Source organism: Amblyomma americanum, chromosome 1 (assembly GCF_052857255.1).
Source record: "Amblyomma americanum isolate KBUSLIRL-KWMA chromosome 1, ASM5285725v1, whole genome shotgun sequence".
Lineage (NCBI taxonomy): Eukaryota > Metazoa > Arthropoda > Arachnida > Ixodida > Ixodidae > Amblyomma > Amblyomma americanum.
In genome coordinates this window covers 127,376,693-127,448,781 of record NC_135497.1, presented here as the reverse complement: position 1 = coordinate 127,448,781, position 72,089 = coordinate 127,376,693, and the positions used below count along the sequence as shown (strand labels likewise).

The following is a 72,089-nucleotide window of genomic DNA, read 5'->3' as shown; positions in this document are numbered from 1 at the left end:
TTGCTGTGTTTTCAGATTATCGCAGTGCATTTGCCAAATAATTGTAAAAGTTGTATTCTTGACGTTTGTGTTGCACAGCACTCCCAAGAAGTGATCGTGCCCATTTTCAAACTGAGGCCAGCAGAACTGCACGGGTTACTCAGCACGCTTGACCCAGAGACCCAGGTGAATTGCTTTTCACTTCACTGCAAATGCTCTCTCTCTCTATGAGCAGTAGCTCTGCTGAACATCGCCTCTTTCTTGGTTATTACTTGAACCTTTCTGCTGATGTGGTGTTTGGGGGGAACATTTCTACTGATGTGGTGTTTGGGGGTGAGGGTATGCACAAGCATACTCGTGTGCATTCTGTTGGGGTACTCTGTTTTTTAAATGCTCCCGGCACACTGTTGCAGGCTTGTGGAAATTTTGCCTTTAACGCAAATAACTCTAGATGCTAGGGTGGAGTGGGTGCGTCAATTGTAAGTTTGTGCCACTAGCTGTGCTGAAAGTAATTGCACTCACTAACCTGTATCACTAGGCATGTACTGTGTGTAAGGTGACTTTGTCGGGGGTGAAACTTGGGCCAGGCTTTCTGCTTGTTCCTTTTGCGCATTATCTCTTGTTAACTCCCTTGTCCACAGGCACTCACTATGGGCCTTATTCAGACCTCCATGCGTGGACGCAGTGAAGATGGTGAGCTGCGAACAACCAGTCCCATCACATCGTCTCTCCTTTCGTCTATCAGCTGTACACCAAAGTATGCAGAGCCTAAGAAACTGCCTGCATGAGGCCATCTAGGCAAATGCACTTGCTTGTTTTAGTGATGTTTGAAATGAATTTTTTGTTAGCTCATTGGCAGCAATGGTTGTAGAATACTGTGGTGTTGAGCTGTGACAAAAAAAGTAATGCTTCAAACTTCAGCAGTGGCATAGTGGTTTGAGCATTCTTATCTCATGTGGGAGGTGCAGGGTTTGATCCCTATTGCTGCCAGGTACCCACCAATGATCGTGTATACGAGCTTTCTTGTAGCGTGATGCTTGGCTTACCTGGACTTATCTTGGAAAATGGATCTCTGACGTCACCTCGTGCAAATGAAAATACCTCGTGCTAAAGTGCTCTTTGACCAAGGCTGCCTTTGTGTTATTAAAATTAATCATCACCAAGCTGTGCGCTTCAACAGGAAATTTTGTTATCAAACGACTTTCATTAACTATTAAGGTTCGGCAGTTTCGGTAAAGCTTCAGCAGAAATTCTGGGCATAGTTTAAGAATTGATGCTAGAAAAGTAGTGCCAGAATAAGCAAATGCCCAGGCAAATCTAAAAACTGCACTGCCACCACAGCAGTAGCTTTTAGCCTTGGGGATGTGAGGCCATGGTCTCTCTGTGATCACTGGCCTTCATGTTTGTTATGCAAAGGTTCTGTTAGATTGAGACAAATGTACCTTCTTGCGGTTGATTAGCCGAGGAAGAAGAGGCAGCGGGAGCCGATCGAGCACGCCACTGCAGCGGTCGCTGGAAGAGGAAGAGGACAACACCGAGAACATGAACCCTGACGAGGTGTACAGCTCTCTGCTGCGCTGAACCACAGCCCAGATCCATCGGCTGGCTCTGGACCCTGTTCGGGGTGGGGTTGGCATGGACCTGGACTCCAGCTCCTCAGGCAGCAGTGCAGAGCTGCTGCTCCCACCACTGGGCAGTGGAGGCCTAAGGGAACAGCTGGCTCCTCAGAACTGGGAAGAACCCTGCAGCTATGGGCAGCAGCAGCGCCTGACCGGCAGCCGCGAGGCTTCGCCTGTCAAGCGCATGGGCAGCAGCGAATACGTGAGTGCACCTGTCTTGCCCAGTTGTTAGTGACACATGACATATCTTGTGGCCATAGACACTGCATCATAGAACATGTAGCAGTATTTTTTATTTGTTCATCATTTGCAACATCCATGTGCATCGATACAGCTTCATGCAAGAGTTCTCTTGTCAGCTTCTTGTGGTGACTTTTTTGCTAATCAATCCAAAACACCCTTCCATTTTCTCTGAGTGAGAATTAGGGGTGCACAAATATTCAAAGCTTGACAAGCAAATCTAATATGTTTGTTATTTAATCCGTATTCATATTATTTGCTTCAAACTTGACCTTCTTATAATATGGGCCTTTCTTTAGTCCTTTGATGTCCCAATTTAACCTTAATGTTATGTTTATTTGCCAGTAATTCATAAGTTCATGGATTTCATTTTATTGCTCATTTTGCTTGACCACATTACCGGTTGCACACTGTGTTGCTGTCGGATCAAGCAGTGTACATTTCTGTGCACGTCATGTTTTTTTGTTTACCGTATAGAGCCAGCACAGTTTTGTTTATCTTGGTTGCAAAGACCAGACATTGTTTTGAAAAAAAAACCTTTGCCTATTTATCTTTCTGCGAAATTTGTTTTCATACAGAGCAGATATGCAATGTTCCAATGTTCAGGAGCATTTTTTCCTCATAGTCTTATTTGAATCATACCCGAGAATTAATACTTGCACACCCCTAGTGAGAACACTAGTTTCTCTGCTTAATATGATGCAAGATTGCGTTTTCAATTGGATTCAAAAGACAGGCTTGATGTCACTCATGGTTTTGGAATCGTCATCAGCTAGCTTGAGCCCTTGAAAGGGCACTGCAGGATTTGGTGCTTTCTTTTTTTACATTAAGCTTCTTTCTATTGTGAGAGATTGCATTTCTGCTTTTTTAAGCTTGAAGTGCTGTTGTGTAATTTTTTTTCTAACTGTATTCATGACTCATTTCTTGCTTGTGAGCGGTGAATTTTATTTTTGCAGGATGGAGAGACTGGTCTTCCTAAGATCAGGAGAACGTCTCTAGATGGTGGTGTTGGCAAAAATGGTAAATCTATGCAGGTGTTCATGCACTTTTTTTTTGTCTTGAGATTCATTCTGACTTTGCCAGTACTGCACTGTTGCATTTTCTTGTGTTACTTTTGGCCTGTCCATTCATCTCCATGTGATGCTTGATATGAAAAAACTGTTTCTTATTACCTTGTTTTCAGAACAAGACACCCTCAACAACATTTTTGCCATCCTTCAAAACCCGAACAGCAGGTATGTCTCATCATTAAGCGAAGAAAGGCAGAAAGCTTCTTCATTAAAATACCTTGAGGTTCTCACTGTTAGCATTTATTATGCGGCTAAATTTTATAGCTTTGCTTTTGGTGATCATTGTACCTCGACACCTTTCAGCCATGCAGGGGTATCGAGGTTGGCAGGTTCTGTGCCAGGATAATCTTGACATCTCAGTTATCTTGACATCTCACTGGCCATTCCAGGACGGAGCATCGCAAACAAGCATTATCGGAGCTCATGCCCCTCACCGAGGATGGCTCACCAGAGCTCTGGGATGAGAACTTCAGAAATGTTCTGCGTTGCCTCGTGGAAAACCTTGAAGAGCAAGTGGTAAGAGCATTGGCTGTGCCCAGTGGTTGTAGCTGCTCGCGTACAGTCGAGCCCACACATAACGGCCCCACTTAAGACGAACTTTCGCTTATAACGAAAAAGACCTGCGCCACCGTCAAAATATACATTATTTCAATGGCACAAAATCACACGTATAACGAACGTCATTAACCCCTGCTGATCGATTACAGCGAACGGACGGCACAAACCTGGCGCCGCGACGCGAGATAACCTTGCCTCCGACCCCTTTGTGCGCCCAGCGCGCGGTATGTTTCCCCGAGCCCAGTCGCAGGCGAACTGCCCACCCCAGGTCTCCTCGATTTGGCTGCACTTTCCGCACTAGTTCACAAAAGTGCCGTGTCAGTGTAGTGCCAGTTCCTGCGGCGCGAGTGTAGCCCGACACTAGTGCTGTAGGTGCAGCGGCCAAATCGAGTGCAAAAGTGCAGAAACTTTCGTCTGCTGCGGCCATGTACGTGTTGGTGTTTGTCGCGTGTTTTCACATATGCGCGAGATTGTGCTAGCTGCATTGCACGCTGTGTATTTGCTCCAAATGGCACATCTCGTGGAGCGGCTATGAACTTTGTTAATTCCAAAAGTGGTGAAGAATTTGACACCGTTCTTTCCGTTGCGTTGTTTAAAGGGGCGCAGGCCGGTCGACCGTCACTGATTCAACGGGTACTTCGAAGAGGCAACAATTAATTAGACAGGTTATTCAGACTACCGCTCGAGACGATCTTTTACATCCATACGCGTGATTCAGGCTGCTTCCGTCCAATCGAAAAGTGACTACAGTTGTCCGCCAAGAGTTGCCTGATCTATATTTGAACTCAATCGCCTTCACTTTCGGCGGACGGTGACGGCGACGTGACTGTCAGAGGCTAAGTGGCAGGCGAAGGTGTGGGCTGACGGCGACCTCAAGCCCAGTCGCTGTCGTAAGTAAGCGGAGGTACTGATGTCGCAGCGAGCCACAAACGTTGCGATCGCCCACGTATTATAAAACATCTCGCAATCTGCCTCTTATGGAAGCGCTCCATCGTGCTGCGTCTATAATATTAATTGCACACAAAAGAGAAATGGTGTAAGCAACTTGCGAGGCTGGACAGAAAGATGCGAACCCATACGCAGTACGTACTTCCGTACGTGCGCCATGCCAGCCAGTCGCTTACGCGCGTACACAGACACGCGCACACGCGCGCGCTTACACACACGTATACGCACAGTCATTTCAGCTGTTTGGTGAGGGCCCGGCGCAGATGCCGCGTCTTACACGGGTACGCGGCCGTCTCAAACATGGTCTCAACGCCGCTCACAAAACAAGCGGCCGCGGAGCCGTCTGCTACGGAGCGCGAAAAGCATCTTGCACTACTTGCACGAGAAGAGAACTCGCCGGGAGGCTAGTGCAGCAGTGCAGAAGAACTCGTGCAGCACGAGGCCAAATCGAGTGTCGAAGTGCAGGTGGCACTAGCTGCACTGTCAAATCTAGTGCGAGAGTGTCGCACTTCCTGATCTGGTGCAGAAAGTGCAGCCAAATCGAGGAGACCTCCCACTTCGTGCCGCTCTCAAGCGAGCTACCCTTTCCCCGCCAACGCGCCATTTCAAGATCGCCCTCCTGCCCCTCCGCGCAACTTCACTCCCCTCTCACTCTTTTGCAAATCCATGCGTGGCCTCTGCGATCAAGCGTGCTGCCGCCGGCGCTAATCTCAGAGGTCACGCTTCGTGAAGTAAGCCTTCCGTGGGAGCCAGGAGGTGGCTGCACTGACGCTCACGGACACCCCTCATTGGTCTCTCTGCTGGCGCTGTACGTCTGTATCTTTAGCTTGAGTGCCACTTGTGCACGTTACACGTCTAGCTCGTCGCGTGCTTTTGTCACTTTTGTTGCGGTGCAGACGTTTCGTTGGCTTCGATCAAATCTCGGGGCTCTGGTTATAATTCGGGATGGCGGACGGGAACACCGTGCCCATTTCCATTGTATTCATCGGTCGAGATGATGAAAATGGCCTGGGCGGAGGTGACGGCCACTTGCATGCGGAACTGGTTCCCCCAAGGCCGGTTTCGTTGCCACAGTGTCTGATGCCCAGCCTAATGCTTCGGACAATGACCAGCCGGTCGGCGATTTGTGGCAGCGCGTCGTCAACTCCGACATGGGGGCTCATGACATTGGTTGGAATGATTTTATTTCTATTGATGACAACGCCGACTCCGCGGAACCGTGCACGGACCAGGGCATTTTCTCTGAAGTGTGGGACGAGAGTGACGTGGAGGAATCAGATGAGGATGAAACTTTGGAGCCAGCACCCATAAGCGCGCCTGTAACAAAGGGCTATAGAGAGAGCCTCAGACAACTTGTCTATGCCAAGGGCCTCGGTGAAGAGCACGCTTCTGCTATAAATAAACTGGAAACCTCCCTCGTGGGATCTGCGCTGCAAAAGCAGACGTCCATCACGGACTTCTTCGCAAAGAAAAAATTTTGTTTTGACGCGCAACTCTCTTTAAAGCTGTGGTCCACTTACTACGAACTTCGGGATATAACGAACGGATGCCACATGATGCCCATGTTCGTTATAAGCGGGCTCAACTGTATGATTTGTGTGCAGGATTTATTCATTATGTGAATGTGCTGGATTGTGGAGTCGGAAAAAGGACACAATTTTTTGCATTGCCGTGAGCACTGCTTTAGACTATTGAGTTCTCGTGCCATAATTGATGATCCAATGAAACAGGAAACAAGATGGCTGGAAATTAGCAGTTGGAATGGTAGTAGTCAGTCTTGCACATTGTATGTGCAACGAATAGGTTCGAAGCTCTGTTTCTGAAGAGTCTAATGTGAGGTTCACAAAGGGGAAAATTAAATACGGGACACGCTAGCACACACTTCCAGCTGTTTATTCATACGAGCAAGTCTCGTATTTATACACTTCACAAATAGGGTGACATGACTCCTGAAAGCCAGGAACCTAACTACGCATTATGATATGGTTACTCCCGTGGTGAAGCAAAAAAAAAAGTTAGACGTGCAAATTCTAGTTCTTCAAACTAAGCATGGAAGGTCAGCATCACGTAAGCTAAAGAAAAGAGTGGGGGAGAGGGTGAAGGCATCATAGCAGAAGCAATGTCATGCATTCATATCAAAGGCAGAGTCAAAGTGTAGCTAGAACTGCTATAGCTTAATTGATAGCGCACATTGCTTGAGATGTGGAGACCATGGGTTGGGATCTTTCCAGCGGCATCTGGTTGTTTTTTATGCCACTTTGTGTGCAATTATCTTTCACTTTGAGAAATAATAACTGCCAGTGATCAACAATACAGAAAAAATACCTTTATGCTTTCCTTGGTTTCATATATCTTTAATCTGCACCAAACACTTACTTTCTATGTCAGAATGTACTTTTGGCTGCTCCCAATGCTGCTCCAAAGTAAAACTATTCCTCTGGGTAAAACTTAAGGGGGAAAGGTGGTCTTAGAAAAAAACATTTTTGCTAATGAAGTCACAATAATGAAAGTTTCAAGACAGATGTATTTTTGCGTGCCGATTCTAAATATGTAACTTAATTTGATGCAAAACAAGTCCTTGTGCACTTGTATAATATGTTATGTAACTTTTTGCTGGGATGTTTCAATAAATGTTGCTGCAGGAAGCTTGCTTAGAGCACATGCCATTGGCTTGTCTTGACATCAAATTATGCAGTAAGGTCAAAATTATTATCCTGCGTATCATAGAAGTTGAGTTGTAGGGTTTTGAATTTGCCACTTCACAAACGGGATGATTCGTGATTTCAAAATTCTATAACTCTTCTATAACAGGCAGGATGATAATTTTTCCCTTATTGCATAACTTGATGTTAAGAGAAACCAATGGCATGCAATTTAACAAGTTCTTTGCGGCAGAATTCCTTTTACACTTTTGGCAAAATGTTACATAACATAATGCATAAGACCACAAGGACTTGTTGTACATAAAATTAAATTATACGTTTGGAATCAGCATGCAAAAATACATGTTCTCTGAAGATTTTATAACTCTGACTTCATTAATCAAAATTTATTTCTAAGGCCCTCTTCCCCCCTTAAGACTGACTGCAGGCTATTGCCGCATCTTGTTGTCACGCCAGGCTTTCTGCAAATTTGGTACAGCAATGAAGCATATAATAATTAGTAATGTCGAAATTACTGAAGATATTTCGAATAAATTTTGTGTTTATGCATTTAGTGGACTAATTAGCATGCCAAATTTCAAAATTGACAATCTTCTCTATTCGCCCCATGTGTTCAAATGTTCACATAATCCTACTTCACCCCCCCCCCTCTTTTTTTTATATAGCTACAACATGCATTTCTAGCGGATGCACAGCCTCCTTGCTTTGAAAAACTAGCTTTTCGACGTGTCCTCTTGTGCTTTGTTTGAGGAACTTTGGGGTGATGTTCTTTCTGAAGCCTGTAAATATGTGACTTGCTGGTTCGAATTTACAGCTGGCAGTGTGAACTGTGCGTCTTATACCTTGTGATGTTTGTTTCCTTCACTCCCTTCACATTGGGAACGTGCACCAACTTGCCCAGCAGCCTGTCATTCGAATTATGTGACTACATCGCCTCTGGACGTGCTGCTGTATGCTGCGTCCATTGTGCTCTTTGCAGGTCCCTGTAAAAGTGGCTGCTCTGCGAGCATTGGCAGAGTTGCTGAAAAGGCAGCCTCAGCACTTCCACAACTATGCTGAGCTCACCTTGATCAAGATCTTTGGAACACTGAAGCAACCAGAGAAAGAGGTTTGTTTGGACAACGACTACAATTCTTGAACACAGTGGTGCATGAGACCACCACTTCAGTACAAGCGCAACTTCAGTGCTTGAGTACAGTTCAGAGCATGACCTTGCGGCCGTGCAAGCCACAGGCCAAGTTTAAAACAATCGAGTTTTGTTACAAAGTCTCCCAATGAGTTCATTGGGCAGCAAGAAAACTTGTCATAACTGATATTCCAGGGTACACAAGCTCGAGTTAACGAGGCCTCACTATGTGTCATGTGAAGAGTTTATGTAACATCCAGTGTAAAGTTAAAGTAGCTGCGTGCATCTTAGCTGATGGATGGAAAAAGCTTGCCTTTTTATTTGTGGCAAGTCTCCAGTGCTGCTTACTGGCTACTCTCACAATGTGATGCTCAAGGCCAGGTCTTTGAGACATAAAAAGATCTGCACAAATTACGCGTGCTCGAGGCAGGACTTGAGAGAGTCTGCATGTCCCATCAGTGCCAAATGAAATGCAAACAGGATAAAAAATTACTTTCTGGAGAAAAAAAATAATCCTGTTAACACTTGCGCAGTAGCCTTCATGCCATCGAAGTGACAAACTACTGTGCTAATGTTCAGATTTGCTCATTTAAATCCTTCTTGTTTTGCTATTGCCGTTTAAGTTGTCTTGTTTATATTTTATTTGATGCCAACAGTACATACAGTTCGCATGAACTTTTCTATAGCTCAAAGAATGCACTAACTAGCCCGGCAACACATTGCAGTCAGTGTGTTGCAGTTTTATTGTGCACTTACTGTGCCTGTGCACAGGTGTGTCGTGCTGCTGAGATGTGCTACATGGAGGCTGCTGCCGCACTGCCTCCCGAGCAGACAATGCGCTTGCTGCACTCGCTCATTGGGGAGTCGGATGACCGAGATGTAGTCATTGCTGCCATCAAGGTCATGTCCAGGGTGAGTTCTGCACTTCCAGTTCCGTGGGTGACCACACAGTTGCTGTCATTGTAATGGCCCCTGTCACGTAGCAAATTCAGTGTCGTGTTCAACTAATGCCGTTTCTGTTCCAGGTTCACTTTTCCAAAAATCGACTTTTTCGCGATTTTTCGGTTTTCAAGGGCCGCGTCCCCCCCTTAAAGGGATTATGCAATGAATAAAAAGTCGCTTGTAAATGTTTTCAGTGCTTAGAAATGATGCTAACAAGCATCATGAATTCACACCAAGAATGAGTCTTCGGAACTGAGCCGGCAATTTATTATGAATTTTTAAAAACCGTGTTTTTTAAAATTCGCGGGCCGATTGGTGTGCCCGTAGTGACCGATTTTGAGACTAAAATCGTGAAAAAAGACGTCACTGTACCCCAGGCCATCACATGCTCTCATTCGCTGGAGCCACGGCAACCACGACGTCACGGGCACACTTCCGGTAGCCGTGAAAATCGTCTGCTCGTGCCGTCGCGCGACCCTCTCGGGCAAGCGCGAGCCAGGGCATTGCCTTCGCGCATATGGTTTCAATTTTCCTCTGCCGCCTCCTTCTGTCGGGTGTTCCGGAGCCACTCGCTGTGGCTCGCCGAGTCGCTACTGTCATCGCTGGCGTTCAGCCGGTACGGCGTGAACGCATAGGGCTCGATGCCCATCGCGGCCATAAGAGCGAGCAGTCGCGCCTTGAGGTCCGGGTCCATTATTGCGAACTACAACAGACGACAAGCAAAGAAACCCGACGCGCGCCGCAATCGCGCCGCCGACGCTGCTGCTGGGGTGCTAGGAGCGACAACCGGAAGTTGCAAAAGGAACGTCAGCGGATGTCGTATTCATGGGCGGGGCCCAGTCCCGGAGCTCCTTTCTTTATATTTGTCTGGTGCCCCGCATGTACAAGTTGAGGGGGGGAGAGGAGGAGCGTAATTTTTAATCGTCTATATCTTCGGTGTTATTGATGCTAGCTTAAAAATTCTTCCGTTGGGATGACGAGTGATGAAATGCCTATCTGTCGTCTGCTTTACGTAATCTCAATTAATTTATTGCATAGTCCCTTTAAGTGCCACTTTTAGTGCTGACAGCCTCCTTCCTCTCTGCTTGCCACCCTGTCAAGCCTCCTCTTATCATACACATAGCACTGTTCCAGTCACTGTCATTGTCAGCCTTTTTTCTTTTTTTGTCATGTTACTGCATGCAGAAAAATGGCGTGAACCTTTTGTGGTCCGAAACGATTACCCACTTTGCAGCCCTTCCGGTACGGTTCACCAATTTTCTGCGCTGCGGAAGAAAACAACTGTGCAAAAACACGAACTATTTTTTTTAGGTTTCTGTACTTGTCCAAGCCTCAATGATATTTTGGCAGCATGAGGAACAGTTTGAGGTCATTTCAATGTTTAAAGTTCCTCAACCATCCATGACTAAACAAAATTCTCAGTGTCCATTTGAACCGCGAGAGTTTCCGCTTTTTCTTTCAAGGTGCAGCCCGAGACTGGCAACCACTTTGCAATCATAGAATTAAGCACACGACGAGAGCTTCCTCAAGCTTTGGATGAACACCTTGGCTTGCATTCTTTTTTGGGGCACCAGATGGTTTTTTCGGCCGCTTCCAAGATCTTGCCCTTGTTCTTGAGGAAATCTGAAACTGTTTGCTTAGAAATGCCAAACTCCTTGCCGATGTCAGCGTGCGATCAGCCGCTCGTGACTCGCTTAATAATGGCGGCTTTCTTCTCCATCATTAACCTACGGTACTGTTTTCCGCGCTTCGATGCCATCAGCGAGGACGACGAAGACGAAGTTGGGGCCATGCAGGCAAGCAAAATCCTCACGTTGCGAACAGTGGAGTTTTCTGACGAGCGTCGAACCACCTGGCCTAGCGTCGCAGAGCAGACTTGACATAATAGCACAACCACACACCAGGCTAGCCAAATATACCATGTGGACTGCACAAACGAAACGGCGCCGCGGTGCCTCCGGAAACTACAGAGGACGCGCTGGTGAACATAGCCAGCGTGGCCAGACCAAATGGGTGTTTGACGGCTAGATTCGGCTAGTTGTTCAAAGCAGTGATACGCTTCGGCTGCAGGTCAATTTCCTTCGCAAGAGCGCTGCGCGAGAAGGCAAAGGACCTTCCGAGGATTTTCCATCGCATCAAAAAGTCCGGAAAATTGGATGGCGGGGGGTTCGAGCGTCCGAAACTTCAGATGTCCTTATAATACATTGATTCTATGGGGCTCGTGGCAGTGCCGTGAAGTCGTCCGAAATATCGGGCATGTCCGGAAGTTTGGGCGTCCGAAAATTTGGTCGTTGACTGTATATGAAGTGAGGCGTGCTATCCAGCCTTTCATCGCCCCTCAGATGTGCAGATAGGTCCCACATTTTAGTGTGAGCCCTGACATAACCTTTCATTTACTTGCTTCTCTTAAAATTAAGGCTTCAGAAAAGGGGCTGCGCAAATTATGCAAAGATTTTGCGAACTTGTCCTAAAAACTCTTCAAAGGTCATAATGCATAGTATATACTGTGTATTGCTGCCAACATGTCTACCTCCCCCAACTCGCGCTCCTTGCTGGCCAAAGAAAGTTTATGCCTAATATAAGACTGATACCCTCTCCCTTCTGCGTTGTTCCAGAATGTTCTAGTAACTTTGCACTCTTTATCTATAAAGTTCGCTATCAGCTTTAAATTTAGCACGGCCGACAGCAGCGGGCATTCTGTTCGACGACCGCCAAGCACGCTTGTTGCTGCGCTGCCGCCGAGTGATTCATTCCATTGTGAGTGCAAGTCAGCCCCACATAAAGTTCTGTTTAGACGTCATCTTCGCTGTCGTTCAGCTCCTCGGATTGCAGTAACCACTTCATGACACTATGCGAGGTCACAAATTACGCGTGTAGATATGGTAGTAATTGACTGGGCCGATCCGATAGTAGCCATACTCTTATCATGTACTGTGCTGGGTGCTAGGAGAAAGGCCAGGAAAGTGGGGGACATTCTTGTTTGTATTTGTGCAGCCTTTTAGCGGCATGTTGCTTTTTTGATTTAAGTTAAGAAAGGGAAGTGAGCAAGAGCAGTTTACCTATGTGCTAAGAATTTGTGTGCAAAGCCTCCGCCACAGCTGTGGCAGGTGCCTTCTGTGCACGAGTCTTTACATTGACGTTTGTTTATGCCTGCCAACATCTCTTTAGCAGTTGAACTGAAAATGCCATATGTTTGGTTTGTTGTGTCGCTTGTGCTAAGAGCAGACAACTGCTAGTCAATTTTTCTCAACACCTTATGTGTTCTGCGTCTCTCATTTCAGCTTGGGGAGGTACATCCAAAGAGGATAATTGTGGATCTTCTGCCTCAGATGACGCCAGTTTTGCTGAAGGTAATTGTTGAAAACATTCATCTGTTTTTGTGGCTCTGTATGCTGTCTGATCGTTATGAGCTGTACCCTCTGTCAGACACGGTTAACTAGACCAGGGGTTCTCAAACCGGGTGTTGCAGAACCAAGCGGTTCCTTGGAGCGCTCTGTGGGATTCACCAAGCACCCAAGTCCATACTTGCCTCAACCCAACCTTTCCTTTACCCACTTTTTGGGACTAATCACACTGCAATTGTTGATAGCATAGTCATCATTAATGGGGGACAGGAGTTTTGGAACTTTTCCTTTATTTTTGGACTTAATGCAATGAAAATGCATTGTCTTAATCAGTTTTTATGCTGGTTTCAAATATGTAACTACTTTTATGATATGTCAATTATTTTCAACATATTAGGCATGTTCACTCCTTTGTTTGCAGAAACAATATAAAAAAACTGATCAGTAAACCATTTTATTAACATGTGGCTAGATAGCATACAGTACAAGGAAAATAACGTAGGAAGTGCTTTTTTTTATTAAAGTAAGGGAATACGTCTACGTAGTGTAGGTAGGAGCCACTGATCCGAATCATGAGAGGGAAATAACTAGAAGAATAAGAATGGAACGGAGTGCGTATGGCACTGTCTCTCAGATCATGAATGGCAATTTACCAGTATCCCTCAAGAGAAAAGTATACAACAGCTGTAGTATCTTACCGCTACTCATCTATGGGCAGAAACGTGGAGGCTAACAAAAGGATTTCAGCTTGTATTGAGGACGAGTGAGCTATGGAACGAAAAATGATACATGTAACGTTAAGAGACGGGAAGAGGGCAGATTGGATCAGGGAACAAACGTTGGTTACTGACATCCTAGTCAAAATCAAAAGGAAAAAGTGGGCTTGGGCAGGGCATGTTATGCAAAGGCAAGATAACCGCTGGAGTGGATTCCAAGAGATGGCAAGCGTAGCAGGGGGCGGCAGAAAGTTAGATAGGCGGATGAGATTAAAAAGTTTGCGGGGTTATAGTATGTGCAGGCGGCAAAGGACAGTGTTAATTAGAGAGGGACATGGGAGAGGCCTTCACCCTGCAGTGGGCGCAGTCAGGCTGATGGTGATGATGCGGCCTTGGTCATTCTCTGCTTAATGTTTATATAGATCTTGCGGAGCCCTCATACCACTCCTGGCACCGTGGTGCAGCGGTTAAGCGATGCACCACTGCACTGCAATGGCAGGCGCTGTCACCGGTGGGGCTTGTGCGACCCAGATTGCTCTTGCCAAGTATCCTCTAGCGACTATTCATTAATTTAACTGCCACCCCCCATGGTTTGCTCACAATCCGGTAGGTAGGTTGTGATAACATTCGCTCACGGTCAGTGACACTGACGACACTGGATTTCCTGCGACACAAGCTCCTTAACGCTCTCGCGTTAAAAGTGCAGCCCTTACATGCATGCATACGGTAATTACTTATGTGCTCGTACTTCGATGTTATCACCCAGTGACTAAGACAATCACAAGAGAAGGCCACAAGCATTCTGCAGTGGTTTATTATCTGCAGAAGTAGCTGTTTTGTCTACGTGACACATTATGGTGTCCCTGAAAACAGTGCATGCTTTCTACTGGAGGCGCGTGTTTTCTCGCATTTGTGCTCGCATTGCATTGGGAAATGAACTTGCCTCATATCCCGCCATAAATTCGCCTAGCAACTAAGTTGGAGGCAGAGGCGGCATTCGTCTGCAGTCAGCACTGCACCAAAAACGTATGACACAGTGTAGTAGCAAGGATTGAAGCCTTGTGGCACACTAGGAGAGGCTTTCTTATTAGTTGCATTGCAACATGCAGGTTATGCAAACTGCTGGCTGACTGCCCTTTTCCAAAGTTTTGAGTTTCTTGGTTGGAGCGGCACGAGCAGGAAAGCCCACCGCACGCAGCGCAACATGCAAGATTCATACGTTGTGCGGCCCGCCATACTCAGTGCAGGCAAATGTCCACACGCTCACGCCCTTGCCCTGGCCAATAGGTTGGAGGCCCTTTACGCAATACTTGCATTTGAGGAGACCTTCACTGATCTCTTGCAGTTAGCCGGCCCACTAAGTATTAGTTGAAGTTGTAATGCCCTGATTGTGCCTTTGTCTCCTTCGAGCACGCACACACACACACAGTTTTCGAGCGATGGTATTGTATCTGCGGAGTTGCAGATAACTGCCACTATTTGTTAATATGTTAATTACGAGCGAAAGTGGTGGTCAAAATTTTTAGATAACGTCATTTATTACTGAATGTTCTATACCTGATGTCTGTTACAAGAGGGGTGTGCTTAATGGGAGAGAGGGCAGCCAACCTAGTATGTGAAACGTTTTATTTCCCGATTGTTCATTACAGCTGTGCCTATTAGCGGGGTTCAACTGTATTATTATTCAATTTGTTCTGTCGAATTTTTACTCTTTTTCTTCATTTTCATTCCTCTCTCCTCTCAATTACAGGCGTACGATCACAATGAAAGTTCTGTTCGGAAGGCGGCAGTATTCTGCATGGTGACGCTGCATGGCGTGGTTGGCTCTGAATTGATGAGGCCACACTTGGCTTCCCTTACGGGAGGCAAGGTAGGCTCGGAGCTCTTCTGTTCCTGGATTTTTTCAAGATCAGCTAAATTAACGTTACACAGCTTTAGGCTCTCTTGATGTGATAGTGTTGTTTCTGTTTTAAGAATGGACTGTGTCTCTGCCTTTGGAGCATCTACTGTGTTTACCTGAATGTCGCTGACAATGAATGTAGTAACATGACAGATAAGACTGCAATATACTGAAAGTCAATACACTAGAAGTTTTATGAACGTTTGTGAATAGAAGTAGCTCGGAAATTGGAATTTCTATCTCCAGTCTTCATAGAACGGTAGCCAAGGTATTCCTCAGCCACCTTCGAGCTTTAACGAAATTTGTTACCACCGTTACTGTGCAAAGGTTTCACGCGTCCCTTTATCAAGAGAACCACAGAAAAGATTCTCAGAGAAGGCCAGTGCAAAGATAAGTGCGGAGTCTCGCCATGCTATCACTACGTCAACCATGTGCCTTGTAGGACTTGTAAACGCTCTCAGTTGCCCAACCGAGCAATGGGGCATGCCTCCCAAATGTTGCTAGTGATTGTCCTTGGCAGCATTTATGGAACCTGTCAAAAAATTGTGCGGCTTCTTGCAGAGTTTCATGCGGCTGAAAAATGTGTCAAATACTGAGGAAAGCACAAAGAAAGCCTTAACATGTGTAGTAGCAGCAGCAAGCTTTCCATGCACCTGCAGAGTATTACTGCTGTTAACATACAATATCGACAAAAATGCAGGCGTTGAGTGTCTGTAAAACTTGAATAGAACATAGTGAAGGCTTTTAGATCTCACATGTTCTAATGAGCATTCCTCAGAACATTGGTGCCGTAAGGTTTCTTCGATTTGGCTGCACTCGCTGCACTAGTTCTGTGGAGTTACGCGGCAGTGCCGACAGTGTGCAGCGTCAGTTCAAGTGCAGCTTCGGAGTGGCTGCTTCCAAAACGAATGGTCGAGTGCAGGCCTGGTCATCTGCTAGCCTTGGTGTCGCTACCAAATTACAGCCATCTGTGTGCGAGCGACATCAAAGCGTGCCAGAATCCCAAACCACGTTTAGTATTTCTCAAGCAGGAAATCTCAAGGAAGGGTCGCCATTAACCAGCCCCAGGAAATAGTCATTTCATAAAAAAAAGAGTGTCATTGCATGTATACACGCAGACGATTTACGAATATGCGCTGAAATGCCGCCCATGAGGCTCGACTTGACTGCTTAGGTTTACGATTATGACGCCATGAACAGTTCTTCACCTCGTTTGAAGAAAGAACTGCCACCGTTTCATTTAGAGACTACTGTCATATCTTCGCTTCTCCTACCTACACATGGGCGCCGCCATATTGCTGCACTGCAGCTGCACTTCCACTTCGGAGAGTGCAAGCCAGCCAAGAACCCGTGCTGCACTAGTCTGGCACTTTTGCAAAACAAAGACTGAAGTGCAGCAGGCACACACTGCACTGGCAAAATGAATGCGGCACTCCTTCAACTGCTGCAGGAAGTGCAGCCAAATCAGAGAGACCTCTAGTGTGCTATTTCCAGTGACAAGTTTCTCGCCATGCTGCTGCTGCTTTGATATATGTGATGCGCTATGCCAGTCACTTTACTTGAGTGTTAATGGCTTGGAGCTTCCATTGTGTGACCAACAGAACTTTTCTTTTTTGCTTCCTTTTCTTTTTCGCTTCCCAAAGTTAGAGGTTGAACTTTAGAATGGCATAACCTTCACAGCTGTCTGTACACAAGATTCAGTTATGGTAGGGAGTGACTTTTTACTTCTACTATCAGTAGAAAGAAAATTGTTACGTTTGGATAAAAAGGCTAAATGTTAATTTTTCTAGTAGCATTGCATACTGTTATGATGGTGCATACTAAGCTCCTTAGGTGTGCAAGAACATCTGTGCAGGCCTGGCTGTTAGCTAAGATATTCATAGGCAGAGGGTTTTTTTTGGGGGGGTGGGGGGTGGGGGGGCAGACAAGTGTCATTTTGGAAGCAATTTGGGCATCGACATGCATTACAACCTTCGATAAAATAAGCAGACCATTCCATCACCACCTCCTTGAAATCTTCACTGCATCTATTCGTCTCCTGCGCAAAATTCAGTTTAACATCCTTTATACATTGGCTAGAGCGTATCTGTACTGTTGGCGGTTCACACCTTGATGTTCCAATTGCCCAGAGCACTGTCAGTCTTTCTTACTGTCGCCTTGAATGCCCATTAGCCATAGTCGCCACATTACCCGTACCAGCCACTCCTTCGTGGAGTGTGTTTTGCTTGCCTCAAACCAGTTGTGAAACCAGCTGGCCCTCGTGAGGCAAGCCCGCTTCCATCATAATAGCTAACACACTAGCTGCCTCCGGACTTGGCGTATTACACAGAGAAAATTGATGGCACTAGGAAATAAAGCAGCCACAAATATAATGCGACGGAGGAGTTTTGAGGACTCACAAAAAAGAAAAAAATTCTATTATACCAAAGTAGAAGCTTAGAACAGCGCGAACAGGACACCGACAAAGAAGGAAACGAAGAAGACGAAGAATTTACTATTAGTATAACTAAATCACAGGCTGTTCAAACAAACTACAGCTGAGGCCCCGAGGACTTGAAAAAAAATCTGCAACGGATATGTCTATATTATTTGAGAGGCAACACTTCAGAAATAAGCACAACATCATCAGCCACAGCAAAGGCTCCGACGTGGTAACGCACACAGTTTTTGACGCAGTAGCGGCCACAGTCATCGCCGTGCCACTGCTGCTATGCCAGTCTTATGTCCTATACCCGTTCACCCTTCTTTCCATTCCCTGTTCCACTCCACTCTTTCAGTGACTAGTCTTTCTTTTAACAGCCTATGCCGGCTTCTTTCAGTGTTCACAGCCAGCCTCTACTTTTCTTGTGCATGCTGTGTGGCCTTAGGGTCAACCAAAAGCTTGCTTCCCCTTGCAGCTCTCGAGTGCAGTGGTGAAGGATACTGTAGCTATCTTAAGGAGCAGCAAGGAAAAAGTTTGCGTTATATTCGTACCTTGGTTCTGAATATAACGCAAGATGCATTCTGAAAGCGACAAATTTGTAAAAAAAAATCTTGCCTTGTATTCGTGTAAATTCAGTATGTTTTTTTTTTCAAATTAAGGGGGATAAGTGCTAACTTTTGGGCAGCGTTTGAATGGTAGGAGCCCAGACCCTGGTTTATTTGACCTGTCCTGTTAATCTGTTCTTTATCAGTAGTAAAGGCCTGCTTTCTTTTCCTTCTCTCTTGCCGCAGTTGAAGCTTCTCAACTTTTATATCCAGAGAGCACAGGGCAACAGGAGCGGAAGCACCCCAGGCTCCCCTTCGAACACGGCGTCTTCCTCAAGCAATCCCTGATGACATGAAACATCGCCTAACAAATCCACGCTCCCCGCTTTACTGGTTAACTACCACGGCTGTGACCCTGTGCTGAGCATCACTTGCTCTTTCGGTGGAAATGTCCATGGCCTCAGGCACCTACTTTTTTTTTCTTCTTTATTAGACTCCAGCATGTGTTCTGTCTTTGCTGCAGTGCGCGTCTTCATGGCATGCCTGCGAGAGAGCAGTGCTCCACCTCCACGTGAACACATTGACTGCTTTCAGGGATTTCATTGTTGCCCTTTGTGTGTGCATGCATGCTTGTACCTTCATCACGCTCCCAGCGCCTGTGAAAGCTCGCTGGCCGGTAACAGGAGTATTGATTTGCACAAGTGGGACGACGATCCAGACTGGCGACGACCACTCGCAACAAAAGTACATGCTTGTATGTGAGATGTGTTCCAGCTGATTATGCTTGCACTCTTGCTTTCCCTTATTGACTGAGGTGTTAAAAAGAGCAAGATATTGTCATTTCTTCAAAAGAGATATCTGCTCCTTTCCTGGTTAACAAGTTTTGCAATCTTGGACAGTGAGTCACATGGGTCTGCTGCATGGCAAAGACAGGTCTGATAACATTGTGTTCATGCTGACTATGTGACAAGTAGCCTTGTATGCTGGGCTCAGTTCTCTTTTTAGCACTTTTCACGTAACAAGCAACATTGTTAGCAGAGCTGCTACAGTGCTGATTTTTTTTATTGTTGCCTTTTCAAGGTAGCTAGCTGTACAGGGAGACCTGTGGCTGCTGCTGCTTAGTGTCCTAGTGCTAGTTTTGTGCCAGTAACCTAGGTGCCTAGTGCCTGTGGCTGAGTGCTAATGCTGGTACCATACATTCAGTCTGCAGGGTGGCCTGTGTAACATTGAACATGCTTTAGAACTACGGCTGTTTATTGTACTTAAAGGGAAGGCATAAGATTTCCTGCTGATGACACACCACACTTTGTTTTGACATCTGTTCATCCCTTCTCAGCATGTTGCAAGCTTCGAAGTAAATTGTGCGAGTTCTGTAATCGGTTTTATCCTCATTATTTAATCACTTGAAAATCATTCTCAGGCCTGACAATGCGTCGTTAACAAGAAATCTTACATTCCTCCACGTAAAATGAGGTTGTTTTTTGAAGCTTGCTTTGTGTTCCTTGGGACATCCTGTATATATATACATATGTACGCAGTTGGAGTAAGTGTGATGTGATTGATTAGAAATGCTGAGCCATCTAACATGCTGCTATTCATGTTGAAATAGAAACATTGCCAAACCTTTTGTGGCTTTTAAGCTGTTGCTTCTGTCATTGTATGTTGTTTTTCTTTTCCTTGTTGCTGCCTGCTGCCAATGGAATGTGAAGAAGGTGAAAGAGTGATGCCATTTTTGTGGCCTGCGTGTGTGATTGTGCAGTGTTTTCTGCAAGGTGACTTAGTTTCTGGCATCTTGCGAGGCTGCCATGAGGTGTAGTGCTGTAATAGTCCTTTCACTTTTTTTTAATGTGTTGAGCGCTTGACAACACTGGCAAAGAAAAGTGGAGAAAAAAAATTATGGCTGTCACTGCAGAGCAAGGGTGTTGCTTTCGCCTACATTTAGTAAAGTTACATCTGCACAAAAGAAATTAACATTTGTAATTGAGAGTAATTGCTGCTGGCAGTTGAAGGCATTCATCTTATGTAACATGCAGACTACTGCTTAATTGACTCGAGATGCTTGAGTGAGCAATTTATATTGTAGTGCCAGAACTTTCTTCACTTGCATGCTTTGTCATTTTTTGTTTAGAAAGGATCAAAAACGAAACAAAGCCTTTCATTTGCAAAGGTATTACTTGTATAGTGTACATTCCCATGCAAGTCCATGCTTTTTTTTCTATACAGTGATACTCTTCACTGTTCCTGGTGACACTTTGAAAGCCGAGTCCTCACATCTGTTTTATCATTAGGCCTTTGCCCTTTAAGATTTTATTCGGAGAAGACAAGTCAGGAATAAACATTTTTACTCACTTGATTTTTTGAGATGGCTGTTTGATTGTTGCTTACTCGTGTTGTCACCACCCAGTGATGTTTAATTAGCAAAACAGACATACTTATGAAATACGATTTACTAAAGAATGCACTGCAAAAAGTAAAGGACGAATTAATATAATTTAGTTAGCAGATGCCCTGTTTTGGTACTTCATTGCATACATTCAAAGACAAAAGCTGACACTGCACTGTGCGGTGTGACAAGGCAGCTGGGTTATTTTTTGTGAAAACCTGCAGCTATATTACCACATGCACTCATGTATGGGCCACATCCCCAACTTGCTTCATGTGTGCATAGCTTTTCCTACATGGTTTGTTACGCTGGGAGCTGATAGACGATAACTGCCTGCAACACCCTGTACGAACATGTACCGGTCGCTCCATTCACCAGACTACCAAGAACCGCAAACTTGCGGTGCCTCAGCGCTGCTAACTCTCCTTGTGCACTCGGCGTCACACCAGAATGGAAATGCTACCTCTGTGCGAAATTTGAGCCCGAACAAGCGAATGGTTAAGCAGAATGTTTTCTTCAGACTTTTTTCAGAACAACGCACTGTCAGTATAGAAAAACCTTGCATATCGTTGCGTATCTATCAAATTATAATTTTGAAAGTGGGCCTCCTGCTGTGAAACGGGCAACGTTTGTGCCCCTAGAGGCAAGCAGTGGCGAGAGGCGAGAAGCCACAGACAAATGTAGGTAGGACAGGTAGCTGAACGAGGAAGTAGTTCCTATAATTGAAGAATACATGGAAAGACAAGGACAAGACATGTTTATCTTCTTCCTTCTGTGTTCGTCGTTTTGTTTTCACAAGTTAGGAGTAGATGTTCGTTGTAGTTTCACTTTTTGAGGAAAATGGGGAGGGGGTTGTTCATCTTGAGACATGTAGCCCAAAAGACAGAGCACAGGAGTGACTCACACAACATTAGTGTTTGCGTTTTGTTCCTACTGTTCTGTGTGCTTGCACCCCTTGTCCCCAAATGAGGCATTGACATGATCTTACGTGGTGCTATGCTGGTAAAAGGATGTGTGCTGCATGCACATGGGTGTGTGGCATTCAGATTCAAGCACCAACACACGGGTTCTATTGCAGTAGGAATTACGGGAGGAAAAAAGCCTCAAGGATGTAGATAAATAGTTTAGTCCTTCAGTTTGCCTTTTCTGAAAAATTCGGTGGCAGGAGGTTTTAATACATGTCAGCCCACCCCTCATGTAATACTCCCTTGTGGGCCTTTGAGGTACAAATAAATAAAAAAAGTAATGCCCTTTCAAACAGTGTAATTTGCAGTTTTGGTGCAAGATTTTCGGTGGCCACTTCAGGGAGTGTTTGTCCAGAGCTTGTAGCGATTGCTAAATGGCGCTTGGCCCCAAGAACCGTACAGTTAACCAATTGCCCTTGTGCCTCTTGGTGAGAAAATCTGAGAGGTCAAAATGGCAATTTACAATAGCTGTGAACAATAATGAGCTGGATGTATTGCCGAAGAGAACCGAGGTCATCTGCTTGACAGGGGTAAGAATTTTGGGTTGGTTAGAGCACAGATGGCTTAACACCTCCTTCCGTATCTTAATAGATGTGGCATTGTTGGCATGTGTAATTAAAAATTTGTTTCGATGTGTGTGGCTGCTGAGCTGTCAGCTCGGGCATGACGAAGTTCAAAGCTCAACCAGAAGTACCTATGCTGTTTGAGCTCAGGGCAAGGGCTTTGAGCGAGGCCACTGCACTACCTCATTGTTGCACATTTGGCTTTCATGGTGCTCCAACTTCCTCCATCCCCCACCTCTGTTAGGAATGTCGCCATGGGGCCGAGCGAAAGTGGTGGGGTGTAATTAGAGCAGTGGCGTGGCCATAAGGTCCATCCGAACAGCACTGCGTAAGACTTGTTTGCTGGATTGGCCGCGCAGTCGGAACTAAGGTGAGTTATCAGTGGGCTACTGTGGAGAAAGACAGTAGAGCAGCGGAAAACATGCCACGAATGGTGGAGAGCTATAGTTTGGAGGCAACCTTTGATGCCTTTGTTGCCATTGTGGTCAAAGTTATCTGTGAGACCATCAAGGGCAGCATCTGTTCTGAATGCATCGCATAGCAATAGATCAGAGCTTCAATTTTATAGTTGGATCTTGGGCCTTACTGCAGGAGGTATATGAATCGGTTCAGATTTCACGTTGAGATGCATGCTGGCGCCTGCGCGCACATCACCTCTCGTACGCGTACGCCGCTTCCCTGGGGTGCTGGCTATTACTGATTGCGCGCTTTTAAGGCAAGAGCCTTAAGTGGCACATTAACGTCGGTACCCGGTTATGTTGTCGATGTCCAGGAAAAGTGGTTCACAACCCCCAGTGACATCATCAGCAAAGAGAAAACTTTCTTCCTAAGGTGGAGAGAATTGAACCAAGGACCTTCAGATTGCCAGGTGATCGCGCAACCCATGGGCCACAAAACCGCATTGCTTCGTGGCAAATAATGATTCATTTATTGTATGTGTTGCCCTAAGACTGTATGCTAATGAGATGGTGTGTCACTAGAAAGGAAGGAAACAATATAAATTAAAAAGTGGATGTTTTTCGCCTTCAAAGCATGGAACTAGTCTCTAGTGCCCTCCGCAATTTATTCTTGTTTAGGGAGTCGCCGCGGTGGCTCATTTGTTATATGGTGCTCGGCTGCTGACCCGAAAGACTCTGGTTTCATCCCGTCTGCGGCAATCTCATTTCGGTGGAGGCGAAATGCTATAAACCCTTGTACTGTGCGATGTCAGTGCACTTCAAAGAACCCTGGTGGTCAAAATTCCCGGAGCCCTTCACTATGGCATCCCTCATAGCCCGTGTTGATTGCTTTGGGACATTAAACCCCCATATACCCTATGTTTGCTTTGTATATGCTCATCTCCACAAACGCGAGGCCAAAGCATGTCAGATTCGAGGAGAAGCATGGACTCGGTATGCAGCAAAAGTAATATCGCTAGTAATTAATTACTTTTCCGTGAAATTACTGTTTGAAGGTAGTTTATTACATTACTAAATTGCCAGGCCACAAAAGTAATGAATTACATTAAATAATTACTGAGAAAAGTAATTTATTACTGTAATTATATTACAGTTATTTAATTGCTGGCGAGTCTGCCACACACTGATTTCAAGATGATTGCGCACTGGTTTTCAATGAATGCGAAATCCTGACATAACTTCTGCAAATGGTGCGAAACAAGGCCTTTTGCATTTTTAAGGCAAAGGTTTTTGCCACCTTCCCTTTTATTTTTGTTTGCCTCGCCCCCTTTCCCCCTTCATATTTTTTTTGATGTTATGAGTGCAATGTTTTAACAATAAGCTTGAATTAGCCCCTATGAAAAATATTTTTGCTTATCTGCACGTGACTGTCTCTATGTCCAGGTTCTGCGCCATTTCCTAGTCCCTGGCATTTATTGGCACTTTCACTTCAATAAAACTTTTGTGAATGTGCAGGCACAAATTTTGAAAAGTTCCTTTGCTAGCGCTTGCAAGTTGTTTCCATATTTTTGTTTTCCATGGGTTGAAGTTTCATGGCATGTCCAGTCCGTCAACTATTTCTTACCGTTCTCAGATACTTTGTCCCGTTACACTTGTGCATTGTGAAAGAGCCGCAGCTGCTCTTAAGATGCTTTGTGTCCTTGCCTTTGTGCAGGGCAGCAGCGGCGTCTTCTCCGCAGTGCTCTGTTGCATGTGGGCAAAGCATTCAAAGATGATTACTAGCTTGGCTGGCATTTTCTTGGTCTCTGAATGGCTCATGTGGTCAGAATTTGGCAAAATTATGGACATGTATACCAGGGAATCGTTTCAAAAAGTTTTTCAGGATTTGTATTGTGAATAAAAATAGCACAACACGCATAATTTTTCCTTTTGTGATACTGCAGATTACACGAACCAAGAACAGAACAGCAAGGTTCCACTGTATTTCTTTGAAGGGCTGTGACGGTTTTAAAGGGCGTCTAGCAACCTAGAATTGTCCAGAGGAATTTCGTTTACCTGGAAAAATCTGGCAGTTGTGAGGGATACCATCAAGAAAGTGGTCAAGTCTCGGAAAAGGACGGACTGAAATTAACGCAGAGGTCTGCTGCAAGTTTAAACGATACTGTGAGTGTCCAGCACATGGTCCGTTCTTATTGACATGACATAGTTTTATTTCTAATGAGTATTAGGCATGGCAGCCTGTCTGTTTTAGCTGTCTTTTTCTTGTCTTCAATTAAGTGAGCATTGTATATACCGTATTTACGCACATAATTTGCGCACTTTTTATTCAGAAATTTGGGCTCTAAGAAGGGGGTGCACAAATTACGTGGGGATTTCGCGAGGGCGACTTTAAAAACTCCACAAAAGTCATAACGCAATATAGGTATAGTGTAAGTTGCTGCGTACACGTCAGCACCCGAACCCGCACCCTACGCTGGCCGGCCCCCGAAAAAAAGCCAGCCAATTGTTCGATAGTTCCGGACTCCATAAGTTTGCTTTTGCAACTTCGTCTGGGAAAGCAACCGCGAATCAATAAATCAATTATCAGACCACACAATTCTTTAATAGTACCGCGCGAGTATCGACCAAACTGCTTGCCAGCGCCTTATCACGGCGCGGTGCTGAGAAGCCAGCGAGAATAACCACATACACACAAGTTTGCCGACACAACAATTGTCGTCTATGGACAAACTTGTGCGCACTCGGTTACTCTCGCTGGTTTCGCCGCTCCGCGCCATGATAAGGCGCTGACAAGCAATTCGAAACTTGCCATATATTTGATATCCCATCGCAAGACACGACCGAACAAACAAACACAAGCCGACAGAGAAAAGCGTAGCCGGCAGTCGAGTCACATGCATCAGCCAAACAAACAGCGGTGTTGGTTCTTCTATCAGCTGCTGATCCTCCCTGAAAGCGCTGCTGGCCGTTCCGAGTGGCGATGCCGCTGGTGCCACCGCGATTGTAACAGCGGCCCGACACCACCCTGAATGCCCAGTGCACAATAGATTCAAAAAGCCTTCCGAACAAACACGCGGAATAGTCGAATGCTACTGGGAAGAGCCCGCATGCATGATGGTGGTCTAGCGCAGCACGGTGCGTAAAATATGTGAGTAAAAAAATTTTTTTTGTAAACCCGGGTGATAAGTTAAGGGTGTGCAAATTATGCGCGTAAATACGGTACTAGTTGGTTCTGTACAGGTTGCCACACTCCTCATTAAAGGGACACTGAGGAGAACCCTATCAAAATTTTTTTGTTAGCAATATCTGATAGTTCGGCATTTCATGGCTTTGTGGACGCTTGTCCGGGAGCGAAAGATGCATTTATTTCAAAGAAATTTGGATTCGAAGTTGAAAAATTTTTTCCCGCCGCTCCGATTCAAACTCGAGAACTCTTATGAAGACACGGAGAACTCTTGTGACGACACAAAACGGAGTGACGTGAAACGTGACGTAAACGGAGACTCCGTGATTTCTGGCAGCTAGCGGTGCGGTCTAGCAGCTGCTGAAATGAAAGCTACCGCCGCCGCACGTTGAAGGCATCTATCGGGGGTCGCCACCGTCGCTTCGTTTACGTTTGCACCGGCGTCTTGCCAGCGTTACGATGGATCCCGTTCCCGAACCCGACGACGTAGTTATCGCAAAAACTCTGGCCTGCATTTCAGCGACCTCAGCCCCACAGAGCGTGCGATGCTTTTGAGGGAGCACGGTTTGGTTAGGCGCCGGCGGGTGGTTTCCCCCTTCCTCAGAGAGCAGCCGTTGCAAACTAAATATCATAACCCCAGTGCGGGGAGTCGCGAGGGGTGCGTTGCACCCATCGGAGGCTGGCCGGGGCTTTGGGGCCAACGGATTGCGATTCCTTGAACGGAGCGGTTGCACGGCGCCGCAGGCAGTTTCGAGGTCTCCCACGGTTGCAAGGGCCAAGTTATTTATTTATTTTTTTGCACAAAAAACAAATGGGTGCTCGAGGGCGGTCGCGTTTAAAGTCGGCGGCTTGAAACCAAGGCCGGCGCACGACGCTTCAACGGCTTCCGCTAGGTCCAACGGATCCACTGGATCTGGCTCTCTCGCCAACTTGAATGTACCTTCAGATATGTACTGTGAATAGATTAAAATAGCCGAGCTCGAAAAGAACAGCTCCGCCGAACTGCCGCAGCTATTGAATATAACGCGCACCTCGCCGCGGAGCCAAATCAGTCTGGCCGGGCCGGCGGCGGCTGGCGAACTCGGCGCGAAATAGACATGCTCCAATCTCCCCGCCAATGCGGTCAGAGTGCGCCGAAGCCGCCGAACGCGCCGGCGGTCAAGCGCAGTTGGAGTATAGAGGGTCTCGCTTTGACCGACGTGACTTCGCCGTGCAGGGAGCGCGCGCGCCTCGCCGCAGCATAAACGCGCCTTGACAGAGCCTGCGCTTAACCGCTAACCAACGTATTCAGCGGCGGCATCCATGGGAGCCACTGAAACCCCCCGCCCACTCACTAAATAAAAGAAAAGAAGTCCAGTGCCGAGGTTCGGAATCGAAGCAGGGCCTTCGACGTTTGAGGCAGTAACGCTACCGCTCCGCCCCGACGGCTCAAGTTACAGCCGTCAATAAAGGCGCATCTAGTGAATGCACTCTTCTGATGCAGAAATCTCCGCGCTTTCGCTAGGTATATCCTGGCCTAACAGAGCTAGGCCATCAGCAATTTTTCTGAACTGCCTTGTACCTTGTCTCCCGTCCCTAATAAACGATTTCTGTTAGGTAGTTTGAAGTTGACTGGCACAGCCGGGAGTGTTTCGCCGGGCAAGCGTGCGAATACACAAGTGCTGCCTTATACGATCACCGACCATCGTGCCATCAAAGCTTTTCATCGACCGTGGCGATAATCTGACAAGCCTTAACAGGCTCCTTCAAAGGTTAACTAGCACTTGAAGCGGCACTTGGAGTTCCTCTGCTGTTCGGCGCTTGTAAATCGAAGCGCGTCAAAAACAAAACCACGGGGCACGCAAAGCTCATAGACGCGAAGCGCCATAACAAATCGAAACTCTCCTGGCCGCCTCTGGCGCCGCCAGGCATCCGTTTTCTTTGCTTCCAACACTCAGGTTGTCTTTTGCCTGCCTTCCTTGTGTGATAAAAGTGCACTATTGGTTTTAAAACAAAACTTACTTGAATATTGATATGCGCAACCTACCTTTGTCAGCCTCAGAGATTCGCGAAACCAAGTAGGATGGAAAATTTCTCCAAGGTGGCGTCTCTTGTCCTATGGTGTCACCACGCTTGTACTTGCGAGATTGGCCTGTGGTGGCGATAGCTGTATTTTGGTTCCTGCTATTTTCTACCTTACAAGAGCTTTGTTTTCAGTAAAAGCGGCGATTTTGTGATCAGGAGCTGGTATTCTATCGATACAAGCCAACTTCAATTTCTCCTCAGTGTCCCTTTAAGTTTGGTCTGGTGCATATGAATAGACATAGCTACGTTCAAAAGGGTATTCGGGCCTCTGGCATTTCGCCTCCATCGAAATGGGACTGCCGCGGCCGGGATCGAACTCACGTCTATCGGGTAAGCAGCCGAGCACCGTAACCACTGTGCCACCGCGGCGGGTTGCTCTTAAATCGTTTTTTAAATTTTTCTTCAGCTTATAAATCAGCATTGTTCCACTTGATAAGTGATGGGGTTCGTGACTACCGCTACCTCACCTCTATTAAATCAACTATGATCATACGGCTGGCCTCTCGTAGAAGTCTGTGCAGATTATGGCGCCGTTATCGTTTGTCATTAGTTTAGTTCCGGCAATTCTTTTTCAACTTAAGCAGCAACACAATTTGAGTAAGTGGCTGAGCTTAATAATCGAGTGATCAAGGAAGTAATTAGTCGCTGGCCTTCACCCGAGCGCAGCCGTACAGCCACAAAGGAGATATGTGCAGCTTTCTTAGAAACTTTGAGGTTAAAATAGAATTCTTCCTGCTCCGAGGACAATGAGAAATTGCTCTCTTGATTGAGGGTTTTCTCCACTAGGCGAACACGTTGCATGGGCTAACAATCATGCGACTACCATTACGTTTGGTGTGGTAATAGTAACGTTGAGAAACAAATGAAAGGAAGAACCCGAGAGAAATTTGCTCTGAACTCTAGACCCATGATGGACATGATTAGACCACGTAGGGGACGCTTTGAATGAGAATATGGCCTCTGTCTTACGTGTTTTACCATTTTTGACAGTTTTTTTTTACATTTCGTATTCACGTGTACGTTCATTTCATTTGTACTAACCAAAATTTTAAAGAATAGAAAATTAAGGAAATAATAAGTAGCCCGAAAAGAAGATATTTCAGCCTTCAATAAATAACTTTCAGGTGTCTTCAACTCATCTAGCACTGTTCTTTTCTTCAAGAAGTGGCGTAATTAAAATAGAGAGAAAGGAGTTCGATCATTTGACCCTGAGGGCTGGTAATTTTGCTTATTCTGGCGAATTTTATACCTTGTACCATACCAGAGCGCAGGTAGTGCGTGGAAACTAAATGCAAGCTCTTGTGCAAGGCCGTAAAATACTTAAATAACGCAATACGCACTTAGCGACACGGGGAAAGCCTCCCTCTGGTCTAAGAAATGGGCCCACATTCAGCCAAGCCACTTTTTTTTTGTCGCAGCTCTCCTTGGATTTAAATTAAACAAGCTCAAGTTGTAAAGCCTCATCGTATCCGGCCGTCGTGCAAAAAAAAAGGCAAGCGAACGGTCTCCGGGAATGTTTTACTTTGTTGTTCCTCGCTGCGCAGCCTAACACAATGAAATAAAAAAAGTCACGACTCTTCGAATAATTAAGAGCAGCCCCCGACAAGAAGGCGTTCTCACGAAAAACGTTTAAAGCTTCGAGCAGGCTGCGTTCATCAGCTAAGTAGAGTGTGATGTCATCTGCACAAGCGGTGACGCGTACTGCCTCACTGCCTGGCAAAGCCAGACCTCTAATAAGAAAGTGGTGATTGTCTGCCAGGAGGAATGACTCTAATGCTAAGCCAAACAAAAAGGGGGAGAGCGGACAACCTTGACGAACGCCGCGGCCGACATCAAATGCGGTACTTTCCCGGCCATCGAGGAACAGAGTGCTTGAAATGTCTCTGTACGTCTCTTGAATAAGAAGCGCGAAAGAAGGTGGGAGACCGAAAGCATCCAGTGTACCGTAAATATACTCATGCTCTAAAAAGTCGAACGCCTTCTCTTGATCGAGGGAAACAAGAAGACCCTGTGCGCGGCGCCGTATAGTATACTGTAGCATATCTCGAGTTACGGAAGATTTTTTTTGTGTATTTCACGACCCGGGATGGAGCAAACCTGGTGGCAGGAAATGAGGGACGGGAGGAGAGCCCGTAGACGCCGAGCGAGTAATTTTGCTAATACTTTGTAACCTGAATTAGTAGGATGATTGGGCGCCAATCTGCCGGACATGTCGGGAAATGAGATTTTTTAGGAATAAGGGCAATGCGGCCGCTTTTAAATGAATCAGGAAAGACATGCGGAGTGAAGCAGATTTTTAACACAACCAAGAAAACGGGGCCTACAATAAGCCAGAATTGTAAATAGAACTCCACAGGAAGGCCATCTGCTCCAGGCGCTGAGCCTCGTTTCATGAAATTCAACGCCTCCTTGATTTCACCTGATGTTGGCGGAGCCGTCATGAAGTTCAGCGGCAACGTGCAGCAAGCCTGAAAAAAAAAACGGGTGTGCGGAAACGTCATCGCGATCAACCAAAAGGAGCGACTGAGCAATATCCCGGAAATGGCTGAAAAACGCACTGAAATTCCTGCCAACTGGCTGGCCACAGCTCTGGCGGAAGATGTAAAAGCAAAGGCACCTTGAGGGCACAACAGCTTTTTGCGAGCAAATTGAAGCACCTCAAAATGAGCAGTTGGACTTCGTCAACAACGCGATGCAGCCGCTGTCAAAGAGGAGACTCGTAAAAGACGTTGTAGACTCTCCGAAAGCTCGATCCTCTGTCCATGCGCACATAAGCGACGAAGACGACGGGGTGCGCTGAGCAATACGCAGCTTCGCCGTAACCACGCGCAGCTCATCTGAGACGCGAGCCTTAAGGGCTCGACCAGAAGCGGCGCAATGGTGACGCCACTGCTCCTTCAGATGGTCCCAGTCACCAGACACGACCCCAACAACCGAAAAACGCAAGGCCCGCGTTAGCCCTTCTTTCGTGCTGGCGTCGTGAAGAACGCGCACCTCCAAACGCCATTGTCTGTGAGGCGACACTGCAGGCGCCGGAATCCCGAGTGATAGAAGGGGCCATGGTCTGATATGTATACCGGCGAGTATGGCAGCGTCATTACGTTAACAGCGCACACTGTCTTCGAAAGGCCCGTCGGTACATACGCCCTGTCTAACCTGCTCGAGAATAATCCGCGACGCCAAGTTTACACAAAGATGCAGCCATACAGGAGCTCATAAGCGTCCGTGTGCATGAACTGGTTGACTAGATGGCGCAACTCGCGCGCATTCCAGCCTGGTCTACCCCTACCGGGGCCCTGCACATCAGCGACCGTGTCGAGCCCACAGTTGAAATCGCCCAACATCACAACGTTACGTCTTCCAAGAAAAGAAATTAATTTGGATTAACTCAGCTAATCAAGGATATACAAAGCGAACGCGAGATTGAGGTCTCCACTGACCCACGGAGCCGGTTGTGCGCCCTTCCTTTCGTGAAAATGAATGGCCTTTGCAAAGTTGTCAACGTCAATGAACTCAATGAATGCAGTCGGCTCACTTATTTTGTTTGGTTTTTGAGGAAAGTAAATGGCACAGTAACTGTCTCACATATCTCGGTGGACACCCGAACCGCGCCGTAAAGGAAGGGATAAAGGAGGGAGGGAAATAATAATAATATTAATAATAATTGGTTTTTGGTGGAAAGGAAATGGCGCAGTATCTGTCTCATATATCGTTGGACACCTGAACCGCGCCGTAAGGGAAGGGATAAAGGAGGGAGTGAAAGAAGAGAGGAACAAATAGGTCCGTAGTGGAGGGCTCCGGAATAATTTCGACCACCTGGGGATCTTTAACGTGCACTGACATCGCACAGCACACGGGCGCCTTAGCGTTTTTCCTCCATAAAAACGCAGCCGCCGCGGTCGGGTTCGAACCCGGGAACTCCGGATCAGTAGTCGAGCGCCTAACCACTGAGCCACCACGGCGGGGCGGAGGGAAAGAAGAAAGAGTAAACTGAAAATTGAAAGTTAGATTTTGAGGAAAGGCGCGGCGCTGCGCAGCGGCGGAACACTTGTGGCTCGGTGCTAATGAAAAGGCCGCTAGGGGGCCAGACGAAGAGAACGCCCTTCGCAAGTGCTCCTGCCTCGACGCCTCCTTACCCCCGGCAAACATCAACGCAGTAGAAAATGGAGTACTCCATCGCTTTCTACTGATCAAGCGGAATCCGTGGATACTTGCTTTACATCCGTGAGTCCAGATTTCGCCATTTTCTGCCCGTCGGAAAATCCAAGGCAGAGTACGCCGCGCTAAGCCTAGGCGGCGTCGGGCCGTCGGCCCGAAGGAACGCTGCTACAGCTCACGCCGCACCCGTGAGGATGGCGGACGCTGACGCGGCGGCGTCGGCTGGAGCCACGACACCGCTCGAAGAGAATCTTCACAGCGACGACAACGCTACCAACAACGCTACCGACAACGCTACCGACCACGCTACCGACAACGCTACGCACCTCTGGCAGAAGAGAACAATCGACAACGGGGGATGGTTCACTGCCAAATACCAGAACTCGAGACTGATTGCCGTTCCAGAGGCCGGGACAGACGCGGCGGACAATTCAGCGCTGAGCCAACCCAAACTCAAGTGGAATCCCGTTCGGCGAGAGAAGCTACCTCCTTTGCCAAAAAACGACTTCAAAGTCATCCTTAGACCGAAGAATGGACTCAACATCAGCGAACTGAGCACGCATCAGATGGCCCGGGCTATAACCAAAGCATGCGGAAAACCAGACATCTGCAACGAAGGCAGCTTCCTTATACGGCTGCACAACGGATCCAACATCGCTATACTCAGCACGCCAAGCATGGAGAGTGCCAGTGCTGTGCAGTGTGTTTCAAGTCTACGCTTTGCTGCAAAGAACTATGCAGTGACAGCTTACGTGGCCGCGCCGGACAATTCGTGCAAAGGTGTCATTCATGGAGTGGGCGCTGGGACCACGCCAACTGAACTACTATCGCATCTCCGGGTACGTAGCCAAGGAGTCAAAATACTTTATGCAAGAATGCTTGGCAAATCCCAAAGCGCGGTCATTACCTTCGAGGGAAAGATAGTTCCGCGTTACGTCTATTACTACGGCGGCGAGATACGTTGCTACCTCTATCGATCATCTCGGCAAGTGTGTTACACATGCTTAAAGGCCGGACTTAGGGCGGACGTATGCCCGACACCTGACGTTGTCGTCTGCTCTAAATGCACCGAGCCAGTGATCGAGGACGGACACTCCTGCTAGCCCAGGTGTGTGCTATGCACGGAAGCGCATCCTACGGGGGCAAAGGAGAGCAAGGAACGCCTCAGGAAACCGAGACCACGGACGAGAAAAAAGAGGAACCAGGCGGCGGAGACAACGGCGGACGCGGCGGGCCCGGAAACGCTGGTTCAGCGAGGACTCCAGTTCGAGATCCAAGTCCAGATCGGCATCGAGATCAGGATCAAAGTCGAGATCGGCGTCCAGGACCCGGGAGGATCCAGAAACCAAAAAGAAGCAGGAGAAGAAGACCGCACAAAAAAAGGAGGAAGCAACCAGGGTGAGCTGGAAAGAGCATCTTTTCCCCACCTCTCCCACTGCTCCAAAAAACGCAAACACACAGAAAACAGTGATAGGTAACACCGCTAATGGGGAAGCTAACGAGGACGTTCAAGAGCTAAGACAAATAATTCAGACGCTCAGGGCAGAAAACGCCGAGTTGAGACAGAAACTAAACGATCTGATAGACGAACTAAAGGCCCAAAGAACAAGGCAGAATAGCACTAACCCGCAAACAGACGAAGCTCAGGCGACAACTATAGGGCGCCAGGAATTTACAACTGCCATGGTTGCTGTTAACAATGCACTGGCAAATCTTAGCAACCTCATCTCCAACGTCCAAGACGAGACGCGCAGGGATAGAGAGCGTCTAGTACAATTCACAGCCATGAAATCCAGAGGAAAACCTTATAACAGGCCATCCCAGTATGGCGAGCAACCGTAAACGCTCGGTCAAGTTGGAAACCCTTGAAATATGGCAGTGGAACTGCCGTGGGATCCGCCGAAAGCAGGGTCTTCTTAAACAACACATCACAAATTGCACCTCTCCGCCAGACATAATCGCCCTACAGGAAACCGGCTGCTCACTCACTCTCGCGGGGTACTCCATCTACGAGGGGCAGGGGCAAAGCAAGGTCGCCACGCTGGTTGCAAAAGCAGTCACCGCAATCAGACACGACATCGACGGAACGGACATTGACCACGTCCTTATAGAAATCATTACCCAAAAGAGAAGCCAAGAAAGCACCTTCCTACTTAACGTGTACAGCCCGCCAAGCCAGAGGAAAGCCAATTTCAGCTACCTGCTAGGCAAAGCAGAAGAAGCAGCAGGCAAGAACGGTATCGTTATTCTGGGGGACTTTAATGCCTGGCATAAAAGTTGGGGCTACGTTCGGGAAACCCCGAAAGGCAGGGATCTAGCCAGGGAAGCTGATCGTAGAAGGCTCACCCTCATCACTGACCACACCCAACCCACGCGAGTGGGGAACAGCATCAACCGAGATTCGTGCCCAGACTTATCATTTGTCAAAGGGGTAAGGCACGCAAGATGGGAAAACGACGGCGAAACTCTAGGCAGTGACCACTGCATCCTGCGCATCCATATAGAAACCCTCCCGATCAGGCGACAACATGGCCAGGCTAGACTGACAAACTGGGAAGCCTATAGGAAATCCAGGGCACAGCATGAAGACGCTGAGATCACCGACATAGAAGGCTGGGTCGCAAGAATCAAGACAGACTGGCGAAAACTAACCCGAAAGGTCGCCCTCACTACCAACACACCCGAGGTGGACAAACATCTCTTACACATTTGGGACGCCAGACGGGGCCTACTAAAAAAGGTGGAAAAGGCAAAAGCATAATAGGCGGCTCAAGCGTAAGATCGCTGAGGTCACCAGACAAGCTGAAGAATATGCGACGGAACTCTCGAGGCGCGACTGGAACCAAAAGTGCAACGAACTTCAGGGGACTCTAGGTTGGGCCAAGACATGGGCCTTGCTAAGGGCTCTCATAGACTCAACCACCACAAAATCCGAAACCCGTAAGACGACCCAAAGGATCGCGCACCAGTTCTAAGGCACTGACGAGGAAATGCTACAGTACATCAAGCAGCGTTACATCGGCAATGCAACATACGCCGACAGCAGCATGGCATACACGGGCGAAACGAATCCCGCTCTGGACGAACCCCTTACCATAGAAGAAGTCAGACACGCTGTGATGTCCGCCACAAAGAACACAACACCAGGGAGGGATGGCATCACCGATGCCATGATAAGGAATCTGGATGACAATTCAATCAAAAGACTCACGGAGTTCATCAATAAACACTGGGAACAGGGGACCCTCCCGGACGACTGGAGACATGCGGAAATAGTAATGATTCCGAAGTCCGGAAAGACTCCAAACCTGGACAATCTTAGACCTATTTCCTTAACATCATGCTTGGGAAAAGTGTACGAGAGAGTTGTGCATCACAGGTTGCAGACCCACCTTGAGGACAACGAACTCATGCTGCACACTATGTTTGGAGTTCGAAAATACCTATCGACACAGGACGTTCTCCTGCAGATCAAGGAGGAGGTGCTTACTTCCGTTCCAAAATATGGAGAAAACATCTTGCTCGCTCTCGATCTTCAAGCGGCCTTCGACAACGTCAGTCACAGGGCTGTGCTGGAGGGGCTCAGCAAACTGGGTTGTGGGCAGAGAATATTCAACTATGTGAAAGCCTTTCTGACTAACCGAACCGCTACCATTGGAATAGGAGGCATCAGGACTGACACCTTCAACACCCCAGAAAAAGGAACACCACAAGGCTCTGTGCTATCACCTATGCTTTTTAATATTGCAATGATTGGTTTAGCAAGGGCGCTCGAAGAAATTGAAGAAATCAGGCATGCCATCTACGCAGATGATATCACAATCTGGGTGTCAAGGGGATCCTTAGGCGAAAAACAAGAGCTTCTTCAGCGAGCGGCAGACACGGTCAACGCATACGCCCGACACTGTGGACTTGCATGCTTCCCTGAAAAATCCGAGGTGCTCAGAGTCTACAGAAAAGGGTATGACCTGCAAAACTCCATAGATATCTACATAGGGGAAACGAAGGTTCCAGAAGTATCGAAAGTTAGGATCCTCGGCATGTGGGTCCAAAGCAACCGTCGTATTGATCACACGATCAGACAGCTAGCAAATACCACAGCACAGATCACCAGGATGATTGCAAGAATTTCCAACAGAAGAGGAGGTATGAAGGAGGAAGACACATGTAGGCTAGTACAGGCCCTCGTGCTCAGTGGGATCTTATATGGCGTCCCCTACCAAACACCGCTCGAGCAAGAAAAGGAGCAGTTGGAGGCAATTCTTAGAAAAGCATACAAATGCACTCTCGGACTGCCGGTCAGCACTTCGACGGAGAAATTCCTTAAACTGGGCATAAACAACACAGTACAAGAACATATCGAGGCCCACCTTATCGCGCAGAAAACAAGACTGATGCTGTCCGCAACAGGCAGAAACACGCTGCGGTTGCTGGGCATGAGGGACGCTTTGAAAGAAATCAATAGCACAGCGAGCGTTCCAAATGAAATCAGGAGGATCATTGAGATCACTCCGATTCCAAAAAACATGCATCCAGATATACATAAGGCGAGAAGAAAGGCAAGATCTGAATTCCATGAAAGAAGCTTCGCCGGGGCAAAAGACGTATTATATGTTGACGCAACAACATACAGACACCGATATGGCTCGGTAGCCAGCGTGGTGGATCACCAGCTCAGGGAAATCAACTGCGCTTCGATAAAAACCAACAACATACTCGAGGCTGAGGAAGCAGCAATTGCACTCGCCATCACCCAGCAGAGTGACGAGCCCCATGCACACATCATTACAGGCTAGCAAGAGGCGTGCAGAAGATACAGCAGTGGACGCATATCCACTGCAGCCATTCACATACTCAAGGCGAGGACAATCACTTTTACGAGATGCTTCATCACGTGGACACCAGGCCATGAGGCTGTCAAAGGGAACCAATGTGCGGACGCCAATGCCCGAGCATACGCCAACCGGGAGGCGCGCACCGAAGGGGAACTGGACGCAGTCACTAGACGGTATGGAGCCATCTTAGAACACCAACGAGCCCTACGGAGGACCTACCCGCCTCCCCACAAAGACCTTAGTAAACAGCAGTCGGTTGCCTGGAGACAACTACAGACTAATACATACCCCAATCTGAGTTTAGTCAGCAAAATCTATCCATCCACTTATGAAAACAAACGCCCGCTATGCGGTGAACACGCAACGCTTTACCACGTTACATGGGCCTGTCAGAAAATGCAGGCAGCGCCGATAAACAACACACCTACACCGGAGCAGTGGGAGGCTGCGCTGTCCAGCTCGAAGCCTGAAGAGGAGCTCAAGCTGATCGACAGGGCTCGCAAGACTGCAAAGGCCGCTGGGGCCCTGGACTGAGGGCTCCACCTACGCTGCGAGAAATAACCCTTATACAATAAAGTTTTTTATTCATTCATTCGGTGCTAATAGTGGCGCATGCGCAGTTGTGACTAGGGAGCGAGAGAGAAAGAAAGAGTGGGCGGCGGCCACCTGCGCCGTGCGTGACGTCACCCGTGCTCCGACACACGCCGACTCGCGCGAAGCGCGGTGTTGATTCACGTAGTGAAGCTTTTCGCTTCAATACACATCGACATCTTTAAATAATGAGTTGTCTAAATTAGACTGCGCAGGTGCATAGATGCAAAGAATTTTCAGGCGAAGTGCGTTAAACGTGCAGTTGAACGCCAGCTCGCGTCCAAGCGCATCGTAGGTAACATGATGGTCTCGCAGGAGTATGCGGTTGAAAACAAGAACGCCAACGCCGCTAGAACGCGTGCTGTTCGTACGAAAAGAAAGAATGGATGCCAAACCTACGCATAAATTCCAACTGCGTGTACGCCAAGTCTGCAGCCGTAAGGTTACCGCTGATAAATCTGTTCTGTGCCGCATGTGTTACCTCATTATTTTGTAGTGAGCGCTACAAGATTGAAAGGCTGAGTTGGCACCGAGTTCTTTTATCTTAGCCTGGCTACTAGAAAATAATTTTTGACGCCATCGGCAGCAGTGCACTTCATGTCTTGCATCAAATTGCTAATAAGAATTCGCCTACAGCACACGGGCGCCTTAGCGTTTTGTCTCCAGTGTACATTAAAGATTCCCCAGCTGGTCGAAATTATTCCGCAGCCTCCACTACGGCAGCTCTTTCTTCACTCAGTGCCTCCTTTATCCCTTTCCTTACGGCGCGGTGCAGGAGTCGGCCGATATGTGAGACAGATATTACTCGATTTCCCTTCACCAAAAACCAATTTTCGACTCGGAACCCGGTTTTTGGTGAAGGGAAATCGAGTAATATCTGTCTCACATATCGGCCGACTCCTGCACCGCGCCGTAAGGAAAGGGATAAACCAATTTTCGACTCGGAACCCGCCCCGCCGCGGTGGCTCAGTGGTTAGGGCGCTCGACTACTGATCCGGAGTTCCCGGGTTCGAACCCGACCGCGGCGGCTGCGTTTTTATGGAGGAAAAACGCTAAAGCGCCCGTGTGCTGTGCGATGTCAGTGCACGTTAAAGATCCCCAGGTGGTCCAAATTATTCCGGAGCCCTCAACTACGGCACCCCTTTCTTCCTTTCTTCTTTCACTCCCTCCTTCACCCCTTCCCTTACGGCGCGGTTCAGGTGTCCAACGATACATGAGACAGATACTGCGCCATTTCCTTTCCCCCAAAAACCAATTATAATTATATAACTCGGAACCCCGCCACGGTGACTCAGTGCGTGGGGCGCTCGGCTACTGATCCGGAGTTCCCGGGTTCGAACCCGACCGCGGCGGCTGCGTTTTTATGGAGGCAAAACGATAAGGCACCCTTGTACTGTGCGATGTCAGTGCACGCTAAAGATCCCCAGGTGGTCGAAATTATTCCGGAGCCCTCCCCCACGGCACCTCTTTCTTCCTTTTTTTTTCTTTCACTCCCTCCTTTATCCCTTCCCTTACGGCGCGGTTCCGGTGTTCAACGATATAAGAGAGATACTGCGCGATTTCCTTTCCCCAAAAAGCAAATATCTATAAACGTTGGCTACCGCCATTGTCAGCAGCAAAAAAAGATGGGCTTCTACCGCACGAGGTGGATTGAGGGTTGCTTGACGGCGGAACTTATCTCTGATCCATCAAGGCAACGGTTTGGTCGAAGACCCTTCTCCCAAGCATCTCACCCTAGATGAGCCGAGCACCATGGCGGGGAAATCTTAAAACCGGTGGGTACCCGGCGGCACTTGGAATCGAACGCAGCACCTCCCGAATGGGAGACGGATGCTCTGCCACAAGGTCGTTCTTCGGTGCTATGATCTTCGCCAAAAGGCTGAGAAATGAAAAGCCGAAAGATGGTCGTTCGGCAGCTTACAAAGTCAAGCTGTCATGTTTTTTCCTGAACACAGTTATGGCTCAGGCTGATTGTACCATTCTACATGTTTTTTCCTCATTCATTGAGACGCTCAATAAGCTTTAGGATGCGATAAATTATGAAGAGGAATGAAATATTTGTGTGAAATGTTTCTTTTCATCACTGCATTTTGTGGAAACATGTTTGTATTGTAATTTTAAATGTTTTATAATTTGAACATGGGAGAGGTCTTTGCCCTGCAGTGGGTGTAGTCAGGCTGATGATGATGATGAATGCAGTAGTTCAGTTGACTTTCAGTAATGCAAGCTCTTAAGGGGGCCAAAAATTTGGTGTGAAATGCGTACTGAAGGGAGCCCTTTTAATACGCTATGTTGACAGAACCAAAGTTGCAGTAGTGGCAGACAGTGCCATTCACTCTGGGCCGCAGGTGTATTGGTGTCCATTGCATTGTGGAAATTTCTGCCATCTGAAGGTTGATGCATATTGCCCCACACCGCATCACATGCATATTGATGCACCACATGCATATTGACGGGCTGAAGTGTTTGTTTTTGTCTTTTTCCCAAAAACCCAGGTGTTTACGCTCTTCCTGGAGGCCTTGGGCGAGCTGATTCATGTCCACAGTGCGTACTTGCATGGCTGGCTTTATATTCTACTGACTCGTCTTTTCATCAAGACGGGAACCGATCTTTTGAGCTCATTGCAGACGAAGATTCAGAAGATCATCTCCATCATTAGGTAATGACTGTCAACCCATCTAAAATTACGTGCTTGCGATTCTTGATAGCTTGTTTGTTTTAAATCAAGGCTGGAGAGGTCTGCACATCAGCAGTTTCGCGTAAGGCCTTTCAGGGAACAGGGCAGTAGAGAAAAACTGTTCTTGAGCTATTTCTCATTTTCTCATCCTCTGTTCAGCATAGACGCAAGTCAAATTATGCAGGTGCAACTGTGCAAGTCAGACTAGGCAAACTATGCGCAGTGCTTGCTGCTTCTCTCTACAGTACAGTCAGTTCCATTTCTGCGTGCCTGGAATGCTGAATACAATTTTTGTAAGCTATAATGGGCCATGGTAGTTAACTTTGGAGTGCCTGTGTTGGAATAGCTAGTGAAGCAACATCTTCAGAGCTAATTAGTAGTGTTGTATATGTTCTCTGTGTGGAAACTACATTTCTTTACATTTACTGTCGTTGGTGTTCTGTAGTTTTTTTTCTAGCTCTACTTCAATTTTTCTTTGTAGTAACAGTAGTGATACAAAAACTAAATTTCATTCTGCTTGCATGGGACTGAATTGTTGAACCAAACAACATTTTCAGCATCTGCTACCACACAAATTGATGTGTTGTGCAGTGTATAGAGCTTATACGGGAGGCAGTATTAGGAGCTCCGTCACTTGTTTAGGGCATTATGTTATGCCATGGAGTCAATATGATCGCCTTCCTCAATGATGCAAGACTGCAGAGCGATAACCACGGGGCAAGACCTAGCAGACTTAAAACAGCCGAACTGATGCGTGAAAGTATGAATTGTTCAGGAGTGCGTTGTGCTGTGTCGTATTGTGCCACCTTATTTGAGCGTTTTGTGATCTTTATACGTTTATCTTCACTGCCTGCAGGGACTGTTTTCCTCATGCTGACCAGTTTCAAGCGGTAGCGAGGTACATTACTGACCCGACACAAACTCCAAACATCAAGGTCGGCTCCATTTGTTCTTCATTGTTCATTATTTCTGCTTGCTGAATTCAAATGAATATGTTCATTTCTAACATTGCTTCCAAATAAGCTTTCTCTTTTACCCGTTCTTTACATTAACGGGGTGCTGCAGAAACTAGGCCATGTTTGCATGAATGTGAACCAACATCTGTCACTTGGACATCTTGGCCGGTACAGCAAAACCTTATTCATACCATCCCAGTTCATACCATTTCTCGGCTCATAATCTCAGTATCATGGGCAATAAAGAGCTCCCATATGGCTGCACTATTTTTCTTCCGATTAATGCGTTCCCAGATAATGCGATTTTTCGGCTACTACGGTTTTAAAAATTTCCACAAATCCAAGTCGTATTATAGGATTATAATCAACTGAACATGTGCAAAAAAAGAAAGTGGTCTGAACCTGGGGCCCACAACTGAGCTGGAATGCAGCGACGGGAACCCGCCATGGTGGTTTCTCTGCAGGGCCTTTGTGCAAAGGGTCAAAACATGAAAATATAAGAGTAGGAATGTACCAACGGGGCTTTACTGTATTTGAAACAGTGCTACAAATGTAACGCAACATCTTTTAATTCCTTGTTCAGTGCATAGTGAGCTCAACTACCATGCACCTGAGCTTTGTGAAAAGCCAGTGTCTCGGATTATTTTTGTGGAGTATGCAGGCGCACATGTATCATTGAAGTTGATGGTGTTATCAGACCACACGTCACAAATGAGATAACTTAGCATTGCCCTTCAATACCTTTGTCAGTCAGTCGAAAATGTGAGCTGGTATAGCACACCTCATAGTTTACGGCATGCACAAATTTTTGTCAAATCTGAGCGTGAAAGTTGCCTATCACGTGACAGGGTGACAGTCATACATATTTATTCATGGTGAATGACCAACTGGGGTTGAGTCACTTATAAGCATGTAGTATATTTTAACTTGCAGTTCTGAGTATGTACTTCAGCATGCCTGATTCTGCTTCTGACCTTTCTGCAGGTTAAGATTACCATTCTGCGATACCTCATGTCTCTGCTTCAAGCAATGGACCCTGGGGATATGCTGGTCAACACTCCAGAAACACAGGCCATGGTTGCAAAAATCTCTTCGTGGATCCGTGACCAGAAGAGCCCTGAACTCAAAAGGGTCAGTCTAGCTGCCGCTAAATGCCACTTTAAGTCACCCATGCAAATATTTGTGGAGGACATTGTTGCTGTTGATGGCGTGTTATTAGTGTGTTAGCATTAGAAGAATCGGTGCAAGCAGGAATGGCAAGCAGTCTGTTAATATCTAGTGGCAGGTGGCCCACCTGCCCCATTGGGCTATGAACGAACTTAGTATACTACCTGTACAAACTTAGTATACAGTAGACTCTCGTTAAGGGGAGACCCTGGTCTTAATGAAGTCAAGTAATGAAGGTGCAGTCTTCTTAGACTATTTTTTGTTGTTGCTCGCTGTCAATGGAAGCCTTTGCACATGTTTCCATATTACTGTATTATGTGCATGTCATAAATGCAGCAGCAAGCAAGAGTAATTCTTTTAACGGGCTAATGGTATTTGAGTGTTAAACTTTGTCTGTGTGAACCTTGCTGTGTTTTCAGATTATCGCAGTGCATTTGCCAAATAATTGTAAAAGTTGTATTCTTGACGTTTGTGTTGCACAGCACTCCCAAGAAGTGATCGTGCCCATTTTCAAACTGAGGCCAGCAGAACTGCACGGGTTACTCAGCACGCTTGACCCAGAGACCCAGGTGAATTGCTTTTCACTTCACTGCAAATGCTCTCTCTCTCTATGAGCAGTAGCTCTGCTGAACATCGCCTCTTTCTTGGTTATTACTTGAACCTTTCTGCTGATGTGGTGTTTGGGGGGAACATTTCTACTGATGTGGTGTTTGGGGGTGAGGGTATGCACAAGCATACTCGTGTGCATTCTGTTGGGGTACTCTGTTTTTTAAATGCTCCCGGCACACTGTTGCAGGCTTGTGGAAATTTTGCCTTTAACGCAAATAACTCTAGATGCTAGGGTGGAGTGGGTGCGTCAATTGTAAGTTTGTGCCACTAGCTGTGCTGAAAGTAATTGCACTCACTAACCTGTATCACTAGGCATGTACTGTGTGTAAGGTGACTTTGTCTGGGGTGAAACTTGGGCCAGGCTTTCTGCTTGTTCCTTTTGCGCATTATCTCTTGTTAACTCCCTTGTCCACAGGCACTCACTATGGGCCTTATTCAGACCTCCATGCGTGGACGCAGTGAAGATGGTGAGCTGCGAACAACCAGTCCCATCACATCGTCTCTCCTTTCGTCTATCAGCTGTACACCAAAGTATGCAGAGCCTAAGAAACTGCCTGCATGAGGCCATCTAGGCAAATGCACTTGCTTGTTTTAGTGATGTTTGAAATGAATTTTTTGTTAGCTCATTGGCAGCAATGGTTGTAGAATACTGTGGTGTTGAGCTGTGACAAAAAAAGTAATGCTTCAAACTTCAGCAGTGGCATAGTGGTTTGAGCATTCTTATCTCATGTGGGAGGTGCAGGGTTTGATCCCTATTGCTGCCAGGTACCCACCAATGATCGTGTATACGAGCTTTCTTGTAGCGTGATGCTTGGCTTACCTGGACTTATCTTGGAAAATGGATCTCTGACGTCACCTCGTGCAAATGAAAATACCTCGTGCTAAAGTGCTCTTTGACCAAGGCTGCCTTTGTGTTATTAAAATTAATCATCACCAAGCTGTGCGCTTCAACAGGAAGTTTTGTTATCAAACGACTTTCATTAACTATTAAGGTTCGGCAGTTTCGGTAAAGCTTCAGCAGAAATTCTGGGCATAGTTTAAGAATTGATGCTAGAAAAGTAGTGCCAGAATAAGCAAATGCCCAGGCAAATCTAAAAACTGCACTGCCACCACAGCAGTAGCTTTTAGCCTTGGGGATGTGAGGCCATGGTCTCTCTGTGATCACTGGCCTTCATGTTTGTTATGCAAAGGTTCTGTTAGATTGAGACAAATGTACCTTCTTGCGGTTGATTAGCCGAGGAAGAAGAGGCAGCGGGAGCCGATCGAGCACGCCACTGCAGCGGTCGCTGGAAGAGGAAGAGGACAACACCGAGAACATGAACCCTGACGAGGTGTACAGCTCTCTGCTGCGCTGAACCACAGCCCAGATCCATCGGCTGGCTCTGGACCCTGTTCGGGGTGGGGTTGGCATGGACCTGGACTCCAGCTCCTCAGGCAGCAGTGCAGAGCTGCTGCTCCCACCACTGGGCAGTGGAGGCCTAAGGGAACAGCTGGCTCCTCAGAACTGGGAAGAACCCTGCAGCTATGGGCAGCAGCAGCGCCTGACCGGCAGCCGCGAGGCTTCGCCTGTCAAGCGCATGGGCAGCAGCGAATACGTGAGTGCACCTGTCTTGCCCAGTTGTTAGTGACACATGACATATCTTGTGGCCATAGACACTGCATCATAGAACATGTAGCAGTATTTTTTATTTGTTCATCATTTGCAACATCCATGTGCATCGATACAGCTTCATGCAAGAGTTCTCTTGTCAGCTTCTTGTGGTGACTTTTTTGCTAATCAATCCAAAACACCCTTCCATTTTCTCTGAGTGAGAATTAGGGGTGCACAAATATTCAAAGCTTGACAAGCAAATCTAATATGTTTGTTATTTAATCCGTATTCATATTATTTGCTTCAAACTTGACCTTCTTATAATATGGGCCTTTCTTTAGTCCTTTGATGTCCCAATTTAACCTTAATGTTATGTTTATTTGCCAGTAATTCATCAGTTCATGGATTTCATTTTATTGCTCATTTTGCTTGACCACATTACCGGTTGCACACTGTGTTGCTGTCGGATCAAGCAGTGTACATTTCTGTGCACGTCATGTTTTTTTGTTTACCGTATAGAGCCAGCACAGTTTTGTTTATCTTGGTTGCAAAGACCAGACATTGTTTTGAAAAAAAAACCTTTGCCTATTTATCTTTCTGCGAAATTTGTTTTCATACAGAGCAGATATGCAATGTTCCAATGTTCAGGAGCATTTTTTCCTCATAGTCTTATTTGAATCATACCCGAGAATTAATACTTGCACACCCCTAGTGAGAACACTAGTTTCTCTGCTTAATATGATGCAAGATTGCGTTTTCAATTGGATTCAAAAGACAGGCTTGATGTCACTCATGGTTTTGGAATCGTCATCAGCTAGCTTGAGCCCTTGAAAGGGCACTGCAGGATTTGGTGCTTTCTTTTTTTACATTAAGCTTCTTTCTATTGTGAGAGATTGCATTTCTGCTTTTTTAAGCTTGAAGTGCTGTTGTGTAATTTTTTTCTAACTGTATTCATGACTCATTTCTTGCTTGTGAGCGGTGAATTTTATTTTTGCAGGATGGAGAGACTGGTCTTCCTAAGATCAGGAGAACGTCTCTAGATGGTGGTGTTGGCAAAAATGGTAAATCTATGCAGGTGTTCATGCACTTTTTTTTTGTCTTGAGATTCATTCTGACTTTGCCAGTACTGCACTGTTGCATTTTCTTGTGTTACTTTTGGCCTGTCCATTCATCTCCATGTGATGCTTGATATGAAAAAACTGTTTCTTATTACCTTGTTTTCAGAACAAGACACCCTCAACAACATTTTTGCCATCCTTCAAAACCCGAACAGCAGGTATGTCTCATCATTAAGCGAAGAAAGGCAGAAAGCTTCTTCATTAAAATACCTTGAGGTTCTCACTGTTAGCATTTATTATGCGGCTAAATTTTATAGCTTTGCTTTTGGTGATCATTGTACCTCGACACCTTTCAGCCATGCAGGGGTATCGAGGTTGGCAGGTTCTGTGCCAGGAAAATCTTGACATCTCAGTTATCTTGACATCTCACTGGCCATTCCAGGACGGAGCATCGCAAACAAGCATTATCGGAGCTCATGCCCCTCACCGAGGATGGCTCACCAGAGCTCTGGGATGAGAACTTCAGAAATGTTCTGCGTTGCCTCGTGGAAAACCTTGAAGAGCAAGTGGTAAGAGCATTGGCTGTGCCCAGTGGTTGTGGCTGCTCGCGTACAGTCGAGCCCACACATAACGGCCCCACTTAAGACGAACTTTCGCTTATAACGAAAAAGACCTGCGCCACCGTCAAAATATACATTATTTCAATGGCACAAAATCACACGTATAACGAACGTCATTAACCCCTGCTGATCGATTACAGCGAACGGACGGCACAAACCTGGCGCCGCGACGCGAGATAACCTTGCCTCCGACCCCTTTGTGCGCCCAGCGCGCGGTATGTTTCCCCGAGCCCAGTCGCAGGCGAACTGCCCACCCCAGGTCTCCTCGATTTGGCTGCACTTTCCGCACTAGTTCACAAAAGTGCCGTGTCAGTGTAGTGCCAGTTCCTGCGGCGCGAGTGTAGCCCGACACTAGTGCTGTAGGTGCAGCGGCCAAATCGAGTGCAAAAGTGCAGAAACTTTCGTCTGCTGCGGCCATGTACGTGTTGGTGTTTGTCGCGTGTTTTCACATATGCGCGAGATTGTGCTAGCTGCATTGCACGCTGTGTATTTGCTCCAAATGGCACATCTCGTGGAGCGGCTATGAACTTTGTTAATTCCAAAAGTGGTGAAGAATTTGACACCGTTCTTTCCGTTGCGTTGTTTAAAGGGGCGCAGGCCGGTCGACCGTCACTGATTCAACGGGTACTTCGAAGAGGCAACAATTAATTAGACAGGTTATTCAGACTACCGCTCGAGACGATCTTTTACATCCATACGCGTGATTCAGGCTGCTTCCGTCCAATCGAAAAGTGACTACAGTTGTCCGCCAAGAGTTGCCTGATCTATATTTGAACTCAATCGCCTTCACTTTCGGCGGACGGTGACGGCGACGTGACTGTCAGAGGCTAAGTGGCAGGCGAAGGTGTGGGCTGACGGCGACCTCAAGCCCAGTCGCTGTCGTAAGTAAGCGGAGGTACTGATGTCGCAGCGAGCCACAAACGTTGCGATCGCCCACGTATTATAAAACATCTCGCAATCTGCCTCTTATGGAAGCGCTCCATCGTGCTGCGTCTATAATATTAATTGCACACAAAAGAGAAATGGTGTAAGCAACTTGCGAGGCTGGACAGAAAGATGCGAACCCATACGCAGTACGTACTTCCGTACGTGCGCCATGCCAGCCAGTCGCTTACGCGCGTACACAGACACGCGCACACGCGCGCGCTTACACACACGTATACGCACAGTCATTTCAGCTGTTTGGTGAGGGCCCGGCGCAGATGCCGCGTCTTACACGGGTACGCGGCCGTCTCAAACATGGTCTCAACGCCGCTCACAAAACAAGCGGCCGCGGAGCCGTCTGCTACGGAGCGCGAAAAGCATCTTGCACTACTTGCACGAGAAGAGAACTCGCCGGGAGGCTAGTGCAGCAGTGCAGAAGAACTCGTGCAGCACGAGGCCAAATCGAGTGTCGAAGTGCAGGTGGCACTAGCTGCACTGTCAAATCGAGTGCGAGAGTGTCGCACTTCCTGAACTGGTGCAGAAAGTGCAGCCAAATCGAGGAGACCTCCCACTTCGTGCCGCTCTCAAGCGAGCTACCCTTTCCCCGCCAACGCGCCATTTCAAGATCGCCCTCCTGCCCCTCCGCGCAACTTCACTCCCCTCTCACTCTTTTGCAAATCCATGCGTGGCCTCTGCGATCAAGCGTGCTGCCGCCGGCGCTGATCTCAGAGGTCACGCTTCGTGAAGTAAGCCTTCCGTGGGAGCCAGGAGGTGGCTGCACTGACGCTCACGGACACCCCTCATTGGTCTCTCTGCTGGCGCTGTACGTCTGTATCTTTAGCTTGAGTGCCACTTGTGCACGTTACACGTCTAGCTCGTCGCGTGCTTTTGTCACTTTTGTTGCGGTGCAGACGTTTCGTTGGCTTCGATCAAATCTCGGGGCTCTGGTTATAATTCGGGATGGCGGACGGGAACACCGTGCCCATTTCCATTGTATTCATCGGTCGAGATGATGAAAATGGCCTGGGCGGAGGTGACGGCCACTTGCATGCGGAACTGGTTCCCCCAAGGCCGGTTTCGTTGCCACAGTGTCTGATGCCCAGCCTAATGCTTCGGACAATGACCAGCCGGTCGGCGATTTGTGGCAGCGCGTCGTCAACTCCGACATGGGGGCTCATGACATTGGTTGGAATGATTTTATTTCTATTGATGACAACGCCGACTCCGCGGAACCGTGCACGGACCAGGGCATTTTCTCTGAAGTGTGGGACGAGAGTGACGTGGAGGAATCAGATGAGGATGAAACTTTGGAGCCAGCGCCCATAAGCGCGCCTGTAACAAAGGGCTATAGAGAGAGCCTCAGACAACTTGTCTATGCCAAGGGCCTCGGTGAAGAGCACGCTTCTGCTATAAATAAACTGGAAACCTCCCTCGTGGGATCTGCGCTGCAAAAGCAGACGTCCATCACGGACTTCTTCGCAAAGAAAAAATTTTGTTTTGACGCGCAACTCTCTTTAAAGCTGTGGTCCACTTACTACGAACTTCGGGATATAACGAACGGATGCCACATGATGCCCATGTTCGTTATAAGCGGGCTCAACTGTATGATTTGTGTGCAGGATTTATTCATCATGTGAATGTGCTGGATTGTGGAGTCGGAAAAAGGACACAATTTTTTGCATTGCCGTGAGCACTGCTTTAGACTATTGAGTTCTCGTGCCATAATTGATGATCCAATGAAACAGGAAACAAGATGGCTGGGAATTAGCAGTTGGAATGGTAGTAGTCAGTCTTGCACATTGTATGTGCAACGAATAGGTTCGAAGCTCTGTTTCTGAAGAGTCTAATGTGAGGTTCACAAAGGGGAAAATTAAATACGGGACACGCTAGCACACACTTCCAGCTGTTTATTCATACGAGCAAGTCTCGTATTTATACACTTCACAAATAGGGTGACATGACTCCTGAAAGCCAGGAACCTAACTACGCATTATGATATGGTTACTCCCGTGGTGAAGCAAAAAAAAAAGTTAGACGTGCAAATTCTAGTTCTTCAAACTAAGCATGGAAGGTCAGCATCACGTAAGCTAAAGAAAAGAGTGGGGGAGAGGGTGAAGGCATCATAGCAGAAGCAATGTCATGCATTCATATCAAAGGCAGAGTCAAAGTGTAGCTAGAACTGCTATAGCTTAATTGATAGCGCACATTGCTTGAGATGTGGAGACCATGGGTTGGGATCTTTCCAGCGGCATCTGGTTGTTTTTTATGCCACTTTGTGTGCAATTATCTTTCACTTTGAGAAATAATAACTGCCAGTGATCAACAATACAGAAAAAATACCTTTATGCTTTCCTTGGTTTCATATATCTTTAATCTGCACCAAACACTTACTTTCTATGTCAGAATGTACTTTTGGCTGCTCCCAATGCTGCTCCAAAGTAAAACTATTCCTCTGGGTAAAACTTAAGGGGGAAAGGTGGTCTTAGAAAAAAACATTTTTGCTAATGAAGTCACAATAATGAAAGTTTCAAGACAGATGTATTTTTGCGTGCCGATTCTAAATATGTAACTTAATTTGATGCAAAACAAGTCCTTGTGCACTTGTATAATATGTTATGTAACTTTTTGCTGGGATGTTTCAATAAATGTTGCTGCAGGAAGCTTGCTTAGAGCACATGCCATTGGCTTGTCTTGACATCAAATTATGCAGTAAGGTCAAAATTATTATCCTGCGTATCATAGAAGTTGAGTTGTAGGGTTTTGAATTTGCCACTTCACAAACGGGATGATTCGTGATTTCAAAATTCTATAACTCTTCTATAACAGGCAGGATGATAATTTTTCCCTTATTGCATAACTTGATGTTAAGAGAAACCAATGGCATGCAATTTAACAAGTTCTTTGCGGCAGAATTCCTTTTACACTTTTGGCAAAATGTTACATAACATAATGCATAAGACCACAAGGACTTGTTGTACATAAAATTAAATTATACGTTTGGAATCAGCATGCAAAAATACATGTTCTCTGAAGATTTTATAACTCTGACTTCATTAATCAAAATTTATTTCTAAGGCCCTCTTCCCCCCTTAAGACTGACTGCAGGCTATTGCCGCATCTTGTTGTCACGCCAGGCTTTCTGCAAATTTGGTACAGCAATGAAGCATATAATAATTAGTAATGTCGAAATTACTGAAGATATTTCGAATAAATTTTGTGTTTATGCATTTAGTGGACTAATTAGCATGCCAAATTTCAAAATTGACAATCTTCTCTATTCGCCCCATGTGTTCAAATGTTCACATAATCCTACTTCACCCCCCCCCCCCTCTTTTTTTATATAGCTACAACATGCATTTCTAGCGGATGCACAGCCTCCTTGCTTTGAAAAACTAGCTTTTCGACGTGTCCTCTTGTGCTTTGTTTGAGGAACTTTGGGGTGATGTTCTTTCTGAAGCCTGTAAATATGTGACTTGCTGGTTCGAATTTACAGCTGGCAGTGTGAACTGTGCGTCTTATACCTTGTGATGTTTGTTTCCTTCACTCCCTTCACATTGGGAACGTGCACCAACTTGCCCAGCAGCCTGTCATTCGAATTATGTGACTACATCGCCTCTGGACGTGCTGCTGTATGCTGCGTCCATTGTGCTCTTTGCAGGTCCCTGTAAAAGTGGCTGCTCTGCGAGCATTGGCAGAGTTGCTGAAAAGGCAGCCTCAGCACTTCCACAACTATGCTGAGCTCACCTTGATCAAGATCTTTGGAACACTGAAGCAACCAGAGAAAGAGGTTTGTTTGGACAACGACTACAATTCTTGAACACAGTGGTGCATGAGACCACCACTTCAGTACAAGCGCAACTTCAGTGCTTGAGTACAGTTCAGAGCATGACCTTGCGGCCGTGCAAGCCACAGGCCAAGTTTAAAACAATCGAGTTTTGTTACAAAGTCTCCCAATGAGTTCATTGGGCAGCAAGAAAACTTGTCATAACTGATATTCCAGGGTACACAAGCTCGAGTTAACGAGGCCTCACTATGTGTCATGTGAAGAGTTTATGTAACATCCAGTGTAAAGTTAAAGTAGCTGCGTGCATCTTAGCTGATGGATGGAAAAAGCTTGCCTTTTTATTTGTGGCAAGTCTCCAGTGCTGCTTACTGGCTACTCTCACAATGTGATGCTCAAGGCCAGGTCTTTGAGACATAAAAAGATCTGCACAAATTACGCGTGCTCGAGGCAGGACTTGAGAGAGTCTGCATGTCCCATCAGTGCCAAATGAAATGCAAACAGGATAAAAAATTACTTTCTGGAGAAAAAAAATAATCCTGTTAACACTTGCGCAGTAGCCTTCATGCCATCGAAGTGACAATCTACTGTGCTAATGTTCAGATTTGCTCATTTAAATCCTTCTTGTTTTGCTATTGCCGTTTAAGTTGTCTTGTTTATATTTTATTTGATGCCAACAGTACATACAGTTCGCATGAACTTTTCTATAGCTCAAAGAATGCACTAACTAGCCCGGCAACACATTGCAGTCAGTGTGTTGCAGTTTTATTGTGCACTTACTGTGCCTGTGCACAGGTGTGTCGTGCTGCTGAGATGTGCTACATGGAGGCTGCTGCCGCACTGCCTCCCGAGCAGACAATGCGCTTGCTGCACTCGCTCATTGGGGAGTCGGATGACCGAGATGTAGTCATTGCTGCCATCAAGGTCATGTCCAGGGTGAGTTCTGCACTTCCAGTTCCGTGGGTGACCACACAGTTGCTGTCATTGTAATGGCCCCTGTCACGTAGCAAATTCAGTGTCGTGTTCAACTAATGCCGTTTCTGTTCCAGGTTCACTTTTCCAAAAATCGACTTTTTCGCGATTTTTCGGTTTTCAAGGGCCGCGTCCCCCCCTTAAAGGGATTATGCAATGAATAAAAAGTCGCTTGTAAATGTTTTCAGTGCTTAGAAATGATGCTAACAAGCATCATGAATTCACACCAAGAATGAGTCTTCGGAACTGAGCCGGCAATTTATTATGAATTTTTAAAAACCGTGTTTTTTAAAATTCGCGGGCCGATTGGTGTGCCCGTAGTGACCGATTTTGAGACTAAAATCGTGAAAAAAGACGTCACTGTACCCCAGGCCATCACATGCTCTCATTCGCTGGAGCCACGGCAACCACGACGTCACGGGCACACTTCCGGTAGCCGTGAAAATCGTCTGCTCGTGCCGTCGCGCGACCCTCTCGGGCAAGCGCGAGCCAGGGCATTGCCTTCGCGCATATGGTTTCAATTTTCCTCTGCCGCCTCCTTCTGTCGGGTGTTCCGGAGCCACTCGCTGTGGCTCGCCGAGTCGCTACTGTCATCGCTGGCGTTCAGCCGGTACGGCGTGAACGCATAGGGCTCGATGCCCATCGCGGCCATAAGAGCGAGCAGTCGCGCCTTGAGGTCCGGGTCCATTATTGCGAACTACAACAGACGACAAGCAAAGAAACCCGACGCGCGCCGCAATCGCGCCGCCGACGCTGCTGCTGGGGTGCTAGGAGCGACAACCGGAAGTTGCAAAAGGAACGTCAGCGGATGTCGTATTCATGGGCGGGGCCCAGTCCCGGAGCTCCTTTCTTTATATTTGTCTGGTGCCCCGCATGTACAAGTTGAGGGGGGGAGAGGAGGAGCGTAATTTTTAATCGTCTATATCTTCGGTGTTATTGATGCTAGCTTAAAAATTCTTCCGTTGGGATGACGAGTGATGAAATGCCTATCTGTCGTCTGCTTTACGTAATCTCAATTATTTATTGCATAGTCCCTTTAAGTGCCACTTTTAGTGCTGACAGCCTCCTTCCTCTCTGCTTGCCACCCTGTCAAGCCTCCTCTTATCATACACATAGCACTGTTCCAGTCACTGTTCCAGGCACTCTTTATCTATAAAGTTCGCTATCAGCTTTAAATTTAGCACGGCCGACAGCAGCGGGCATTCTGTTCGACGACCGCCAAGCACGCTTGTTGCTGCGCTGCCGCCGAGTGATTCATTCCATTGTGAGTGCAAGTCAGCCCCACATAAAGTTCTGTTTAGACGTCATCTTCGCTGTCGTTCAGCTCCTCGGATTGCAGTAACCACTTCATGACACTATGCGAGGTCACAAATTACGCGTGTAGATATGGTAGTAATTGACTGGGCCGATCCGATAGTAGCCATACTCTTATCATGTACTGTGCTGGGTGCTAGGAGAAAGGCCAGGAAAGTGGGGGACATTCTTGTTTGTATTTGTGCAGCCTTTTAGCGGCATGTTGCTTTTTTGATTTAAGTTAAGAAAAGGAAGTGAGCAAGAGCAGTTTACCTATGTGCTAAGAATTTGTGTGCAAAGCCTCCGCCACAGCTGTGGCAGGTGCCTTCTGTGCACGAGTCTTTACATTGACGTTTGTTTATGCCTGCCAACATCTCTTTAGCAGTTGAACTGAAAATGCCATATGTTTGGTTTGTTGTGTCGCTTGTGCTAAGAGCAGACAACTGCTAGTCAATTTTTCTCAACACCTTATGTGTTCTGCGTCTCTCATTTCAGCTTGGGGAGGTACATCCAAAGAGGATAATTGTGGATCTTCTGCCTCAGATGACGCCAGTTTTGCTGAAGGTAATTGTTGAAAACATTCATCTGTTTTTGTGGCTCTGTATGCTGTCTGATCGTTATGAGCTGTACCCTCTGTCAGACACGGTTAACTAGACCAGGGGTTCTCAAACCGGGTGTTGCAGAACCAAGCGGTTCCTTGGAGCGCTCTGTGGGATTCACCAAGCACCCAAGTCCATACTTGCCTCACCCCAACCTTTCCTTTACCCACTTTTTGGGACTAATCACACTGCAATTGTTGATAGCATAGTCATCATTAATGGGGGACAGGAGTTTTGGAACTTTTCCTTTATTTTTGGACTTAATGCAATGAAAATGCATTGTCTTAATCAGTTTTTATGCTGGTTTCAAATATGTAACTACTTTTATGATATGTCAATTATTTTCAACATATTAGGCATGTTCACTCCTTTGTTTGCAGAAACAATATAAAAAAAACTGATCAGTAAACCATTTTATTAACATGTGGCTAGATAGCATACAGTACAAGGAAAATAACGTAGGAAGTGCTTTTTTTTATTAAAGTAAGGGAATACGTCTACGTAGTGTAGGTAGGAGCCACTGATCCGAATCATGAGAGGGAAATAACTAGAAGAATAAGAATGGAACGGAGTGCGTATGGCACTGTCTCTCAGATCATGAATGGCAATTTACCAGTATCCCTCAAGAGAAAAGTATACAACAGCTGTAGTATCTTACCGCTACTCATCTATGGGCAGAAACGTGGAGGCTAACAAAAGGATTTCAGCTTGTATTGAGGACGAGTGAGCTATGGAACGAAAAATGATACATGTAACGTTAAGAGACGGGAAGAGGGCAGATTGGATCAGGGAACAAACGTTGGTTACTGACATCCTAGTCAAAATCAAAAGGAAAAAGTGGGCTTGGGCAGGGCATGTTATGCAAAGGCAAGATAACCGCTGGAGTGGATTCCAAGAGATGGCAAGCGTAGCAGGGGGCGGCAGAAAGTTAGATAGGCGGATGAGATTAAAAAGTTTGCGGGGTTATAGTATGTGCAGGCGGCAAAGGACAGTGTTAATTAGAGAGGGACATGGGAGAGGCCTTCACCCTGCAGTGGGCGCAGTCAGGCTGATGGTGATGATGCGGCCTTGGTCATTCTCTGCTTAATGTTTATATAGATCTTGCGGAGCCCTCATACCACTCCTGGCACCGTGGTGCAGCGGTTAAGCGATGCACCACTGCACTGCAATGGCAGGCGCTGTCACCGGTGGGGCTTGTGCGACCCAGATTGCTCTTGCCAAGTATCCTCTAGCGACTATTCATTAATTTAACTGCCACCCCCCATGGTTTGCTCACAATCCGGTAGGTAGGTTGTGATAACATTCGCTCACGGTCAGTGACACTGACGACACTGGATTTCCTGCGACACAAGCTCCTTAACGCTCTCGCGTTAAAAGTGCAGCCCTTACATGCATGCATACGGTAATTACTTATGTGCTCGTACTTCGATGTTATCACCCAGTGACTAAGACAATCACAAGAGAAGGCCACAAGCATTCTGCAGTGGTTTATTATCTGCAGAAGTAGCTGTTTTGTCTACGTGACACATTATGGTGTCCCTGAAAACAGTGCATGCTTTCTACTGGAGGCGCGTGTTTTCTCGCATTTGTGCTCGCATTGCATTGGGAAATGAACTTGCCTCATATCCCGCCATAAATTCGCCTAGCAACTAAGTTGGAGGCAGAGGCGGCATTCGTCTGCAGTCAGCACTGCACCAAAAACGTATGACACAGTGTAGTAGCAAGGATTGAAGCCTTGTGGCACACTAGGAGAGGCTTTCTTATTAGTTGCATTGCAACATGCAGGTTATGCAAACTGCTGGCTGACTGCCCTTTTCCAAAGTTTTGAGTTTCTTGGTTGGAGCGGCACGAGCAGGAAAGCCCACCGCACGCAGCGCAACATGCAAGATTCATACGTTGTGCGGCCCGCCATACTCAGTGCAGGCAAATGTCCACACGCTCACGCCCTTGCCCTGGCCAATAGGTTGGAGGCCCTTTACGCAATACTTGCATTTGAGGAGACCTTCACTGATCTCTTGCAGTTAGCCGGCCCACTAAGTATTAGTTGAAGTTGTAATGCCCTGATTGTGCCTTTGTCTCCTTCGAGCACGCACACACACACAGTTTGCGAGCGATGGTATTGTATCTGCGGAGTTGCAGATAACTGCCACTATTTGTTAATATGTTAATTACGAGCGAAAGTGGTGGTCAAAATTTTTAGATAACGTCATTTATTACTGAATGTTCTATACCTGATGTCTGTTACAAGAGGGGTGTGCTTAATGGGAGAGAGGGCAGCCAACCTAGTATGTGAAACGTTTTATTTCCCGATTGTTCATTACAGCTGTGCCTATTAGCGGGGTTCAACTGTATTATTATTCAATTTGTTCTGTCGAATTTTTACTCTTTTTCTTCATTTTCATTCCTCTCTCCTCTCAATTACAGGCGTACGATCACAATGAAAGTTCTGTTCGGAAGGCGGCAGTATTCTGCATGGTGACGCTGCATGGCGTGGTTGGCTCTGAATTGATGAGGCCACACTTGGCTTCCCTTACGGGAGGCAAGGTAGGCTCGGAGCTCTTCTGTTCCTGGATTTTTTCAAGATCAGCTAAATTAACGTTACACAGCTTTAGGCTCTCTTGATGTGATAGTGTTGTTTCTGTTTTAAGAATGGACTGTGTCTCTGCCTTTGGAGCATCTACTGTGTTTACCTGAATGTCGCTGACAATGAATGTAGTAACATGACAGATAAGACTGCAATATACTGAAAGTCAATACACTAGAAGTTTTATGAACGTTTGTGAATAGAAGTAGCTCGGAAATTGGAATTTCTATCTCCAGTCTTCATAGAACGGTAGCCAAGGTATTCCTCAGCCACCTTCGAGCTTTAACGAAATTTGTTACCACCGTTACTGTGCAAAGGTTTCACGCGTCCCTTTATCAAGAGAACCACAGAAAAGATTCTCAGAGAAGGCCAGTGCAAAGATAAGTGCGGAGTCTCGCCATGCTATCACTACGTCAACCATGTGCCTTGTAGGACTTGTAAACGCTCTCAGTTGCCCAACCGAGCAATGGGGCATGCCTCCCAAATGTTGCTAGTGATTGTCCTTGGCAGCATTTATGGAACCTGTCAAAAAATTGTGCGGCTTCTTGCAGAGTTTCATGCGGCTGAAAAATGTGTCAAATACTGAGGAAAGCACAAAGAAAGCCTTAACATGTGTAGTAGCAGCAGCAAGCTTTCCATGCACCTGCAGAGTATTACTGCTGTTAACATACAATATCGACAAAAATGCAGGCGTTGAGTGTCTGTAAAACTTGAATAGAACATAGTGAAGGCTTTTAGATCTCACATGTTCTAATGAGCATTCCTCAGAACATTGGTGCCGTAAGGTTTCTTCGATTTGGCTGCACTCGCTGCACTAGTTCTGTGGAGTTACGCGGCAGTGCCGACAGTGTGCAGCGTCAGTTCAAGTGCAGCTTCGGAGTGGCTGCTTCCAAAACGAATGGTCGAGTGCAGGCCTGGTCATCTGCTAGCCTTGGTGTCGCTACCAAATTACAGCCATCTGTGTGCGAGCGACATCAAAGCGTGCCAGAATCCCAAACCACGTTTAGTATTTCTCAAGCAGGAAATCTCAAGGAAGGGTCGCCATTAACCAGCCCCAGGAAATAGTCATTTCATAAAAAAAAGAGTGTCATTGCATGTATACACGCAGACGATTTACGAATATGCGCTGAAATGCCGCCCATGAGGCTCGACTTGACTGCTTAGGTTTACGATTATGACGCCATGAACAGTTCTTCACCTCGTTTGAAGAAAGAACTGCCACCGTTTCATTTAGAGACTACTGTCATATCTTCGCTTCTCCTACCTACACATGGGCGCCGCCATATTGCTGCACTGCAGCTGCACTTCCACTTCGGAGAGTGCAAGCCAGCCAAGAACCCGTGCTGCACTAGTCTGGCACTTTTGCAAAACAAAGACTGAAGTGCAGCAGGCACACACTGCACTGGCAAAATGAATGCGGCACTCCTTCAACTGCTGCAGGAAGTGCAGCCAAATCAGAGAGACCTCTAGTGTGCTATTTCCAGTGACAAGTTTCTCGCCATGCTGCTGCTGCTTTGATATATGTGATGCGCTATGCCAGTCACTTTACTTGAGTGTTAATGGCTTGGAGCTTCCATTGTGTGACCAACAGAACTTTTCTTTTTTGCTTCCTTTTCTTTTTCGCTTCCCAAAGTTAGAGGTTGAACTTTAGAATGGCATAACCTTCACAGCTGTCTGTACACAAGATTCAGTTATGGTAGGGAGTGACTTTTTACTTCTACTATCAGTAGAAAGAAAATTGTTACGTTTGGATAAAAAGGCTAAATGTTAATTTTTCTAGTAGCATTGCATACTGTTATGATGGTGCATACTAAGCTCCTTAGGTGTGCAAGAACATCTGTGCAGGCCTGGCTGTTAGCTAAGATATTCATAGGCAGAGGGTTTTTTTTGGGGGGGTGGGGGGTGGGGGGGCAGACAAGTGTCATTTTGGAAGCAATTTGGGCATCGACATGCATTACAACCTTCGATAAAATAAGCAGACCATTCCATCACCACCTCCTTGAAATCTTCACTGCATCTATTCGTCTCCTGCGCAAAATTCAGTTTAACATCCTTTATACATTGGCTAGAGCGTATCTGTACTGTTGGCGGTTCACACCTTGATGTTCCAATTGCCCAGAGCACTGTCAGTCTTTCTTACTGTCGCCTTGAATGCCCATTAGCCATAGTCGCCACATTACCCGTACCAGCCACTCCTTCGTGGAGTGTGTTTTGCTTGCCTCAAACCAGTTGTGAAACCAGCTGGCCCTCGTGAGGCAAGCCCGCTTCCATCATAATAGCTAACACACTAGCTGCCTCCGGACTTGGCGTATTACACAGAGAAAATTGATGGCACTAGGAAATAAAGCAGCCACAAATATAATGCGACGGAGGAGTTTTGAGGACTCACAAAAAAGAAAAAAATTCTATTATACCAAAGTAGAAGCTTAGAACAGCGCGAACAGGACACCGACAAAGAAGGAAACGAAGAAGACGAAGAATTTACTATTAGTATAACTAAATCACAGGCTGTTCAAACAAACTACAGCTGAGGCCCCGAGGACTTGAAAAAAAATCTGCAACGGATATGTCTATATTATTTGAGAGGCAACACTTCAGAAATAAGCACAACATCATCAGCCACAGCAAAGGCTCCGACGTGGTAACGCACACAGTTTTTGACGCAGTAGCGGCCACAGTCATCGCCGTGCCACTGCTGCTATGCCAGTCTTATGTCCTATACCCGTTCACCCTTCTTTCCATTCCCTGTTCCACTCCACTCTTTCAGTGACTAGTCTTTCTTTTAACAGCCTATGCCGGCTTCTTTCAGTGTTCACAGCCAGCCTCTACTTTTCTTGTGCATGCTGTGTGGCCTTAGGGTCAACCAAAAGCTTGCTTCCCCTTGCAGCTCTCGAGTGCAGTGGTGAAGGATACTGTAGCTATCTTAAGGAGCAGCAAGGAAAAAGTTTGCGTTATATTCGTACCTTGGTTCTGAATATAACGCAAGATGCATTCTGAAAGCGACAAATTTGTAAAAAAAAATCTTGCCTTGTATTCGTGTAAATTCAGTATGTTTTTTTTTTCAAATTAAGGGGGATAAGTGCTAACTTTTGGGCAGCGTTTGAATGGTAGGAGCCCAGACCCTGGTTTATTTGACCTGTCCTGTTAATCTGTTCTTTATCAGTAGTAAAGGCCTGCTTTCTTTTCCTTCTCTCTTGCCGCAGTTGAAGCTTCTCAACTTTTATATCCAGAGAGCACAGGGCAACAGGAGCGGAAGCACCCCAGGCTCCCCTTCGAACACGGCGTCTTCCTCAAGCAATCCCTGATGACATGAAACATCGCCTAACAAATCCACGCTCCCCGCTTTACTGGTTAACTACCACGGCTGTGACCCTGTGCTGAGCATCACTTGCTCTTTCGGTGGAAATGTCCATGGCCTCAGGCACCTACTTTTTTTTTTCTTCTTTATTAGACTCCAGCATGTGTTCTGTCTTTGCTGCAGTGCGCGTCTTCATGGCATGCCTGCGAGAGAGCAGTGCTCCACCTCCACGTGAACACATTGACTGCTTTCAGGGATTTCATTGTTGCCCTTTGTGTGTGCATGCATGCTTGTACCTTCATCACGCTCCCAGCGCCTGTGAAAGCTCGCTGGCCGGTAACAGGAGTATTGATTTGCACAAGTGGGACGACGATCCAGACTGGCGACGACCACTCGCAACAAAAGTACATGCTTGTATGTTAGATGTGTTCCAGCTGATTATGCTTGCACTCTTGCTTTCCCTTATTGACTGAGGTGTTAAAAAGAGCAAGATATTGTCATTTCTTCAAAAGAGATATCTGCTCCTTTCCTGGTTAACAAGTTTTGCAATCTTGGACAGTGAGTCACATGGGTCTGCTGCATGGCAAAGACAGGTCTGATAACATTGTGTTCATGCTGACTATGTGACAAGTAGCCTTGTATGCTGGGCTCAGTTCTCTTTTTAGCACTTTTCACGTAACAAGCAACATTGTTAGCAGAGCTGCTACAGTGCTGATTTTTTTTATTGTTGCCTTTTCAAGGTAGCTAGCTGTACAGGGAGACCTGTGGCTGCTGCTGCTTAGTGTCCTAGTGCTAGTTTTGTGCCAGTAACCTAGGTGCCTAGTGCCTGTGGCTGAGTGCTAATGCTGGTACCATACATTCAGTCTGCAGGGTGGCCTGTGTAACATTGAACATGCTTTAGAACTACGGCTGTTTATTGTACTTAAAGGGAAGGCATAAGATTTCCTGCTGATGACACACCACACTTTGTTTTGACATCTGTTCATCCCTTCTCAGCATGTTGCAAGCTTCGAAGTAAATTGTGCGAGTTCTGTAATCGGTTTTATCCTCATTATTTAATCACTTGAAAATCATTCTCAGGCCTGACAATGCGTCGTTAACAAGAAATCTTACATTCCTCCACGTAAAATGAGGTTGTTTTTTGAAGCTTGCTTTGTGTTCCTTGGGACATCCTGTATATATATACATATGTACGCAGTTGGAGTAAGTGTGATGTGATTGATTAGAAATGCTGAGCCATCTAACATGCTGCTATTCATGTTGAAATAGAAACATTGCCAAACCTTTTGTGGCTTTTAAGCTGTTGCTTCTGTCATTGTATGTTGTTTTTCTTTTCCTTGTTGCTGCCTGCTGCCAATGGAATGTGAAGAAGGTGAAAGAGTGATGCCATTTTTGTGGCCTGCGTGTGTGATTGTGCAGTGTTTTCTGCAAGGTGACTTAGTTTCTGGCATCTTGCGAGGCTGCCATGAGGTGTAGTGCTGTAATAGTCCTTTCACTTTTTTTTAATGTGTTGAGCGCTTGACAACACTGGCAAAGAAAAGTGGAGAAAAAAAATTATGGCTGTCACTGCAGAGCAAGGGTGTTGCTTTCGCCTACATTTAGTAAAGTTACATCTGCACAAAAGAAATTAACATTTGTAATTGAGAGTAATTGCTGCTGGCAGTTGAAGGCATTCATCTTATGTAACATGCAGACTACTGCTTAATTGACTCGAGATGCTTGAGTGAGCAATTTATATTGTAGTGCCAGAACTTTCTTCACTTGCATGCTTTGTCATTTTTTGTTTAGAAAGGATCAAAAACGAAACAAAGCCTTTCATTTGCAAAGGTATTACTTGTATAGTGTACATTCCCATGCAACTCCATGCTTTTTTTTCTATACAGTGATACTCTTCACTGTTCCTGGTGACACTTTGAAAGCCGAGTCCTCACATCTGTTTTATCATTAGGCCTTTGCCCTTTAAGATTTTATTCGGAGAAGACAAGTCAGGAATAAACATTTTTACTCACTTGATTTTTTGAGATGGCTGTTTGATTGTTGCTTACTCGTGTTGTCACCACCCAGTGATGTTTAATTAGCAAAACAGACATACTTATGAAATACGATTTACTAAAGAATGCACTGCAAAAAGTAAAGGACGAATTAATATAATTTAGTTAGCAGATGCCCTGTTTTGGTACTTCATTGCATACATTCAAAGACAAAAGCTGACACTGCATTGTGCGGTGTGACAAGGCAGCTGGGTTATTTTTTGTGAAAACCTGCAGCTATATTACCACATGCACTCATGTATGGGCCACATCCCCAACTTGCTTCATGTGTGCATAGCTTTTCCTACATGGTTTGTTACGCTGGGAGCTGATAGACGATAACTGCCTGCAACACCCTGTACGAACATGTACCGGTCGCTCCATTCACCAGACTACCAAGAACCGCAAACTTGCGGTGCCTCAGCGCTGCTAACTCTCCTTGTGCACTCGGCGTCACACCAGAATGGAAATGCTACCTCTGTGCGAAATTTGAGCCCGAACAAGCGAATGGTTAAGCAGAATGTTTTCTTCAGATTTTTTTCAGAACAACGCACTGTCAGTATAGAAAAACCTTGCATATCGTTGCGTATCTATCAAATTATAATTTTGAAAGTGGGCCTCCTGCTGTGAAACGGGCAACGTTTGTGCCCCTAGAGGCAAGCAGTGGCGAGAGGCGAGAAGCCACAGACAAATGTAGGTAGGACAGGTAGCTGAACGAGGAAGTAGTTCCTATAATTGAAGAATACATGGAAAGACAAGGACAAGACATGTTTATCTTCTTCCTTCTGTGTTCGTCGTTTTGTTTTCACAAGTTAGGAGTAGATGTTCGTTGTAGTTTCACTTTTTGAGGAAAATGGGGAGGGGGTTGTTCATCTTGAGACATGTAGCCCAAAAGACAGAGCACAGGAGTGACTCACACAACATTAGTGTTTGCGTTTTGTTCCTACTGTTCTGTGTGCTTGCACCCCTTGTCCCCAAATGAGGCATTGACATGATCTTACGTGGTGCTATGCTGGTAAAAGGATGTGTGCTGCATGCACATGGGTGTGTGGCATTCAGATTCAAGCACCAACACACGGGTTCTATTGCAGTAGGAATTACGGGAGGAAAAAAGCCTCAAGGATGTAGATAAATAGTTTAGTCCTTCAGTTTGCCTTTTCTGAAAAATTCGGTGGCAGGAGGTTTTAATACATGTCAGCCCACCCCTCATGTAATACTCCCTTGTGGGCCTTTGAGGTACAAATAAATAAAAAAAGTAATGCCCTTTCAAACAGTGTAATTTGCAGTTTTGGTGCAAGATTTTCGGTGGCCACTTCAGGGAGTGTTTGTCCAGAGCTTGTAGCGATTGCTAAATGGCGCTTGGCCCCAAGAACCGTACAGTTAACCAATTGCCCCTGTGCCTCTTGGTGAGAAAATCTGAGAGGTCAAAATGGCAATTTACAATAGCTGTGAACAATAATGAGCTGGATGTATTGCCGAAGAGAACCGAGGTCATCTGCTTGACAGGGGTAAGAATTTTGGGTTGGTTAGAGCACAGATGGCTTAACACCTCCTTCCGTATCTTAATAGATGTGGCATTGTTGGCATGTGTAATTAAAAATTTGTTTCGATGTGTGTGGCTGCTGAGCTGTCAGCTCGGGCATGACGAAGTTCAAAGCTCAACCAGAAGTACCTATGCTGTTTGAGCTCAGGGCAAGGGCTTTGAGCGAGGCCACTGCACTACCTCATTGTTGCACATTTGGCTTTCATGGTGCTCCAACTTCCTCCATCCCCCACCTCTGTTAGGAATGTCGCCATGGGGTCGAGCGAAAGTGGTGGGGTGTAATTAGAGCAGTGGCGTGGCCATAAGGTCCATCCGAACAGCACTGCGTAAGACTTGTTTGCTGGATTGGCCGCGCAGTCGGAACTAAGGTGAGTTATCAGTGGGCTACTGTGGAGAAAGACAGTAGAGCAGCGGAAAACATGCCACGAATGGTGGAGAGCTATAGTTTGGAGGCAACCTTTGATGCCTTTGTTGCCATTGTGGTCAAAGTTATCTGTGAGACCATCAAGGGCAGCATCTGTTCTGAATGCATCGCATAGCAATAGATCAGAGCTTCAATTTTATAGTTGGATCTTGGGCCTTACTGCAGGAGGTATATGAATCGGTTCAGATTTCACGTTGAGATGCATGCTGGCGCCTGCGCGCACATCACCTCTCGTACGCGTACGCCGCTTCCCTGGGGTGCTGGCTATTACTGATTGCGCGCTTTTAAGGCAAGAGCCTTAAGTGGCACATTAACGTCGGTACCCGGTTATGTTGTCGATGTCCAGGAAAAGTGGTTCACAACCCCCAGTGACATCATCAGCAAAGAGAAAACTTTCTTCCTAAGGTGGAGAGAATTGAACCAAGGACCTTCAGATTGCCAGGTGATCGCGCAACCCATGGGCCACAAAACCGCATTGCTTCGTGGCAAATAATGATTCATTTATTGTATGTGTTGCCCTAAGACTGTATGCTAATGAGATGGTGTGTCACTAGAAAGGAAGGAAACAATATAAATTAAAAAGTGGATGTTTTTCGCCTTCAAAGCATGGAACTAGTCTCTAGTGCCCTCCGCAATTTATTCTTGTTTAGGGAGTCGCCGCGGTGGCTCATTTGTTATATGGTGCTCGGCTGCTGACCCGAAAGACTCTGGTTTCATCCCGTCTGCGGCAATCTCATTTCGGTGGAGGCGAAATGCTATAAACCCCTGTACTGTGCGATGTCAGTGCACTTCAAAGAACCCTGGTGGTCAAAATTCCCGGAGCCCTTCACTATGGCATCCCTCATAGCCCGTGTTGATTGCTTTGGGACATTAAACCCCCATATACCCTATGTTTGCTTTGTATATGCTCATCTCCACAAACGCGAGGCCAAAGCATGTCAGATTCGAGGAGAAGCATGGACTCGGTATGCAGCAAAAGTAATATCGCTAGTAATTAATTACTTTTCCGTGAAATTACTGTTTGAAGGTAGTTTATTACATTACTAAATTGCCAGGCCACAAAAGTAATGAATTACATTAAATAATTACTGAGAAAAGTAATTTATTACTGTAATTATATTACAGTTATTTAATTGCTGGCGAGTCTGCCACACACTGATTTCAAGATGATTGCGCACTGGTTTTCAATGAATGCGAAATCCTGACATAACTTCTGCAAATGGTGCGAAACAAGGCCTTTTGCATTTTTAAGGCAAAGGTTTTTGCCACCTTCCCTTTTATTTTTGTTTGCCTCGCCCCCTTTCCCCCTTCATATTTTTTTTGATGTTATGAGTGCAATGTTTTAACAATAAGCTTGAATTAGCCCCTATGAAAAATATTTTTGCTGATCTGCACGTGACTGTCTCTATGTCCAGGTTCTGCGCCATTTCCTAGTCCCTGGCATTTATTGGCACTTTCACTTCAATAAAACTTTTGTGAATGTGCAGGCACAAATTTTGAAAAGTTCCTTTGCTAGCGCTTGCAAGTTGTTTCCATATTTTTGTTTTCCATGGGTTGAAGTTTCATGGCATGTCCAGTCCGTCAACTATTTCTTACCGTTCTCAGATACTTTGTCCCGTTACACTTGTGCATTGTGAAAGAGCCGCAGCTGCTCTTAAGATGCTTTGTGTCCTTGCCTTTGTGCAGGGCAGCAGCGGCGTCTTCTCCGCAGTGCTCTGTTGCATGTGGGCAAAGCATTCAAAGATGATTACTAGCTTGGCTGGCATTTTCTTGGTCTCTGAATGGCTCATGTGGTCAGAATTTGGCAAAATTATGGACATGTATACCAGGGAATCGTTTCAAAAAGTTTTCCAGGATTTGTATTGTGAATAAAAATAGCACAACACGCATAATTTTTCCTTTTGTGATACTGCAGATTACACGAACCAAGAACAGAACAGCAAGGTTCCACTGTATTTCTTTGAAGGGCTGTGACGGTTTTAAAGGGCGTCTAGCAACCTAGAATTGTCCAGAGGAATTTCGTTTACCTGGAAAAATCTGGCAGTTGTGAGGGATACCATCAAGAAAGTGGTCAAGTCTCGGAAAAGGACGGACTGAAATTAACGCAGAGGTCTGCTGCAAGTTTAAACGATACTGTGAGTGTCCAGCACATGGTCCGTTCTTATTGACATGACATAGTTTTATTTCTAATGAGTATTAGGCATGGCAGCCTGTCTGTTTTAGCTGTCTTTTTCTTGTCTTCAATTAAGTGAGCATTGTATATACCGTATTTACGCACATAATTTGCGCACTTTTTATTCAGAAATTTGGGCTCTAAGAAGGGGGTGCACAAATTACGTGGGGATTTCGCGAGGGCGACTTTAAAAACTCCACAAAAGTCATAACGCAATATAGGTATAGTGTAAGTTGCTGCGTACACGTCAGCACCCGAACCCGCACCCTACGCTGGCCGGCCCCCGAAAAAAAGCCAGCCAATTGTTCGATAGTTCCGGACTCCATAAGTTTGCTTTTGCAACTTCGTCTGGGAAAGCAACCGCGAATCAATAAATCAATTATCAGACCACACAATTCTTTAATAGTACCGCGCGAGTATCGACCAAACTGCTTGCCAGCGCCTTATCACGGCGCGGTGCTGAGAAGCCAGCGAGAATAACCACATACACACAAGTTTGCCGACACAACAATTGTCGTCTATGGACAAACTTGTGCGCACTCGGTTACTCTCGCTGGTTTCGCCGCTCCGCGCCATGATAAGGCGCTGACAAGCAATTCGAAACTTGCCATATATTTGATATCCCATCGCAAGACACGACCGAACAAACAAACACAAGCCGACAGAGAAAAGCGTAGCCGGCAGTCGAGTCACATGCATCAGCCAAACAAACAGCGGTGTTGGTTCTTCTATCAGCTGCTGATCCTCCCTGAAAGCGCTGCTGGCCGTTCCGAGTGGCGATGCCGCTGGTGCCACCGCGATTGTAACAGCGGCCCGACACCACCCTGAATGCCCAGTGCACAATAGATTCAAAAAGCCTTCCGAACAAACACGCGGAATAGTCGAATGCTACTGGGAAGAGCCCGCATGCATGATGGTGGTCTAGCGCAGCACGGTGCGTAAAATATGTGAGTAAAAAAATTTTTTTTGTAAACCCGGGTGATAAGTTAAGGGTGTGCAAATTATGCGCGTAAATACGGTACTAGTTGGTTCTGTACAGGTTGCCACACTCCTCATTAAAGGGACACTGAGGAGAACCCTATCAAAATTTTTTTGTTAGCAATATCTGATAGTTCGGCATTTCATGGCTTTGTGGACGCTTGTCCGGGAGCGAAAGATGCATTTATTTCAAAGAAATTTGGATTCGAAGTTGAAAAATTTTTTCCCGCCGCTCCGATTCAAACTCGAGAACTCTTATGAAGACACGGAGAACTCTTGTGACGACACAAAACGGAGTGACGTGAAACGTGACGTAAACGGAGACTCCGTGATTTCTGGCAGCTAGCGGTGCGGTCTAGCAGCTGCTGAAATGAAAGCTACCGCCGCCGCACGTTGAAGGCATCTATCGGGGGTCGCCACCGTCGCTTCGTTTACGTTTGCACCGGCGTCTTGCCAGCGTTACGATGGATCCCGTTCCCGAACCCGACGACGTAGTTATCGCAAAAACTCTGGCCTGCATTTCAGCGACCTCAGCCCCACAGAGCGTGCGATGCTTTTGAGGGAGCACGGTTTGGTTAGGCGCCGGCGGGTGGTTTCCCCCTTCCTCAGAGAGCAGCCGTTGCAAACTAAATATCATAACCCCAGTGCGGGGAGTCGCGAGGGGTGCGTTGCACCCATCGGAGGCTGGCCGGGGCTTTGGGGCCAACGGATTGCGATTCCTTGAACGGAGCGGTTGCACGGCGCAGCAGGCAGTTTCGAGGTCTCCCACGGTTGCAAGGGCCAAGTTATTTATTTATTTTTTGCCACAAAAAACAAATGGGTGCTCGAGGGCGGTCGCGTTTAAAGTCGGCGGCTTGAAACCAAGGCCGGCGCACGACGCTTCAACGGCTTCCGCTAGGTCCAACGGGTCCACTGGATCTGGCTCTCTCGCCAACTTGAATGTACCTTCAGATATGTACTGTGAATAGATTAAAATAGCCGAGCTCGAAAAGAACAGCTCCGCCGAACTGCCGCAGCTATTGAATATAACGCGCACCTCGCCGCGGAGCCAAATCAGTCTGGCCGGGCCGGCGGCGGCTGGCGAACTCGGCGCGAAATAGACATGCTCCAATCTCCCCGCCAATGCGGTCAGAGTGCGCCGAAGCCGCCGAACGCGCCGGCGGTCAAGCGCAGTTGGAGTATAGAGGGTCTCGCTTTGACCGACGTGACTTCGCCGTGCAGGGAGCGCGCGCGCCTCGCCGCAGCATAAACGCGCCTTGACAGAGCCTGCGCTTAACCGCTAACCAACGTATTCAGCGGCGGCATCCATGGGAGCCACTGAAACCCCCCGCCCACTCACTAAATAAAAGAAAAGAAGTCCAGTGCCGAGGTTCGGAATCGAAGCAGGGCCTTCGACGTTTGAGGCAGTAACGCTACCGCTCCGCCCCGACGGCTCAAGTTACAGCCGTCAATAAAGGCGCATCTAGTGAATGCACTCTTCTGATGCAGAAATCTCCGCGCTTTCGCTAGGTATATCCTGGCCTAACAGAGCTAGGCCATCAGCAATTTTTCTGAACTGCCTTGTACCTTGTCTCCCGTCCCTAATAAACGATTTCTGTTAGGTAGTTTGAAGTTGACTGGCACAGCCGGGAGTGTTTCGCCGGGCAAGCGTGCGAATACACAAGTGCTGCCTTATACGATCACCGACCATCGTGCCATCAAAGCTTTTCATCGACCGTGGCGATAATCTGACAAGCCTTAACAGGCTCCTTCAAAGGTTAACTAGCACTTGAAGCGGCACTTGGAGTTCCTCTGCTGTTCGGCGCTTGTAAATCGAAGCGCGTCAAAAACAAAACCACGGGGCACGCAAAGCTCATAGACGCGAAGCGCCATAACAAATCGAAACTCTCCTGGCCGCCTCTGGCGCCGCCAGGCATCCGTTTTCTTTGCTTCCAACACTCAGGTTGTCTTTTGCCTGCCTTCCTTGTGTGATAAAAGTGCACTATTGGTTTTAAAACAAAACTTACTTGAATATTGATATGCGCAACCTACCTTTGTCAGCCTCAGAGATTCGCGAAACCAAGTAGGATGGAAAATTTCTCCAAGGTGGCGTCTCTTGTCCTATGGTGTCACCACGCTTGTACTTGCGAGATTGGCCTGTGGTGGCGATAGCTGTATTTTGGTTCCTGCTATTTTCTACCTTACAAGAGCTTTGTTTTCAGTAAAAGCGGCGATTTTGTGATCAGGAGCTGGTATTCTATCGATACAAGCCAACTTCAATTTCTCCTCAGTGTCCCTTTAAGTTTGGTCTGGTGCATATGAATAGACATAGCTACGTTCAAAAGGGTATTCGGGCCTCTGGCATTTCGCCTCCATCGAAATGGGACTGCCGCGGCCGGGATCGAACTCACGTCTATCGGGTAAGCAGCCGAGCACCGTAACCACTGTGCCACCGCGGCGGGTTGCTCTTAAATCGTTTTTTAAATTTTTCTTCAGCTTATAAATCAGCATTGTTCCACTTGATAAGTGATGGGGTTCGTGACTACCGCTACCTCACCTCTATTAAATCAACTATGATCATACGGCTGGCCTCTCGTAGAAGTCTGTGCAGATTATGGCGCCGTTATCGTTTGTCATTAGTTTAGTTCCGGCAATTCTTTTTCAACTTAAGCAGCAACACAATTTGAGTAAGTGGCTGAGCTTAATAATCGAGTGATCAAGGAAGTAATTAGTCGCTGGCCTTCACCCGAGCGCAGCCGTACAGCCACAAAGGAGATATGTGCAGCTTTCTTAGAAACTTTGAGGTTAAAATAGAATTCTTCCTGCTCCGAGGACAATGAGAAATTGCTCTCTTGATTGAGGGTTTTCTCCACTAGGCGAACACGTTGCATGGGCTAACAATCATGCGACTACCATTACGTTTGGTGTGGTAATAGTAACGTTGAGAAACAAATGAAAGGAAGAACCCGAGAGAAATTTGCTCTGAACTCTAGACCCATGATGGACATGATTAGACCACGTAGGGGACGCTTTGAATGAGAATATGGCCTCTGTCTTACGTGTTTTACCATTTTTGACAGTTTTTTTTTACATTTCGTATTCACGTGTACGTTCATTTCATTTGTACTAACCAAAATTTTAAAGAATAGAAAATTAAGGAAATAATAAGTAGCCCGAAAAGAAGATATTTCAGCCTTCAATAAATAACTTTCAGGTGTCTTCAACTCATCTAGCACTGTTCTTTTCTTCAAGAAGTGGCGTAATTAAAATAGAGAGAAAGGAGTTCGATCATTTGACCCTGAGGGCTGGTAATTTTGCTTATTCTGGCGAATTTTATACCTTGTACCATACCAGAGCGCAGGTAGTGCGTGGAAACTAAATGCAAGCTCTTGTGCAAGGCCGTAAAATACTTAAATAACGCAATACGCACTTAGCGACACGGGGAAAGCCTCCCTCTGGTCTAAGAAATGGGCCCACATTCAGCCAAGCCACTTTTTTTTTTGTCGCAGCTCTCCTTGGATTTAAATTAAACAAGCTCAAGTTGTAAAGCCTCATCGTATCCGGCCGTCGTGCAAAAAAAAAAGGCAAGCGAACGGTCTCCGGGAATGTTTTACTTTGTTGTTCCTCGCTGCGCAGCCTAACACAATGAAATAAAAAAAGTCACGACTCTTCGAATAATTAAGAGCAGCCCCCGACAAGAAGGCGTTCTCACGAAAAACGTTTAAAGCTTCGAGCAGGCTGCGTTCATCAGCTAAGTAGAGTGTGATGTCATCTGCACAAGCGGTGACGCGTACTGCCTCACTGCCTGGCAAAGCCAGACCTCTAATAAGAAAGTGGTGATTGTCTGCCAGGAGGAATGACTCTAATGCTAAGCCAAACAAAAAGGGGGAGAGCGGACAACCTTGACGAACGCCGCGGCCGACATCAAATGCGGTACTTTCCCGGCCATCGAGGAACAGAGTGCTTGAAATGTCTCTGTACGTCTCTTGAATAAGAAGCGCGAAAGAAGGTGGGAGACCGAAAGCATCCAGTGTGCCGTAAATATACTCATGCTCTAAAAAGTCGAACGCCTTCTCTTGATCGAGGGAAACAAGAAGACCCTGTGCGCGGCGCCGTATAGTATACTGTAGCATATCTCGAGTTACGGAAGATTTTTTTTGTGTATTTCACGACCCGGGATGGAGCAAACCTGGTGGCAGGAAATGAGGGACGGGAGGAGAGCCCGTAGACGCCGAGCGAGTAATTTTGCTAATACTTTGTAACCTGAATTAGTAGGATGATTGGGCGCCAATCTGCCGGACATGTCGGGAAATGAGATTTTTTAGGAATAAGGGCAATGCGGCCGCTTTTAAATGAATCAGGAAAGACATGCGGAGTGAAGCAGATTTTTAACACAACCAAGAAAACGGGGCCTACAATAAGCCAGAATTGTAAATAGAACTCCACAGGAAGGCCATCTGCTCCAGGCGCTGAGCCTCGTTTCATGAAATTCAACGCCTCCTTGATTTCACCTGATGTTGGCGGAGCCGTCATGAAGTTCAGCGGCAACGTGCAGCAAGCCTGCAAAAAAAAACGGGTGTGCGGAAACGTCATCGCGATCAACCAAAAGGAGCGACTGAGCAATATCCCGGAAATGGCTGAAAAACGCACTGAAATTCCTGCCAACTGGCTGGCCACAGCTCTGGCGGAAGATGTAAAAGCAAAGGCACCTTGAGGGCACAAGAGCTTTTTGCGAGCAAATTGAAGCACCTCAAAATGAGCAGTTGGACTTCGTCAACAACGCGATGCAGCCGCTGTCAAAGAGGAGACTCGTAAAAGACGTTGTAGACTCTCCGAAAGCTCGATCCTCTGTCCATGCGCACATAAGCGACGAAGACGACGGGGTGCGCTGAGCAATACGCAGCTTCGCCGTAACCACGCGCAGCTCATCTGAGACGCGAGCCTTAAGGGCTCGACCAGAAGCGGCGCAATGGTGACGCCACTGCTCCTTCAGATGGTCCCAGTCACCAGACACGACCCCAACAACCGAAAAACGCAAGGCCCGCGTTAGCCCTTCTTTCGTGCTGGCGTCGTGAAGAACGCGCACCTCCAAACGCCATTGTCTGTGAGGCGACACTGCAGGCGCCGGAATCCCGAGTGATAGAAGGGGCCATGGTCTGATATGTATACCGGCGAGTATGGCAGCGTCATTACGTTAACAGCGCACACTGTCTTCGAAAGGCCCGTCGGTACATACGCCCTGTCTAACCTGCTCGAGAATAATCCGCGACGCCAAGTTTACACAAAGATGCAGCCATACAGGAGCTCATAAGCGTCCGTGTGCATGAACTGGTTGACTAGATGGCGCAACTCGCGCGCATTCCAGCCTGGTCTACCCCTACCGGGGCCCTGCACATCAGCGACCGTGTCGAGCCCACAGTTGAAATCGCCCAACATCACAACGTTACGTCTTCCAAGAAAAGAAATTAATTTGGATTAACTCAGCTAATCAAGGATATACAAAGCGAACGCGAGATTGAGGTCTCCACTGACCCACGGAGCCGGTTGTGCGCCCTTCCTTTCGTGAAAATGAATGGCCTTTGCAAAGTTGTCAACGTCAATGAACTCAATGAATGCAGTC

The 72,089-nt window shown here is 46.6% G+C and overlaps 2 pseudogenes; both read left to right on the top strand.

Annotated features, from left to right (window-relative positions):
• LOC144113625 (CLIP-associating protein 2-like) overlaps window positions 1-19,042 on the top strand; it is a 20,380-nt pseudogene extending 1,338 nt beyond the window's left edge.
• An 18,471-nt stretch (window positions 19,043-37,513) lies between these two features.
• LOC144113616 (CLIP-associating protein 2-like) lies at window positions 37,514-59,972 on the top strand (annotated as a pseudogene).
• The last annotated feature ends 12,117 nt before the right edge of the window (window positions 59,973-72,089 follow it).